At 36.6% G+C, this 72,089-nt stretch overlaps 2 protein-coding genes across 2 annotated transcripts; both read right to left on the bottom strand.

Moving 5' to 3' along the window:
- Positions 1-16,653: 16,653 nt before the first annotated feature.
- Positions 16,654-22,771, bottom strand: LOC133790044 (guanosine nucleotide diphosphate dissociation inhibitor At5g09550). Its single transcript, XM_062227644.1, has 13 exons — positions 22,585-22,771; positions 21,991-22,053; positions 21,760-21,843; positions 21,511-21,618; positions 21,259-21,431; positions 20,751-20,862; positions 20,556-20,636; positions 20,419-20,481; positions 19,656-19,757; positions 19,407-19,531; positions 18,803-19,013; positions 17,534-17,608; positions 16,654-16,954 (listed from the first exon to the last, which is right to left on the bottom strand). Exons 1-13 carry the CDS (start codon positions 22,669-22,671, stop codon positions 16,901-16,903), a joined length of 1,338 nt encoding a protein of 445 aa, XP_062083628.1. The 5' UTR covers positions 22,672-22,771; the 3' UTR covers positions 16,654-16,900.
- A 3,280-nt stretch (positions 22,772-26,051) lies between these two features.
- LOC133792462 (uncharacterized) lies at positions 26,052-37,355 on the bottom strand. Its single transcript, XM_062230370.1, has 3 exons — positions 36,259-37,355; positions 26,245-26,722; positions 26,052-26,090 (listed from the first exon to the last, which is right to left on the bottom strand). The coding sequence occupies exons 1-3, from the start codon at positions 37,353-37,355 to the stop codon at positions 26,052-26,054; spliced, it is 1,614 nt and encodes a 537-aa protein (XP_062086354.1).
- Between the last annotated feature and the right edge of the window lie 34,734 nt (positions 37,356-72,089).

Raw genomic sequence — 72,089 nt, 5'->3', positions numbered from 1 at the left:
TCACTCTTTTTCTTTTTCCTTAGTTTTTTTTTATAAACTATTCTTGACTTGTTTCATTCTTTTCCGGTTTGTCCTGGCTCAATTTCGAGGAATTTCTCGGGTTAAAGCTAGGGACAAGGAGCTTTGAGCTGCCCTGAGCGCTACTCAAGAGGGTGAAAAGGCCACCAAAACTGCCCTGGTTTCCTCCTAGGAGAGCGATCATTCTGAAAAATTCGCTCTGTCTGCCTCCCTGAATCAGGTCGTGGAGGTGAGCCGTCGAGTGGACCAACTTCAGGCCAAAAATGAAGAACTCAAGAATAAGTTGAACGAGGTCGAGGTCAAGGCCAAGGCCAAGGAGTAAGCTACTGAGTCATCGACTCAAATGGAGGAGATGCTTTACCGTTGTTGGGCTTTCAACTAGGATGGGAACTTCTCCTTTATGCAGACCAAGCTATGGGATCCATATCTTGTCAGGTTCAAGATTCGGTTCTCACACGAACCCTCAAAGACCGTCAAAGCCTGTGGAGCTATTAAGGGAGATGGCAAGGAGGTGACTTCTCTGGAGCGAGCTGACAGACCTCAGTGACTCATTATTTTCACCTTTATTTTTTTAAGCTTCTGTAATTAAGTCCCTTGGGACCATAACAATTGCCTTCGGGCTTAGGTCGTGGTTTTTTCTCCTCGAGATGACAATATATTTTTTAATATACATCTAACTTGTGATCTATCTATATTTCTCTTAGTCTATTGTTTTCTCAAGATTATGAATCCTTAGATTCTTGTACATTTGAAACCTTATGGGATGAATTTAGATCGAGATAGATTTTATCGATATCTTAATTGTTTCCAAGATTTTGCTCGCTTAATCACGTCATACCTGTTAAGAGTTAGGTCGTGGACCTGGTCACATCTAGGATTTTTAATAAGCTTAATAACATTATACCTGATAGGAATCAGACCTCAGACTTGGTTATATCAAGGATTTTATTGTTAGAGATTTCTCAAACTTAGTTCGCGTTCGAAATTTTGAAAATTCAAGCTTTAAAAAGTCATTGAATAATCAATTTTTCCAAACTTTAAGTTTTAATCTTCATCCGAATAAGCTAAACTCTCTTCAAAGCTCTCTTCGATTATGTGCCCCCCAAGCAACCCAAAATGTTCTTGGCTGCTTTTACAAAGTGAGTTTGTGATAACAAAACATTAAAATTGGTTACTTAATAATCCAACTGTTATTAAATTGAAAGGGATTTTATAAATAAGCCTTACATAAATGGTAATTCCAAAAACATTAAAGACAACAAAACTATTGATAATACTTTTTTAAGTGGAGGGCATTCCAGGTCCGTGGAACTATTTCTGCACTCAACCGGGCTAGCTTGAAAGTTCCTTCACGCAAGATCTACACGATCTGATATGGTCCTTCCCATTTCGGCCCTAACACACCATCCTTGGGATCTTTATTTGCTAAAAATATCCTTCAGAGAACCAGATCGCCTAATCCGATTCTGCGTCCCTTAACCTTTGAATTGAAATAATGAGTGATCCTCTATTGATAATGGGCGAGCTGTAATTGTGATACCTCTCATTTTTCTTCGATTAGATCGAGGGATGCACTAAGTAGCTCATGGTTATGATCCTGATCAAAGGTCTTTTGCCTCTGGATCATCACCATTGCCTCAATTGGAAGCATAGCCTTGCTTCCAAAGGTCATGGAAAAAGGGGTATGTCCCATGGAGGTTCGATGTGAGGTTTGGTAGGCCCAGAGTACTTGTGGGAGTTGCTCGGGCCATAATCCCTTGGCCTCATCCAATCTTTTCTTCAAGCTCACCTTCAGGATCTTATTTACTACCTCGACCTACCCATTGGCCTGTGGGTATGCTACTGATGAGAAACTCTTGGTTATGCCATATTTTCACAAAAGTCTGTGAAGAGATCACTATCGAACTGAGTTCCATTGTCTTACACAATCTTTTTCGGGAGTCCAAATCGACATATGATATTCATCACAACAAAGTCCAAGACTCTTTTTGAGGTAATCGTAGCCAAAGGTTCAACCTCTACCCACTTCGTGAAATAATCGATGGCGACTACCACATACCATACTCCTCCTTTTCCTGTTGGCAGAGAACCAATTAAGTCAATTGCCCATGTTGCAAATGGCCAAGGAGATGAGATCATGGTTAGCTTGATGGGAGCAGTTCGGGAAACTATGGCGAAGCATTGGCATTTGTCACACTTTTGCACATACGAGATCGAGTCCTTTGCCAGCGTGAGCCAAAAATAGCCCTGTCTCAATACCTTTAAAGTTAGGTTTTTCCCCCAGCGTGGTCTCCACAGAAGCCTTCGTGTATTTCTTGGAAAATAGTTTGTGCTTCCTCAGGCAGAACACATCACAGGAGGGGCAGCGAGTGCCCTCGTCGATATAGGATCCCTCCAACCATAACATACCGCGAAGCTTGGTACAACAACTTTCACGCGTCCTTTCGATCCTCAGGTATCTTTCCAGTTGTGAGGTACTCCACTATGGGGGTCATCCAGGTCAGTTTTATGTCAATCATTCTAACCTCAACTGTCTCTGTTGCTATACTCAGACTTTGATGGTAGCAAGTTGAGCCAGAGCATCAACATTGGAATTTTGCTTGCAGGGTACTTGCTCAACGGAGCTAAACTTGAACTCAGACAACTCGCACTTTACCTTAGCCAAGTAGGCTGCCATCTTGATGCCTCGAGCTTGGTAATCCCCTAATATTTGATTGAACACGAGCTGAGAATCACTATAACATTAGATGGCTTTTGCCTTTAGCTCTTTCGCCACCCTTAGCCCTGCTAGTAGGGCCTCATATTCTGCTTCGTTGTTGGATGCTTCAAACCTGAACCTGAGAGCTATATGGACTGATGTCCTTCAGGTGAGATTAAGATTATCCCAACTCTCGATCCATTTTTGTTAGATGATCCATCAACGAAGATTTTCCATAATTCCTGCACCGACTCCCTTATCAGCTTGTCTTGAAAACCTGTGCACTCAGCCACAAAATCAGCAAGGGCTTGGCTCTTGATTGCCATTCGTGGCATATATAATACCTTTAACTGGCTAAGTTTGATGGCCCATTTTAATAGACATCCCGACATTTCAGGTTTTTGCAAAACCTGCCTTAAAGGTTGGTCGGTTAAGACATGAATAGAATGGGACTGGAAGTATGGCCTTAGCTTCCTTGAAGCCAAAATGAGATAGAACACAAGCTTTTCTATCAATGGGTACTGTGATTCAGCTCCAAGAAGCCTCTTACTTACATAATATACATGTTTCTGCGCCTGATTTTCTTCTCGAACTAACACAGCACTAACTGCATTTTCTGTCATGGCCAGGTAAAGAAACAGACATTCTCGGGATGCCAATTTTGATAGTATGGGGGGTTCAGATAGGTGCATTTTCAGGTCATGAAATGCTTGTTCTCATGCTTCGGTCCATTCAAATTTCTTGTTTCCTCAGAGCAAGTTGTAGAATGGTAGGCACTTGTCAGTGGATTTTGAAACGAAGCGGTTTAAAGCCGCCACCTTTCCAGTTAGGCTTTGTACTTCCTTATGCGATCTGGGCGAAGGCATTCTAACAACGACCTGATTTTTTGATGGGTTCACCTTTATCCCCCTTGTGTTGACTATAAACCCCATAAAATTTCCCGACGCAACTCCGAAAGTGCAGTTCTAGGGATTCAGCTTCATGCTGTACTTTCTCAATATGCCAAAACACTCTTCCAGGTCGAATACATGGTTACTGGCAGTCTTTGATTTGACAAGCATATCATCGACATACACCTCCATGTTTCTCCCGATCTGGTTAGCAAACATTTTGTTGAATAACCGTTGGTATGTAGCTCTGGCATTTTTCACCCCGAAAGGCATAACTTTGAAGCAATATACGTTATGCTCGGTCAAGAAGCTAGTATGCTCTTATTCTGCAGGGTTCATCGCGATCTGGTGATATCCAGAATATGCGTCCATGAAGGACATGAGCTTGTGACCAGCCGAGGTGTCCACCAATTGATCAATTATTGGTAGTGGGAAACAATCCTTGGGACAAGCCTTATTTAGGTCGAAGAAATCGATACAAGTTCTCCACTTCCCATTTGGCTTCGGGACCAGCACGGCGTTAGCAACCCAGATCTAGTATTTTGATTCCTTGATAATTCCCCATTTAAGTAGGCGAGCTACTTCTTCTTCTAACGCTTCAGATTGTACTGTTCCCAAAAGCCTCCGTTTTTGGGACTTTTTCGGCACATTCTTGTCCAAGTTCAATGTATGCATTATTATACTCAGACTGATTCCCACCATATCCTCATGTGACTAGGCAAAGACATCCAGGTTCTTCCTTAGGAACTCGACCAGCTCATTGTTTCTTTCGACTTCAAGATTTTTTCCAACTTTGACAACTCTTGAAGGTACTTCTAGGTCGATGTTTATTTCCTCAAGCTCCTCTATTACTTTAAGCTCAGATTTTTCTTCGCCTACTCGCAGATCAATTTCATCCCATTGGGAGACCTCATCTTTTCCTTCTCAAGGTTCTTCCTTCCCATGAGTTACTTCCATTTCCCGGGACTCCTCATCTCCTTCACTTATGACCATCGCCTACTGCCCGGGTTGTGATTTTACCTTCATAGCAATGTTGTAGCATTCTTTGGAAGTAAGCTAGGCTCCTCTTAATGTGCATATTCCCGAGGTTTAGGGGAACTTCATTTCCAGGTGTTAGATCGAGGTGATGGCTTCAAAAGCCAACAGCGCGGGTCGTCCCAAAATCGCGTTGTACACGGCCGGACAATTGATTACCATGAACTTAAGTATTGTAGAGATAGTTCGTGCCTCTTCTCTCAGCGTAACCACTAGTCCGATCGTCCCAATGGTCCTCGTCCCTTCACTTGAAAATCCGTACAGAGTCATTGAGGTTGCCTTCACATCAGTTACGGACAATCCCATCTTTTCTAAGGTCGACCTGAAAAGCACATTTACGGAACTTTCATTATCCACCAGTATCCTCTATACCCTTTGGTTGGCGAGCTGCACAGTTACCACTAGCGGGTCATTATGCAAGAATTGAATGTGGCTAGTGTTCTAATGATTGGTTGTTTTTCCAACCGCTGTTGTTTTGATAACCACTGCTTCGGGACAAACTCCACACCGTTGTGAGTTTTCAACTCATTCATATACCTCTTTTTGGCCTCGCTGCTCGTGCCTGCCAAATGAGGTCCTTCGGCAATAGTAGTTATATCTCTTCCTACTATTGGAGGAGGGTCAACCTGATTCATCTGAGCTCCAGGTTGACCTATCGGGGCGCCAAAGTTTGATGAGAATTCTTCTCGATAGATTGATTGGGAATGACTCGATTTCGAGCGTACTGGGCTCAAATGATTTCTCAGGTCGTTCACAGACCTACCTCCACGTTGGCTCCTCGTCCAGTAACTTTCATTTGCAAAACTTACGGCTTGCGGCTGAGATCGAGGATCTGGATTCTCAGAACGTGCTTATGGGGCGTAAGTATCTACTGACGAGGGAGGATTTCTCCTACTGTTCCCACAAGCTGGAGCATCTCGTTGTGAGAGAGGTGTTGTAGGATGTCTAACCAGTGATGGCGGATGCCTTTTTGGCGAGGCTATCCTCGTTCCATCAGGGTGAACTAAATTAGCCCACCTCGGCTCTACCCCAATGTCCCGAGCTCTCTGTGCCTGAGGTTCTGATCGTGGCACAAGAGGATTCGCTGGAGCATTTGCCTCCGTGAACTTGTCCCAGCCTGCCCCAGTGGGTTGTTGTGGGCACTCCTAGGAACCTGTGAAGAAGGTATGGAGTTAGGGGTCGCAGTTCTGACCGACCGAATGACATGTTGATGATGACCATTGTGATGACTAATGGGCTGAGCACTTTGGTGATTTTGCTCTGAAGGTACAGAGCTCGGAGTGGCAATCCTAACAGAATGACTAGGTTTAGACCGGTTATTCCTATGGGACATATGAGACCCACTTTGCCTCTTTCTGACATTAACGTTGGTTGCAAGAGAGGGTAACTGAGCCAAGACCTCCTCGATCTGTCTGTTTTCCCTAGCGAGATTGCTCCTTAATTGGGCCTTTTCCATCCATATGGCAGTCAAATATCCTGGATTAGGATTTGGTGGGAGTGACGTTGAACTCCCAGCATCGTCTCGACCCACCGGTTGCTTCCCAGGACGTTGTTGAACATCTGGGTCCCTTTCAATGGGAACAGCAGTATGATGGGCCTCCTGCCCACCAGGCTGATCCATCTCATTGTCATGCATCGATCGAGTGAGCACCATGATGAATGTCGACTGAAACTTGTGAAGCACTAATTCCCTCTCAATGAAAGCACCAAACTGTTGACGCGATTTTTTGCCAATGGTAGATTAAGAAATCTAATGGGGATATTAGTGCTAAATTGTAAATTGTAATGAAATAATAAGCCCTTTCATACACACACAAATTTTACGTGGTTCAGTGGTTAAAATCCACCTAGTCCACGAGACAGTATTATTGTTTTTCTTTCACAATTTCTGCAAAGTTTTAGTAATACAACCCCCCCCCCCCCCCCCCCCCCCCCTCTTCCCTGTACATTATCCCTTATATTTATAGGAGAATTCCCTGGATAGGTTTGGGTAACTGCGTGAATAAATAAGGTATACATTTAATACAGATTATTCCCACTTACATTGGGATATGATTTGATAACATAGTAGAATATAATCCTACTACCTCGGATAATAAATGATAGATATGCAATACAACATGGGCATTAATGAGCATATAAAAAGCCTCTTAATCCATTGGGATCCTTCAGTATACGTTATGACCAGGTTTCCATGAGCTAGATATCCCACCTGGCTAGTGTTCAAAGACTATCTGAACCTTAGTTCGTACTAAGTTCAGAGCGTCCAAATGTGCATCTGGCCATTATAAGTCTCGAACTAGATTGTTATCCGAAGAGGCGGTCTGATAGAAACATGTATGTCTTCTACGAACTAGATTGAGTCTCGAGCTACTCACATCATTGTTAACTAGATGTTCTACTTGGCTATTTTTCTGCATATTCATCTGCCATCTGTACCCGAGCTAAGTAATTAAAGTCGTGCTAATTTTTAGGGTACAACAAGTATGAATATGATATGGTTACGATATATTTTGCCATGAGTTTATGATACGAATATAGTTTTCTTGTGCTTTCTTGAATACTGTTGTATTTTTTGTACTTCGTCATTGGGCTTTTAGCTCACCCCATTACTTTTCCCCCTTTTAGGTAGGCAATAGGGTTTCTCCTTAGGACGCATAGTGCTGTGAGAGGTTTCGACGTCTAGGAATGTATGACGTGGGGTGTCCTATGAGCGATTAACGATCAAGATGAGCACCAAGAAATAATTAAGAACTTATGTTATGACTTATTTTTTAAATTTCGTCAGTGAGACTTATTATTTTTATTTTATTTTTAAATACTGCATAAAGACACAATATTTTTATTTTCAAATTGATGGGTCCAAATTGCATGTTTTATCAAGGTCCCACTGAACCTTTTCTCCAAAATGATATTTTTCTAATAAATATGAGATGAGTGTCACTTTTATAAAGAAATAGATTAGGGTGTTCTTTACACAATCGTAAACAAGTAATAGAGTGGTAAGTAGAGTATCGAACCCACGAGGATTGTTACTAATTACAAAGAATCAATCTTTATTTCTAATTGGTTTGACGAATAATGAATATAGAATTTACTAAACTAAATGAAATAAACAATAAACCAAAACAATAGAGAACTCAATAATAAATATATTAACTCAATGGATAAAGATATAGAGTTATTAACTTCATCACTATCCACCTATGCCTCTCGAATGTGAAATTAAGAATTCTTATTTGTATCGTAATAGTATATTACAATTGTAAATTATATTCTGACTAGGATTTATAACTCTCTACAATAGGAAAATCTCTTACATCTCTGTGGTAAATTAACATATTGCATACATTAAACACATAATCCTTATGCTACACGAATCATACAGGTACTCTCGTCCAATATAAATTTATGATTATTTGACTATAGCATATTTATCCTTCACTTCTCAGATCTCAGGTTAAAATCATATAAATTATGCAATTAATCACAAGTCAAACAATTCACAATATTGATAGGAAATTCCTAAAAATTGCATTAGATAATCATAAGGTTTCAAGAAGAATACATTAACACTCTATATAAGAAATTAGTTCATGATAAACATAATCAAATCCATTAAACTAAGTATAGACATCACTACAATAAAAAGTAAAAGAAGAAGAAGAAGAAGAAGAAGAAGAAGAAGAATGGTAAAAACTAGTAGACCTCAATCCTTTGGCTCCACAGAGTGTTTTCTTGAGACTCTCCCTAGGGTTATTCTTCAAAAACTTTCATAATGTTGCTTCTATAGTTGTTTATGTTTTGAATGTGAAATTCCACTTTTGCCCTAGCTTAAACTGCCCTAATTCACACTGGCCATCTGAGACGCCGCGACCTCATAATGAAGCGTTGCGACCCGTGTCCAAGAATCGAAATTTGTCTCGTCTTTGCCTTGACAAGTTTCGTGGCTCAAATTTCCTTTTTTCACCAAATCGCATCTTCTCGAGGAAAAACACGATCCATTTCTCCATTTCCCATAGATCCTAAAATATTATCAAACACAGGCAACAAAAACATCATACTGTACAAACATAACTAAATAAGTTCATAAATTCCCTAAAGAAATTCTCTAAAACACTATTAAAACTACTTTATCAAAATTGTTCCAGTAACAAAATATTAAAGGTAGAATGTTTGTTACAATAATTTGTAATTCATGAATTTGGGGTAAAAAAGGGTTTCACATCATAAAACTTAAATACATATATTGAGTAATAAGGAATTTCTATGTATCTTCTTCTTCCACTTTGTATTTGTTCTCCAATGCTTCCCAAATATCCTTAGCAGTCGTTGTGTTGGTGTAGAGATCATACAACCGATCCAAGAGAGCTTTGAGAATGCGACCCCTACATATTAGTTCATCTTCTTCACGTTTCATCCTTTCTTTGATGACTTCTTGAGTGTCATCTTCTTTGGAGGGTTCTATGGCCTTTAGATCCTTGTCTAGGACATAGAATACCTTGAGAGTTGTTAGCAAAAACCTAATCTTATCTTGCCAATGCACAAAGTTAGTTCCATCAAATATATCCAATCTAACAAAGTCTTGTGTTGTGAATTTCAAAGCTGAAATTGAAGATGATTCTTCCATAATGATGTATCTCGGATAATAAAGAATTTGAATGCTGTGAGAGAGTGAAATTACACCACCAAAATAATAAGAATCTATACACAATTATTCTTGACGGAGTGCAATAAAGATTTAGATAAAGAAATCCAAACCCTAGTTATTGGAACAAAACTCTTGGATCTTCATGCAAACTTCAAAGCCTTGTTAGAACACCACTTGCAATTTCTTCTTCTTTAATGATAATCAAAACCAAGTCTTATACACGAGATGTATCACTGTCCAAATTCTCTTTTTCCTAGCCCTTAAAGGGCGCTAAAGGTTTTTCTAGTAGAAAACAAAATTGTGATTGAACAAGCCTTGATATTCACAAAGACAAGCACTTTCTTCAGGAATTTCTTGGAGAAAACTTATGATCTTGAAAGCTAGATTAAGAGGGTGATTAGAGAAATATTTAAAAGAGTGAACATGTCTATCAAAACTCTAAGAGAAGCCTTTTATAATGTAGGCACCATCATTAAGTCTACCAATAGGATTAAAGTTTTAGAACACATCATTTGGAGCTTAAAACATGTATCTATACGGACACGTCAAGCAATGCATTGTGTGCTAGGTTTCGTCAAGCCCTGTGGCTTTAGGCGATGCATCACTTCCAAGGAGGCGACGCAACACCATACGATTGTTGGGATTCATGCCCTTTAAAGCATATGTGTTGAACATTGTTTTATGGAATAAATAATTGAAATGAATTTTTTGCATGTATTATTGTTTATTATTATTGATAGAATAGTATTATATGAATATCAGAAAATTCTCAAATTCGTTATTGTGACTGCAATCTTGTATTGTTACGAGAGGATTAAGATAGTAGGGAACAAATATAAATAGTTCGCAGTAAAATAAAGTTATATGGAATCTTTTGATTAAATACTGTAAGTATGGTTCACTAGTATTATGAACTTGAGGCGAAATGATCCCCAATGGGCATCGGCAAAGCCTAAGTTGCAAGGTCACCAAGAACTAACCTAAGTGGCAATGCCACTTGCAAAAAAAAACTGGCGAGAGGATCCCCAATGGGCATTGGCAAAGCCTTCCCCAAAAAAGATTCAGGTAGTTCGTGAGACCAAATATTGATGTGCCCACTCACACAATGATAGTGGTGAGGTCGGCTGCCCCACCAAAGTGACAAGGCCACAAAAGTAGCGAGGCCATTAAAGTGGCGAGTGCATCAATGTCACTAAAGTGGCGAGGCCACCAAAGTGGTGATACCACTAAAATGGTGAGATGGAGGCCATTGCCATCAAACGAATGGCCCAAGAGTAGTGAGGTCACCCTAGCTAGGTCAACGATAACGAAACTGACAAGGCTTGAAATAAAAGGACCTGACAAAAGAGTATAAAACAAAGCCCACTTAAGTCACAACAAGAGACGTAAAGGAGTCTTTTGCTCAACCAGAAAATAAGTATAGTCTCGAAGGACAAAAACATTTTATCAAAGGTTGTTCCCTAAAGCACACCTACTAAAGATCACCTCTTAAGTTGGTCGACAACAAAGATTGCTTCTTAAAGTGATCACTCATCGATGAGTTGGTAAGATATTTTCTTAAAGGAGTCGCTCATCTATGAGTTATGAAGAAGATCACCTCTTAAGGTGGTCACCATAAATATTCCTCCTTAAAGCGATCACTTATTGATGAGTTGGTAAGATCTTTTATTAAAGGGGTCGTTAATCTATGAGTTACGAAAAAGATCACCTCTTAAGGTGGCTGCCAACATAGATCTCTTCTTAATGCGATCACTCATAATGAGTTGGTAAGATCACTTCTTAAAGCAGTCACTCATCTATGAGTTTCGAAAAAGATCGCCTCTTCTTAAGGTGGTTGCGAACATAGATCTCTTCTTAAAGTGATCGCTCATATTGAGTTGGTAAGTTCTTTTCTTAAGGATGTCACTTATCTATGAGATATGAAGAAGATCGCCTCTTAAGGTGGTCACCAACATAGACTTCTTCTTAACGCAATCTCTCATAATGGGTTGGTAAGATCTCTTCTTAAAAGGGTTGCTCATCTATGAGTTTCGAAAAAGATTACCTCTTAAGGTAGTTGCTAACATAGATTGCTTCTTAAAATGATTGCTCATAATGGGTTGGTAAGATCTCTTCTTAATTGGGTCGTTCATCTATGAGTTAGGAAAAAAGACCGTCTCTTAATGTGGTTGTTATGGAGGTCACTTGTTCAAGTGATTGCTCAGGATGAGTTGGTAATATCTCTTCTTAAAGGGACCACTCATCTACAAGTTTCGTAATAAGATCACCTCTTAAGGTGGTGTCCAAATAATATTTCTTCCTAAAGCAGCCACATATGAAGAATAAGCAAGGTGATAGTAAAACCCGTGGGGTGTATCGCCACAAGTAAAGCAAGTGACAAAGCAAAGGCCCTAAGGGACAGTGAGCTCCCAAGTCACTTGGGGGGCGTATGTACACGTACATATAATATATATATATATATATGCATAAAGAAGCCAAAACGTGAAACAACAAAGAAAATTCATACAAGATCTTCCGTGAAAGAATGCTCAAGGCAAGTAAAACAGACAATGTAAAAGAACATGAAGGTGTATACATGCATAAAAGGCAACCTCGCTAGTAGAATGGACAGTCAAAAGAAATGAGCTATGCTAAAGTGACTGAAGATCCCTATCAACTAAGGTCATCCCTGAGGCTTCAAAACAACAGTCGATAATCATTAAAGACCAACAACAAAACTTAGTTGATTGAAGAAAAAAATGCAACCCTGTCGCCTTTTTATGAGGAAGAAGTTGCCAATAGGAACAAATCACTACTGCCACACAGCGGCATCACTAAAGTATGATTGTTCATGTCAGGATCTCCAAGCAATAAATTGAAAACCATACTTGCGAAGTGGATCAAGCAAGCAATGTATGGCTAGAACTTTGCCAAAATAAAGGCAACCTCACCAAATGGCCCTAGCCAGTCGGTCATCCCCCACCCATTGCTAACTCAATCATCGAGAACCCCCGAGATTCTGACTAAATGGCGAGACCACATGCCATCGCCATTTACTCAAAACCGGTCGACGAGAAACCCCAAACTTCAAACTAATTTGCTCGTCACATAAGGCTAATGGTGAGGAACAGGGTGATTGGCGATGTCCTAAATGACCTCGCTAAAAGAAGAACGAGTCTAGTCTCATATCACAGGCAGCCAAAATGGGAAGGCTCAAAATTCTCAAGTGACCAGGGGAGAATTATTCAAAAGTCACTTAAGGGGCATATGAAGTATACACTGAGAAACTACGTTGATGAAAAAGCAAACAAAAAAATAAAGAAAAATTTGCAAAGCTAAACAAAATAAGTGACGAACAAAAACTATATAAATAAAAGGTCAAAATTAGTGATTTCCACAAAATGACCAACCTCCCTAACTAAGTTAGCATATACAGAATAAAAGTCGTAAAATGGCCAATTCGTCAAAGCAATAAAAAACAAGTAATTGTACATCCCATCGAAAATAAATCAACAATATCACACCAAGTATGAGAAACCAGCTAGGTGTTCCCATGACTCACCTCAACAAACATCATTGGAATAAAAATGAGATATGGGAAATGCAGACATTAAGATAATCTCGAGATTCTAGGTGGGAAAATGGTGGAGTAGTCCTCACCAAGTGTACAATACTCTGTGAGGTTCATATTCCAATCGACGAGGTTCAAACCTATATACTCAGCGAGGCACAATAGTTGTTGTGGCATCGCAGAAAAAGGCAAAGACCCCCGAGTTGGACAAGGCCCCAAATTGGTTGAGGCTCGAAGTAGGCAGGACAAAAAATGGGCGAGGCTCATTTTACCAATAGGAAAACAACCTCACCTCACCCAAACCAGACTACTCCTTGCCAGTACTACCTCACTGAAGTTAAAATTACCCCCACTTGGCGACTTATAATGACAATGCACCCAAGATCCTCGCCAAAGCCACAAACGAGATACCACCTTGCCAAAGCGAGGCTTTTAATAACCCATATTTTTTAGGCCTTTGGTAGTCTTACCTCACCATTTCCAATGATGAAATCAACACCTAGCCTAAATTAAGCCTATTCTCGGCGAGGCCATCACCCAAAAACCCCAACTCTCATCTTCTTCAAAATTAGCACACCCAATGGCCTATACACTGAACCCATCAATTTCTAAGGCCAACTAATTGGGGAAGCACAGTTCAATGTTGACTAAGCCACCCACCCAAATGGCCACAAGTATAATGGCCAAATCCTCTATGAAAACTACTACAAGGCATAAATGAAATGAGCCTCATTGTAACTACAAGCTACAAGGCTTCCACGAGGCACTCTCAAAGTAAAAGGAACCTGGAAGGTTGGGCCAAAAATGGAAAAGTACTCCATAAAACCTTATCGAGTCTCCTAAAAGGCGAGGCCCATTGTTTGGCAAGACCAACATTCTACTCGGAGAGAGCCTCCACCTTCCACTCAGTGAGGCCCTCTAAACGTTGGGGTTGAAGTTCAAAAAAACGAGGCCATTTACATACACCTACCTAGTGAGGTGATACTCTCCCTTTAACTGGGCAAGTATTTCCACCTCCCACTCGGCAAATTGCACACGCCTCTAACTAAGCAAGGTCGAATAATGGATGGAGTATGACTTGACAAGGTGATTCAAGGTTACTGTATAACCATCCCTGAAGGCCTTAACTATTTGGCAAACCCCCCTATAATGAATCCAAAATTGTTTCATGCAAAGCTTCTGTGGAAGATACCTTCATCCTCCACACTTTTGGTAAAGTAGCACTTACCCAAGACCCAACTGCTTTTACCTTGAGATTGGCAAGCATAGTTATCCACACATCCTATTGATTGGTGAACCCAATTCCCAGTCTAAATGATCCAAAGGTTAAACCCAAAAGATTCAACAAAATCCCTAAATCGGCATTGAGGTCAAAATATCCCAATTTTTTTTTTAAGTGTCGATTTTTGGGGGAGGGCCAAAAAATTTCTAAGTGTCAATCTTGGGGAAGGTCCCAAGAATTTCCAAGTGCCAATTTTTGGGGGAGGTCCAAAAAAATTATAAGTATCCACTACTAGGTGAGGGTTATTTTAAGTCAGTCTTATGCTTACATGAATCTTAACTTGGGGGCAAATGTAATACCCAATTTTGGCTCAATGACATTGCATATAACGTGGCAAGCGAGGTTACAAACATATACAATACAGAACAAACTAAGGTGGGAACCGGGGGAGGTGCCTCTCCCAAGAATTTTTTGGACCTCGCTAAGGCACCTCACCTACTTTGCTCAAGCTGACCCTCACGAAGCTGAAACTCATCAGATGGGAATCATCACCAACTTGAAGTGTTAGTAGGGTTGCCACTTTAAGTACACTTAGCCGAAATAGACGTAAACAAACTCCATTACTCCATTTGGTGGGTACAAAGATCTAAAGCATTTTCGAGAATTTGTTGGAATGGGATACCACTTTCCATCGTCATTTCCACTTATATTTTCAACTATAAATACCACAATGTAAACGAGAAAAGTGTTGGAGTCTATTCACCCTGCCAAGAACAATTGTTTCACTTCATTATATTTTTAACCACCTCAAGAACAAAAATCGTATTGTGTAACCGTGCTTGTTGGTTCAAAGTTCGTACATTAATAAAAATGACTCAATGAACATAGGTTATAATTTTTGGGTCGAACCACTATAAATCATCTCTTTATTTTCACTATTTTAAGAAATTATTATACATTATTCTCACATTAAATACTTGAGTCCACTCTCACAAATATATAAGTAGATTATTAACCCATGCTATTTTTGTTGCTGAGGGTTTATTTATTTATATCTCTGAAAAATAATTTCATTATATTAAATCAACATTAACCCAATGGCCAATGCAACATCATAAGATAAAGAATGAAAATCATCCCTAAAACCAAATTTTTCTACATTGGTATAAAATCTCCTTTTTATGCTAGGTAAGTTTTAATAAAGAGAATTTTACAATTATATACCTAGAATCTGAAGTATTTACAAAAATACTTTCAACCAAATTATTTACACAAATATCGATTCCACGCCAGCATAGCATACCAGATTTTGAAATTTTTTTGGGAAATCCCGGTTTCCGTATTTTTTTTCTGGGTTGTAAAAGGTTACATTTTGGTTGCTTACAATACCGATAAGATACCAATTGGTAACTTTTTTTTTTATTAAAAGTTTTATTTTTAGATCATATTATTTCATTATCTTTTGGTTATCTCCAAAACTCACTTATAGACATCTTAATATATCAATTAGTTATTTTTATGTTATATTATGGTATTTTATTATTTAAGATACATTTTGGTAACCTTCAAGATTATTTCAGAAACTAATGAGTTGACATATAGTATAATAAGTTACTATATAGTTTATTAATGAAAATTAATTTAGTATACTACACGGTAACTTTTAGTAGACTTTTTTAGTCACTCATGTAATTTACATGTCTTATTATTTAAGATATTTTTGCATTAACTTCAAGTCTATTTTAGAAATTAATAAGTTATCATATAGTATAAAAAATTACTCCTATATTTCCAAGTTATAATGAATATAGCTTATTAGAAAATGATATTATTTAGTATACTGCATAGTTACTTTTATAAGCTACATTTCTATTGCTTTTAAAATCGTTTAAGATACCAATTGGTTATTTTTTGATATATAACTAAATTTTTTAGTATGTCACAAATTTAAAGTAACCAACAAGCTTAGTGAGTTACCGAAAAAATTATTCTTATGTTCTATTTAAAAATTACCAAATAATTTCTTAAAGAATCTATTTTAAAAAAGTTACTTGAAATGTTTCTAAAACAACTTTAAAATTGTTTAGAACACCATATGGTATCTTTTACATGTAAAATAAGAACATAAATTTTGTTTAAGTTTAAAGTTTAGTTACTGTTTTGTTAACAAAATATAAAAAATAAATTAAAATGTTGCCTTTTATACTGGTCATTTTCTCTGGCAACGGTAAAAAACATATGCTACACACATCAAAATGATAAATTTGAAGAGTAAGTCATGATGGTACTATTCTTGGGCCCAACCGACTAGCGGTGTGACCTGAAACAATTTTTGAAGTTAAAAAGAAAAAAGAGAAATAAAGAAACCATAAAAAAAAAAGGTGAAAATGGTACAGTGCTCAAAATTGAGAAAGGAGAGAAAACAAACTATATTTATGTACGGTGTAAAACAAAAGTACAATTGTAAATATAATTGTCCACGTAATTATTGTAAATATTTTAATTAATGCGGTACACGTGTAAAAATTCCCTTAAGAAATTCATTAATTTATCCTCCCATTGTTAAGTGGAGTGTTTGTGATTATTTAAAATCAATTATTTAATGAATATAAAGATCCACACAAATGAATAGAAAGATAATAAGCCTGATTCCGTATCCGTAGACAGGAAGTCCCTCGTCGTACAAAACAAAAAAGTAAAATCCTATCTTCGCACTAATCTATGAGTGTAAAGATCATTTTATTCCAATTTTAGAAAGAAAAAAAAATGGATCAATGAAATAAATAGAAAGAAATTGAGACTTTTCTCAATTAATAAAATATTAGCAAATGTCCAATTATTCTTCAGCAGCAGCACTTGCAGCACTTAAATCCACAGATAGATCAAGCTCCTGATTCATCAAATGAAGACAAAAATTAAGAATGATCTAGGAAACTCAAAATAAACAAGAAAAAAAAACATAAATGATTTGACATCGAGCAAGCCATTATTATTATTTCCAATCCAAGTAGGACAACAACATTAAAAAAATATTAGTACTTAAACTTTGGACATCATAATGAGTATCATTTTCAGTATGAAAGATAGCTAACCAAAACATGTATGAAACAATCGATTAGTAAATTCAAATGTTATACAGTAACCCTATCCAAATCTTCTTTTTCCTCATAGAATTATTCTCTTCTTTCTATTTCTTACCATTAGTAAGTGTCATTGTTATATTTGATAAGTTATGCAAAATCTAAGTTTGCTATTGAATCTCCAGGGTTATACGGTTATGGCTACATATATCCATGTTGATTGCAAATTAAATATTCTAGTTACCAGATAGAAACGTGAGTCTATCTTTGTTTAGTTAATATTCCATGATTGCAGATTTAATTTCTTGCATGTAAAATTTTCTCTATTGTCATTTTTTTTACTTCCTTTTATCAACAAAATAGAATAATATTGGGTACTAAAAGATTACCTTTCCAGTAATCTTGCTGTAGATGGCAAGAACATCTTTTACTGTGGACTCGAAGTGCGTAGTTGCATCATAGCTCTGGAAGAATTCGACCATTCAATTAGTTAAACAGTTTGAGCTACTTAAATATAGGGAGCTCAAGTGTTGGGAACAACCATAATTAAATAAGTTACCACAAACAAGGTGCAGAAAAATGAGATACCAAATAATCAATCTAAGGAGGAACAAAAAGGATTTTCTTAAAAGGCACTTCTCAAGCATGACTGTGTGACAACAATGCTTAATATAGTCTCATATTTGCAAGAGCAGCACAACAACACATGAACAATAGAAGAGAAAATTACTTCTATTAATAAATGATATTTTTATATCAAGACCTATTAAATGTGAAACAAGTCTCACATGTAAAATATATAGGAACAACAATATTCTTATAAAGGAAATGATTATTCCACTTAACACTAATTGATTTTAAGATGGAACTTCAATCCTAGTCCTAGCGGTCTTTCCCCCCTCAAATAGCAGTTTCGACTTCCGCTGTACTCTACTCTTAACCTCAGTTTGGGACCTTTCCAATATAGGTCGATTCATATTGGATTCTATGACCTGTTTCAAATGGCGTGTACACCCACAAATTTCCCAACCAACCTTGTGATGTCCTATAATCCCACAAATTTCTTGAGTCGGCCTTGTGACATTCTATCAAATATTCACGTTTGGTCAAGTTGTATCTAACGTCATTTATAATGTCCACACTTTCAGGCCCAAACGTGAGCGGCATATTAAATGTGAAAAAAGTATCACATGGAAAATATATAAGAACAACAATATTTTTATAAAGGAAATGTTTACTCCACTTAACACCAATTGATTTTAAGATCTCAATCATAGTCCTAGTGGCCTTTCCCTTCTCAAATTGTAATAAGACCCAAAATTTACAAAAGGAAAATAACACTTCAAATAAAACACTTACAACTTTAGTCTATTAGAAATTAGACTTAACACTTACTCTCTCAAAGAAGGCTAATAAAGAAACTATATCTTAATACCCTTTGTTTTATTCTTTGCACCATTTTTTTTCTTCTTCAGATAATATTACAATGAAACTACCTAGTGCTATTTATAGTAGTAAATGAACTTGCTACTGAGGTGTTGATCTTCAATAGAGCAAACAAACTATATATCTAACCACTCGATCTAAGTCTAACCCTCTTGCAAAATAAAAGTTAAGTGTTGGGAAGAAAAGAAGAGTATATATCCAAGTCCACTTACAGTTGATATGAAGCAGTTGTCAGCTTCAGGATTGTTAGTGGGTTTGAATCTGTCGTAGGTGTAATAAAATATCTCATCCACAGGTCCAAGTAGGTCAACCCCGGGTTTCAATTCTACTTCTGGGTTGTCAGTCTCTGCCTCGGTCGAAACAAAAGCAATGTATTTCCCTTTTGCAGCCACATTGTGAGTATAAGAGCAACAGAATAGGTACCTGCACCATAACCAAATTAAAAAAGAAAGAGCACACATTGATATATAATGGTGAAAAGGTAGAGTTCACAAAAGACCACCTAACATGCTCAAGACTCAAATTATCACCTTTGACAAAACTTCCTCGCTATAAAATATCTTTTTATGAAAGCAAGACTTACACATGTGAAAGTCTATAACCTATGAATTAAAATTTATAACTAACAAATTTCCTTTCTAATAGCAGTAATGCTTTAGACACAGAATCTAAACCAACAAATTAGAAGGGTTCAGTTCAGAAAACACGCCACAATGCAACTGTTTGACTCTACTAGCATATGAAGAAGGGTTATTAGTGCATTATGCACTGTTAGAGAGGAAACATAAACAATCAAGAAAAGAATAGTTGACATACATATCGGATTTACGACCGAGTTGCTTCTGAGGCAGAATAACCTGGGCAGAGTGAGAATCCATGGTATCTGGAATAGGATGGCTCATTATACATACAGCACGAGCAACTTTTCCAACCTTCACAACCTGTTGAATATATACAAGAGTTCTTAAGGATATAATTTTTGGTATTATGCAGATGAAGATTGATGTTCCTACTGGTTCAACAGTATGTTTATCACTTATATATGATCAGTACACAAGTTGATACCTTATCAGGTAGATATGATGGATCACACACGACTTTATTGCATTTAGCTGTTTCTCCCTCTGAGGTGACTCCGATTGCTTTCCCATCACTATCAAACTCTACCTAAATACAAAACATAAATTGTCAAAACCAGGCAAAGAGCTGGCACCATCACTGGAGTGAAGCAAGACTATGACACTGAGCACCTCCATTAAAGCACTAAGAAGACCTTTTTAATAGTGTTGCAATATTGTAATTAAGGTACCCAACACGATACAGCAAATGGTTATTGGTGCAATTTAATATTCGGTCCTACATATTCAAATTTAAAAGAGTGTTGCTAGCGTTACCCTATAATATTTATTAAATTAAAATGTGTGGGACCCAATATTGGATTACACCAATAGCGGTATGTCACCTCCTTGTAATGTTGGACACCATTGGTGTCCCTTAGCGATACCCAATTTAAAATAAAATATATGAGATTCGATATTAAACTGCACCAATAATCATATGTTGCATCACGTGGTGTTGGCACCATATGGTATCCTATAGCAATATTTATTTTGATAAGAATAATGCTATAAGGTAAATTAAAGTATCCAACACCACATCACATATAAATTTATGTGTAGTTGAATTTAAAACCGAAACCTATAATTTAATAAGTAATGTTGGGCACCATCAACCATACATAACATGCTATGTCACGTAATGTCAAACGCCTTAAAATGTTTTATAGCAACTCTTTAATAAATACTGGAAACATGATAGACTTTATTACCTTGCATTCTGGCTTGTTGAGCATGTAAGTTCCACCATAAACTGCACTTAAACGAGCAAATGCCTGCCAATGGCAGTGACAGGTTATCAACTAAGTTTAGCTCTATAAGTACACAGTATATTAAGATGGAAACGAACCTGAGGCAACTCTCCCAATCCATACACTGGATATATATAAGGAGACCCTCCTTGAAATCGTGCCAGAGACTCTGCATAGAGCTTTACAGAAGAAAGTATAATGTATACTATAAGATCATTAATCATCATTATTGGATTATTCTGAACTTAACTGCTTAGATTGGTTGTATGAGAAAGAACAAAGTTAAAAAGCACCTTCATTTTCTGTACGAATTCCATGGCTGGCTCATCTAAATAAGAATCATCAATATGAAGAGCCAAGGCATGACCAATGAAGTCTATTGTATCATCTTCCAATCCATACTTCCTAAAGCAACATGGAAAGAATTCACAAAACTAGTATAGTTAAATATCTTAAGGTGCCTAGCAATGAACACTACATGACATAATGTGTGGTTGAATTTAAAATCAGATTCCACTAATTATAATTTAGTAAATAGCACACCACCAACCCACGTAACATATCACTTCATGTGGGGTGTTAGGTACCTTGTAGCAACACTCAACAGATTCCATAAATGGAATATTATTACATGAAAAAGCATCTTATAATTAAACATGCATGAGTGCAGGCTGATGGTAAAAGTGAGCAGACTATAGTAGGTCATTGTCATGAAAGACATGATAGTTCATAAAATAAAAAATAGTTATGCATGTATTGAATCATATATAACTAATAATGCAAAAGGGTAAAGAAGTATACATGATAAGCTCTCTAGCAGTAACTTTGTTCAAATCTAGCCCTTCATGGGATTTTGGGTCATTTTCTTCATAGTCTTGAACATAAATGAAGAACTTTCTTGCTCGGCGTTTCTCAAACAGTCCCATTAATAGAGATTTCAGAGCTTCCACATCAGTGGCTGGAACTTTATATATCTAATAAAACAAAATTTACAGTTACTTTTACTGTTTTCACTAATAGATCTTAAAGTTCATATTTTAAAATACTATATACCTTTCCTTTGTTGTAGACAAAGCTACCATCCACAGCCTTGAAGTTTAAGTACTTGGTGACATTTGTGTGGATGAGAACACGAACCAGAGCACCATTTGCCATCATGAACTAGATAAAGAAAATAGAATAGAAGGATGAGCTTTCTACCATAGTCATATCTGTCTTGTATCTTGTTATATGCGTTAATTAATAAAATCATAATAACCAATCTTATTAATTTTTTATTTGATGAAGTTGAAATATACATACCTTGGGTATCATATCAACATTATACTCCTTGCTCGAGCCTAGATGTTCTGCAATTGTACCATTGCCCTTGAAACGCTTCCATAGCTGTACAAAACCAAGCTAAAACTTTTAGAAAATTGGGGAAAAGAACATATGTATAAATTTTTAAGATACAATTATGGGGACTCCTTGCCACTCACACACTTTGAATATATACATATATATATATATATGTTTATGAGAAAAAGTAACCTGAGTAAGATTGAGTGAGGTAGACTCCCCTCCATAATAGTCATTTCTGTCCATATGCAATACCTGTTCCCATGAAATACAAGGTGAAAACTAGTGACCCAAAATACCAATTTAGAAAAGTATGTTAAAGTTTACTTCTAAATAATAATAATCAAAATATGCTATAAGTCTATGCCACTACATCACATTTCAAACTTTAATAATATAAATATATATATATATATATACGTATGCTACTTAAGTAGTTTCAAATTTTTAAATGATGTGGTAACAGAAAAATTGGACAATTGATTTGATCCTGTAATTACAATTTGTAACAAAATGCATGCTCAAAAACTCATTGTAGATTAAAAAAGAAATAATGGTTGAAATGAACTCTTTTTCAATGTTTACATGGTTTAGACATTTTAGTAACTATCCTAATTTGTAACCAAGAATCAAAATGGATCAATTCAGTGAGAGAAAGCTGACATAAATTAATGGATTCAATATAAAATTGTTGAAAGTACTATAAACACGCAAATAGAATGATCAAATCAAGTAATCAACAAAAGAAACTAACTAATCAATAGAAATTTAGATCCGATACAGTACTTTGAGACCATGAACAGAGAGAAGGCCACTGAGGATGCATTCTTTGAGACCAGTTCCGAGAACGATAACGTCGTAGTGTTCATCCATGGCGAAACGAGAGAGAGAGAGATTAGTATACAATGATATTAGCTATGGGGAGATGAAGAAGAAGAAAAGGTCCTTATTGAGAACCAATTGACGGGACTCACGCAGAGATGTACATTTCCTCCGAGTAGTGATTATTACTCCTCGCTTTATTTCTACGTACGGAACTTCACGTTGCTTAAAGCGCGTCTTTTCCACATTCTACGCTGCGATTTAGCCTTCATTCCCGTTTTCATTTTATTTTTTTGGGGTTGCATTGCACTTTCTACGCGCGTGTTCTGCACTCTTTCACTATATATATATATTTTTTTTTTTGAAGTCGACATTTTCAATTTTAAAACTACATTTCAGACATTAAAAAAGAAAAAAGTTACCCGTTGATCATAATTTCGTGATGCCGGATCTATAAATCATACTGTTGAACCTTATAATTATTTTATCTTTGATATGATTTTAAGGATCAATTCCCTTGAGTAGTTTAGAAAGAAAAAAAAAAATAGAACTATTAAGGGTGATCTATTTTATTTTATTTTTCCGAAAAGACCGAACTTGTTTAATTATGTGTAATTTTTTTTACCAAAATATAATTTCACAAAGTTTTTAATATTTATTTAATTTTTTCTCAAAAATATTATTATCGTATAAAATAATAATATACTAATTTATATAGTATAAAATACTAAAAGTATACTGTCTATTGTCAAAAAATCAAAAATCAAAAGTATAATGAAACTACTATCAATAGATCCCATTTATGAGAATTTTTAATAAGAAAAAAAGATACAAATTCTTTTTTGATCAAAAGGAAAATTTTATTGATCAACTAACATGATACAACTAACAAAGCCTGGTAAAACCACCTCAAAAGACTAACAAGTTACAAATCATTGACAAATTTTATCATTTGTCTTTCTCTAATAGTACAATGACGACCTATTAAGTTTTACACTCTAGCTTTAACTGAAAACCTGATCAAGTTATCAATCTTATACATAGGCAAACAACTCTTCTCAACCCAGCACCGGTTTCGATTCAGCCAGATGAGGTACACAGTAGCTGCATTAGCCACCATCGAACACCAACCTGTACGAGGCAAGGACAACCATTGAATCCAAGTAGCATACTGAACTGGCCAGGAAGCCCCCCGCAACCACCCTTGAACAGATTGCAAAACTTTTCTAGAGAAAGCACACTCAAAAAAGAGATGAGAATGACTTTCATCTTCTTGATAACAAACCGGGCAACTTAAAGAGTTGAGAGGAACATGACAGTGATGAAGCCAATCCCTTGTGAGGAGTTTCTGGTTCACAGCAAGCCAAAGGATAAAATTGTGCTTAGGAACTGAGAGCCTACACCAAACAACCTTCTCATAATGCACCAAAATGCCAGGAAACACAATAGAATAAAGCTTTCCCAGCTGAAGCTTTCCATTCCCAACAGCAGCCTCCAAATCAGCTCTACACAACATGACAGAATTTGATGATTTTCCTCCAATACCAGCTGGTATCTTGCTTTAACAGATAATCCCATATTGAAACTCCTTTTAAGTAAATACAATTAACCCATTTAACCCAAAGCAAGTCCTGCTTGGAGGAAACAACCCAGATGAATTTAGCCAACATAATTTTATTCCAAGAAGAACTCTCCCTGAAACCCAATCCACCAAAACATTTTAGCTGACAGACATGCTCCCAAGAGATAAGATGAAGCTTGCTTCTGTTAACCTTCTCACCCCAAAGAAAGTTCCTACAAAGACAATCTATAGCTCTGATTACACTCTGAGGTAACAGAAAAATATTCATCCAATATGACCAAATCCCCAATAAAACAGAGTGAACTAACTGGACCCGACCAGCATAAGATAAATGGCGACTAACCCAACCATTCAGTTGAATTCTCATTTTCTTAAGGATAACATCACAGTCAATAGCCCTCCATTTAGTAGGTCTCAACGGGACACCCAAATATTTCAAAGGGAATTGCCCTTCAAGCAAATTAGAACACTGCAGAAGAGGAACTTTATCCCCGGTAGTAAGCCCTCCAATATATATTCTAGATTTGCTGTGATTAATAGAGAGGCCCGAGGTCTTCGTGAAATCAATAAACACTTTCTAAATTATCATGACTGACCTCGAGTTGGCTTTGCAAAACAAGAGGAGATCATCAACAAAACAAAGACTAACAAGCTTTAAAGACTTACATAAAGGATGAAACCTGAAATCTTTCTCCATAGTAGCCTTTAATAGCAAAAGAGTAAGATAATCTATCACCATAACAAACAATAAAGGCGATATTGGGTCTCCTTGTCTAAGACCTTTAGCTCCTTGAAAATGACCTTGAATACTACCATTCATCATTAAAGAATAGGATGACCCCCTAAGGCAAACCATGACCCACCTAATAAATCTCATCGGAAAACAAAAAGCCTGAAGGAGGTTTTCCAAAAAATCTCAGTCAATTGAGTCATACGCCTTGCTAATATCAATCTTCATAAGACACCGAGGGGAAATATTTTTCCTAGTGTATCCTTTAAGTAAGTCTTGAAGAATAAGCACATTATGAGGAAGAGAGTGATGCTTGATAAAAGCCCCCTGATTCTGACTAATCAATGAAGGAAGAACAGATTTTAGCCTATTGCACAACATTTTGGATATGCATTTGTATATAGTATTGCAACCAGCAATAGGTCTAAAATCAGTAGCATTTACTGGTTGATCCACTTTCGGGATTAGAGATATGAGCGTATTGTTTATGGACTGAGGAATGCAAGCTAAGTCAAAAAACTCAAGGACAGCGAATGCAATTTCCTTGCCAATATCCTTCCATAATGCTTTGAAAAATCCCGCCCCATACCCATCCGGACCTGGGATTTTAAGAGAATGGATACTAAACATAGCTGCTTTAACCTCAAGGACAGTGAACGGCTTGATCAAACTCAGCTGGGCTTCACTACTCAACACCGAACCATAACCAATAGCTTGAACATACCCGTAGCTTGGCTAGCTGTACCCAGAAAACTCTTAAAATGCTGTAGAAAGTGACTAGTAACTTTAGTATAATCATCCACAACATGCCCTTCATCAGAAACATAGGACACAATCCTATTAGCTAACTTCCTCTTCTTTAAACTAGCATTAAAAAACGAAGAGTTGTCATCCCCAAAGCGTAACCAGTCTATTTTGCTCTTTTGGTAGAGGAAACTAGCATACAATCGCTCCTGCCTCTTAAAATCCAGAAAAGCTTCACGATCCTCATGACACAACCTACTATTGGATGGATCAGCAAAGCAGTTAGAATGGGCCTGTTGATATAATCTTTTGCTTCTCTCATAGTTACAAGCTACATCCCCCATTACCTTCTAGTTAAACACCTTCAAGACATGCTTAAGACGTGTAAGTTTCCAGCTGATTTGCTCTAAACCTCTGCCATTATACATTAACTTTTTCGACCAGTTAGCTAAAACTGTTTCCCTAAATTGAGGATGAGATATCCACATGTTGTAAAATTGAAATGGCTTCACCCCAACCCTTAGAGCAGGAAGATGTTTTATCATAATAAAAGAATGATCTGACCAACCTCCCATTGAGAACAAGCAAAGACTAAAGGGTATTCTTCCAGCCAAGCTTCATTAACAAAAACCCTATCCAACTTGGAAAAAATACGAGCCCCTCCTTCTTGATTATTAGACCAAGTGTAAAATGACCCCATAATCTTCATTTCCTCAACTAAACCAAGATCAAGCCACTGTCTAGCATCCTCCATTTCTTTCACTGTGATAGGTCTGCCTCCCATTCTATCATTCGGAGCAAAAACAACATTAAAATCCCCAAGTATAATCCAAGGTTTAAGAGGCCAATGCAAATGGGACAAATCATTCCATAAAGTTCTCCTAGTCTCCAAACTATTAGAGCCATAAACAATTGTAAGACAAAAACTAGGTTTATTGTATAATCTAACTTGACAGTGTAAGAATTGGGCACTGTCCTGGATCACATCAATATGCACCAACTTAGCATTCCAAATCAATAAAATTCTACTCTCCAATGAATCACAACTGTAATACTCCCAACCAAAAAAGTAGAACTCATAACTTCTTTTATTTTCGCTCCCTTGATTTTAGTTTCAAGAAGAGCCCCAATCCCAACTTTATTCAACCTACAAACATCAAGAACCATCTTCTGTTTATTCAGCTTATTCAGCCCTCTAACATTCCAACTCATTATGTTGGTGCAATCCATATGTAACGCCTTGGATAACCAAGACCGTTACACTGTGTGTTTTAAAATAGTGCAAGACTTGCTAATCAAGTCATTTAAACAAAGCGTGAATTCAACATCGTCAACAGATTAAGAATAAAAGATTTTGGTCACAAACAGGCTGTTTTCATTTAAAATGACGGTTTAATACATAGAAACTTGAAACAGGGTTTAGATGACTTAATTACAGCAAATTTCTAGAGTCACAAAATAATTCAGGCCACTCTAATGGCAAAAGACACATTTTAGGTTTCCGTCCCTGTACAATCCCTCGACCGTGGCGGCCGAGCAGCTGACAATGTACACCTCGCCCCCAGAGCTCTCCAACTCATGGTTGACTCAGCCTACCCTTGCTTTTACCTGCACCACGTAGCACCCGTGAGCCAAGGCCCAGCAAGAAAGTATGATAATATAGCAAGATCAACATCATTTATCAAATATCCCACAATGCACAACCAGGAATTCAACATTTCATAACATTTATCTAATCAGTGATAACATACAACAGATTCATAGTTTGTCATCCAAACAGCCAACAAATCATGTTCAAAGCACAATACTCACGATCATAATCAACAGATTATCACATCATCACATGATATTCAGGGTTAGCGCCCTTAGTCGCACCCTCTATTTAGCACACTGTCTTCGGCTCTCTTGGGCCGCCCCCAGTGTAATACTCACCGACTCCGGCCAGCTTAACCGAGCTCAGTGATAGATAAGCTGCCTCAGCTACCAGTGGCTGAGCCGCGCCCTGTGCGCAAGTATTGATTCCGACACTCTTAGGCCGGTTATCGCATGTCCCATGGCATAATAATACCATCTCATGACATGATATACAAATATAGGGAGCTCTTAGTCCCATCGTGTCCACATGGTTAATCACATTCACATAACAATGCATACAAACATAGGGAACACTTAGTCCCAACCTAGCCACATAATCAGGTGCAGCTTTCTTACCTTTGTCTTTCAAACGAGCTAGTTATAAGCGATGTTCCTTGAGCGCGATCCGATCCCCGAGCCCTAGCTTAGCACCTAGTCACAACCAAGATAAAGGTTACCATTAACAATCTTAAATGAGCTTCTAAACCAAGTTCTAGTCCTCGAAACATTGAACTTCACCAAATATGGTAAAAGACTCAACCCCGAGCACCCTAGGTTAAATTCCCAAGCCTAAATTCTCAAAATCACAAAATCCCTTAAGCGCCGCGGCATGGGCCATCCATGCCGCGGCATGGCCCCTGACAGAACCCTCCATGGGCACAAAAACAGGTAAGGGCCGCGGCATTGCTTGGACCATGCCGCGGCCCGCCCTCCTTCCTCAGCATGCCACAACATCGAAGGGCCGCGGCTCACCAAGAACCATGCCGCGGCCCGACCCTTCGAACCCAGAAAAAAACCACCATTTTCAATCTCTAAACCTCACCTAAAACCATCCTAAAGCCCCCAACTCAAAACCAATTAATAATAACAACATTATAATGATTTAGACAACACAACCCAACCAAAAATCCAGCCTAAGACTCACCAAAATCCCAATTCCAACTTCTGAAATTTCAAACCCACAAACTCAAAACCAGCCATGAAAACTCTCAAATTCAACCATCAAACTTCAAATTAATCCTTACCTCAGCTGTAGAATCGTTCTAGCATCCAACCAGCTTCAAGCCCTTCAACTCCTCAGGTTCATATCCCTTTATTCCATCCAAAACTCAAACTTAAAAACTATCTCCTTAAAACCCAGAAATTCACATCAGAAAACCTTAAAACTTACCTCAATTGACTGGCTTAATTCTGCTAGTTCTTCAAGCTTCACCAAAGTCCCTAGCCCCAAGCTCCATCCTGAGCTTGCTCTAGAATTCCAGCTCCAAAACCCACAAGAAATGGTGAAGAGATGCCCCAGCCGAATGAGAGAGAGTGAGATAACTCTAAGTGTTCTGTTTTCCTTTCTTTCCTTCTTCTTTTCTTTTCCTTAAGTTTCTAAGTTTATCTACAACCTCCACTAACATAAAAAAGCAGAACATAGCCTAACCTTAAGTAAGCCAAATGACCACCTTGCCCTCCCAATAATAACTAAACCTTTAAACATTCTAAGGGCATTTTAGTCATTGCTCCCGATTCCCACTAATTCCTCAAGTGTCTTAAATATTTACCACTTAATTCCCGATACCTAACTAATCTCCAAATATATTCCTCGATGTTAAAAAAAATAGACTCCAATATGCTCACTGAATTCCCGTTTATACCCCTAGGCTCACCCCGAGCCGGGTATAAATCCCCGCCATGACTTTTTCGCTAATTTGCTCACTAGGATCGTCTCAAGTCGCAGATCACAGATATATCCACATAATAATGTGGTCTCAACTTTAGCTTACCAATATATACACAAGTATGCAATTACGCTCTCAATGAGCCAAATTACCATATTACCCTCACAGCAGAGTATATAGCCCCATGCATGCCTTTATCATCATATAATAATATGACCCACATAATCATGCATATAATCATATAATAGCACAATAAATCAATTATGGCCCTCCCGACCTCCTAATCAAGGTCCTAAACCTTATTAGGGAATTTGGGTCGTTACAACTATCCCCTCCTTACAGAAATTTCGTCCTCAAAATTTTATCTGAACTGCCCGGAACACCACTTCCACACAACTGATTCCAGCTATCCCGGTCATTCCTTGACCCTACCATTTCTAGTGTGTTACCTTAACTCGAGGTACAATCTTATTCCCCAGAATCTCATTCTTTCAATCCCATGATTGAACCGGTCACTCCACATGGATTATCTTCATCTTTATCTGTAGATCCTTATCAATCAACACATGGGTTTCTCCAACCCATGCTCTAATCTTTTAATAATCTCAATGATCCCCTGATCTACCTCCAGATCCAAATACAACATATCACTTATCTCATTCCAACGAAGGGATGATATACAATCCTTCTTATATTCCATTTTATCAAGTGTTCTTCCAATAACTGGATAACTCCCTTTCTCTTTGATTTACCATTAGTCTGTAAATAATAAAACTCATCAGATTCCGATTATCTGTTCATCGCCTTTCTTAATCCTCCCAAGACCTGAGAGTAAGATAAAGTCCTTGTTCAATGAAATTAACTCTGAATTCCATGGAGGCTTACCACCCATCTCGCTCGAAGTTCTGAATACTGGTCAGCTGTTTAAATTATCCTTACTGATAAAAGCAAGTTCTCCCCAGATGCTGATCCATGATGACCCAACCGTCTTGGCAGTCTCTCTGCGATACCTATCACGATATTTCCTTATTCTCATTATAGCATACTCAAAGGCTGCGATGCCTATCACGAACTGCTATCAGGTTAAGAATTTTGTTCCTCATTCATTATATTCCTCTCTACCTAGGCCTCCAATACAAAACCTTCAAATTATTATACCTTTTCATAATGTCTGGGCGAGAAGACCAAGAGAGTAGTATGAGATTCATCCAGAATTTCCATGTAATTTCGGTGTCCACCAGAGTCCAGATTTGGTCCTTATATCACGATAAACTTATACGTAACACTGTAGAATCCTTAGCTAACTCAATCAAGACTTGCCTTTAATTCCTTTTATCTGGGATTTCCTTAACTGTCGTTCTTGTTCCTGTATACAATAATAATTCCAAGTATCCACTGACTATTAAGCCTACTAGAAACTCCACCCTAGTTCTAGTCGGATCCTTTAACCAACATCATGCATAGACCATCACTTCATCCTGTCTTGAGGTGTCAAAGCAACATAGCAACCGTTTCTAATCTGTACAAAGACGTGGAACTCAACCCAACTACATGTACCATCATGCTTGCCTAGGGAAACTCTTACTTCCAAGGCATTCTTCAACCTTAACAAAGTTCTAACCAGAATACATCACTGTGCCGTCGATCAAGACAATTACAAGTCCAATTCAGATAATCTTTGGATACTCTTTCCCCCTATTTCACAAAACAGTTTGACATTGACCAAACTCTCAACACATAACTCAGCATCCTTAGTGCCATTATCTAATGTAATAGCAACCTCCTACCTATCTTCTTCCCTGATCTCCAACTGGTAATAACCAGGTCAGAGATCCCTAACTGCACCCGATCTTTAGCTGGTAAAAACCAGATCAAAGATCCTTAACTATTCCTGATCTCTATCTGGTATTAACCAGATCAAAGATCCTTCCTGAGGAACGTCATCCTACTTAACCATTGAGACCTTAACTCTCACCGCTTTGTTAAATCATTCAATATAGCGTCTTAGATTTAATTCTATCACTGACACCAATCTCATCACCATTCCATCTCTTTACGCAGACGTACTTCTTGACAAATTTCTTGGATACTCATATGGAATCCCACAAACTAATCCAGTCTGTCTTGCTCCACTGATACAATTCAAGTAGTATTCATCATACTAGCTAAAGTTCTAACCTTTCCCTTGCAACATATTTCCCACTCCAGGTACCAATATTAACCACTGTGGGGATCTCCCCTTTTAAACTCAAGAGTTACTGCTCCTTTCTTACAACCCATCACTGTTCCCCATACTTGACGAACTCTTCATACTCAATAACCTTACGTTATGACTGTCTTCGAGGATACTCCAAGTAGTAGCTGATATGTTCATTGATCTTAGTGTGCTTCCAATCAAATCTCTTCTCTTCCTGTAGCTGAATCTTGAATACCTTTGAAGAACGAAGTTAATACCTTCTGAAGCCTTACATCTGACCCTGCTGCTTCAGTCGCGATATCATCAGTATAGTAGTCGTTCATGTTCTACCTCTAGTTGGGGAGTGGTTTACCCTATTACCAGTGAATCTGAATACAACCCATCCATGTCATTTCTCTATTCTCTGTCTGTCAGACTTGCCCATGTTATTGAAGTACCAAGCGATTAGGAATCCTTACTGTTAATACATCACACCCCTCTCGGTACAAGTAATAATTCCTGAGATGTCTCTTTCCTTGATCCTTATCTAGTAATAACCAGATCGATAATCAATTCCTGAAGACATTGTCCTGTCTTGTAACGAGGCATTTAAACTCTTCATCCCTAACAGGCAACATCTACAAGTCCCACGACACAATACTCTACCCAATTCACTTATAAGTCGCATACTTCTCCAGGTGACTCAATAATTCCTTAAGCCAACCTAATATCATCCCTCATTGCGTCCCCGATACCAACTCCTTCCATACCCAAGTTCCAAGTTGTGCCCGAAAACTGCATTCTCATCTACATTCCTATTGACTAATTTAATTCCCATTCAGTCCAATCAATATACTTCAAGAGATACTCATGACTGTCCAGGGTTGTCCCTTATATAACATATTAACTTTCCTCAACAAATACCCATCTGAATCCTTCCTAATAAATGCACAACACCAAATCCTTTCAGCTCTTTTTCCCAACCAAAGCAAAGGCTATACAATCCACTGGTCACTTCTGAAAAACTAACCTTGGGCTTTAAATGAGTATAGTATCCCAGTCTTCCTTGCCTCAATGACCAACCTGTACACTGAACCCCTTTCCTGTCCAAACCAGGAGCCATAAAACCACCAAAGGTTCTCATTCTTCCAATCACCGAGTAGCCACACTTACTACATTTCCACGAATGAAAATATCATCACCTGTATTCTTTTCATCTTAGATAATGAGGCCCTCTCTCTACTGCCCAAGCACAGACAACCATCTCAGAGTTTAACTCGCAAATGACTTATCATCTCCGACTTCATCCATTTTTACCATAACCCAAAGTGGATCGACCAACCCACCAAACTTGGCAATACATACCACCGTTATCTTGCCACTTTCGACACCCTTTTGCCACAACTACCTAGTATGGCTACTTTGTCCTAATTTATCCTTCTCATGTTACTAAGAACAGGATTAGCCACACTCATTCATTAATTGATTCCTGAACAAACCCAAACCTTCCTCAAAACTAGAGAATAAGACTTCCGTACAATAATTCTTGTTTGTTCCTCCTCAGTAACTTGCCTTTTTCATCCATCCAATCCATTCTATCAGACCTCACAGCCTGACTCATATATCAGCAAACATCTGCTGCGAATCTTAAGGGCAGGTGGAGGAGTCCAACCCCCAACTGTCATCTTCTATCCTTACCAAAACCAAAACTGAATCCAATTGACCATTCTCAATACATACACCCTGAATTAATCTGTCTTCACCAACTAAATTTCTCAGCCCTGACGTTTATACCCAAAACCATCCCAAGGGCAAATCCAAATAATCATAACAATCAAACTCACATAAAGCATATCAAACACCCATATTATACATAAATTATCAAATTCCTTTACCACTAGATGCGTTCATACCTTTTATGCCCTCCATGCCAAGAAGCATGTATATCATATAAGTTCAATTTAAACATATAATAACCTGCAATCCATATATCATCATTATCCATGTATTCATCCACATGCAAGAGCAATGCTAAACAGCATGCCTTAATAGCATCACACAGCAGTCAAGGGCCAGGCCCTATCAGTATCTCATGCTCCCTATTAATCATACAAATTAATACACCCATGTTTTACTCAAGCACTTAAGCATACAATTTAATGTATTCCACTACAAACCCTTGAGTCGAGCTTGTCTTTAGCGGCGAGTGTACATGTCCAGCTAATCTTCAGGAACCCATAAACCCAGATGGCTCTGATACCAAGTTGTAACGCCCTGGATAACCAAGACCGTTACACTGTGTGTTTTAAAATAGTGCAAGACTTGCTAATCAAGTCATTTAAACAAAGCGTGAATTCAACATCGTCAACAGATTAAGAATAAAAGATTTTGGTCACAAACAGGCTGTTTTCATTTAAAATGACGGTTTAATACATAGAAACTTGAAACAGGGTTTAGATGACTTAATTACAGCAAATTTCTAGAGTCACAAAATAATTCAGGCCACTCTAATGGCAAAAGACACATTTTAGGTTTCCGTCCCTGTACAATCCCTCGACCGTGGCGGCCGAGCAGCTGACAATGTACACCTCGCCCCCAGAGCTCTCCAACTCATGGTTGACTCAGCCTACCCTTGCTTTTACCTGCACCACGTAGCACCCGTGAGCCAAGGCCCAGCAAGAAAGTATGATAATATAGCAAGATCAACATCATTTATCAAATATCCCACAATGCACAACCAGGAATTCAACATTTCATAACATTTATCTAATCAGTGATAACATACAACAGATTCATAGTTTGTCATCCAAACAGCCAACAAATCATGTTCAAAGCACAATACTCACGATCATAATCAACAGATTATCACATCATCACATGATATTCAGGGTTAGCGCCCTTAGTCGCACCCTCTATTTAGCACACTGTCTTCGGCTCTCTTGGGCCGCCCCCAGTGTAATACTCACCGACTCCGGCCAGCTTAACCGAGCTCAGTGATAGATAAGCTGCCTCAGCTACCAGTGGCTGAGCCGCGCCCTGTGCGCAAGTATTGATTCCGACACTCTTAGGCCGGTTATCGCATGTCCCATGGCATAATAATACCATCTCATGACATGATATACAAATATAGGGAGCTCTTAGTCCCATCGTGTCCACATGGTTAATCACATTCACATAACAATGCATACAAACATAGGGAACACTTAGTCCCAACCTAGCCACATAATCAGGTGCAGCTTTCTTACCTTTGGCTTTCAAACGAGCTAGTTATAAGCGATGTTCCTTGAGCGCGATCCGATCCCCGAGCCCTAGCTTAGCACCTAGTCACAACCAAGATAAAGGTTACCATTAACAATCTTAAATGAGCTTCTAAACCAAGTTCTAGTCCTCGAAACATTGAACTTCACCAAATATGGTAAAAGACTCAACCCCGAGCACCCTAGGTTAAATTCCCAAGCCTAAATTCTCAAAATCCCAAAATCCCTTAAGCGCCGCGGCATGGGCCATCCATGCCGCGGCATGGCCCCTGACAGAACCCTCCATGGGCACAAAAACAGGTAAGGGCCGCGGCATTGCTTGGACCATGCCGCGGCCCGCCCTCCTTCCTCAGCATGCCACAACATCGAAGGGCCGCGGCTCACCAAGAACCATGCCGCGGCCCGACCCTTCGAACCCAGAAAAAAACCACCATTTTCAATCTCTAAACCTCACCTAAAACCATCCTAAAGCCCCCAACTCAAAACCAATTAATAATAACAACATTATAATGATTTAGACAACACAACCCAACCAAAAATCCAGCCTAAGACTCACCAAAATCCCAATTCCAACTTCTGAAATTTCAAACCCACAAACTCAAAACCAGCCATGAAAACTCTCAAATTCAATCATCAAACTTCAAATTAATCCTTACCTCAGCTGTAGAATCGTTCTAGCATCCAACCAGCTTCAAGCCCTTCAACTCCTCAGGTTCATATCCCTTTATTCCATCCAAAACTCAAACTTAAAAACTATCTCCTTAAAACCCAGAAATTCACATCAGAAAACCTTAAAACTTACCTCAATTGACTGGCTTAATTCTGCTAGTTCTTCAAGCTTCACCAAAGTCCCTAGCCCCAAGCTCCATCCTGAGCTTGCTCTAGAATTCCAGCTCCAAAACCCACAAGAAATGGTGAAGAGATGCCCCAGCCGAATGAGAGAGAGTGAGATAACTCTAAGTGTTCTGTTTTCCTTTCTTTCCTTCTTCTTTTCTTTTCCTTAAGTTTCTAAGTTTATCTACAACCTCCACTAACATAAAAAAGCAGAACATAGCCTAACCTTAAGTAAGCCAAATGACCACCTTGCCCTCCCAATAATAACTAAACCTTTAAACATTCTAAGGGCATTTTAGTCATTGCTCCCGATTCCCACTAATTCCTCAAGTGTCTTAAATATTTACCACTTAATTCCCGATACCTAACTAATCTCCAAATATATTCCTCGATGTTAAAAAAAATAGACTCCAATATGCTCACTGAATTCCCGTTTATACCCCTAGGCTCACCCCGAGCCGGGTATAAATCCCCGCCATGACTTTTTCGCTAATTTGCTCACTAGGATCGTCTCAAGTCGCAGATCACAGATATATCCACATAATAATGTGGTCTCAACTTTAGCTTACCAATATATACACAAGTATGCAATTACGCTCTCAATGAGCCAAATTACCATATTACCCTCACAGCAGAGTATATAGCCCCATGCATGCCTTTATCATCATATAATAATATGACCCACATAATCATGCATATAATCATATAATAGCACAATAAATCAATTATGGCCCTCCCGGCCTCCTAATCAAGGTCCTAAACCTTATTAGGGAATTTGGGTCGTTACACCATACTTGTCTGGTGTGGTTGGGAATGTAGATGCTGGTTTCTGACACTCTTGGAGTACACTAAACTGGTTCATGATCTGCTTAGTTAAAGTCTGGACTCCTTGCCTCTTAACTCTAGTAGTTTTCGGAGAAATCCAATGAGCCTCTACAGGATTAGTGTATGGCTGAATAACAGCTAATTGAGTAGCATTTATCTGATGAACTGAACCAGAAGCAATCAGACTTACAGGTTTCTCAGCCTCAGGATGCTCATAATTCAGGTGGACAGGCTTCTCTACCTCAGGTTGTCCTGCATTCGGATTGCCAGGTTTTTCTTCCTTATGCTTCAATTCTTTCTGCCTACAAACAGCTTCAGAGACATACTTACACGATGTTACTGAGTGTCCCAATTCCTTACAATTAGTACATTTTGTTAGCAACCATTCATAGTCTATAAGTTGTTCTATAATTTGACCCTTCTCATTGAAATAGCTAATGAATTTCAGAAGAGTATTAGCTATCTCCATCTCAACTAAGATACAAGCAAATTTTATCATTGACCGATCCTTGGTTATTTTGTCAATCATTATAGGCTTACCTATTGTGCTAACAAGAGCACTCAAACAATTCACTCCCCAGTATTTCATTCCTAGATGAGGTAACCGGATCCACACAGGCACTGATTTAATGGACTTCAAGGATTCTATATCAGTAGTCCATGGACGAAGAACAACTGGTTTCTTATCAAAATGCACCACACCTGACTCCAAAATCATATCACGCGTTGCTTCATCTCTGAATTTCACCATAGTAAAACCAACATTCATTCGGGCAACACTCACAATGCCAAGCTTACCCCAAATTCGTTTGATAAACCCTTCAAAAACTGCCAGAGGTGGATTAGCACCAATCACCACACATATCAAAGCAGATTTCCAGAATGAAGCTTCCACTTCAATCTCCTCCATATCCAATTTCGCAATTATCTGACCATCCTTCTGAAAAGGTTCCAAATAATGAAGCTTTGTACAACCATGTGATGGAAGTGTTTCCCGAAATTTAGCCCAGGTTTCCTTGGCTGATTCCTGGAAAGATTGCTCCTCAACCTCTGTAGCCCAAGTCATTTTATCATGGTCCTTGTCTAACTCGCAACCCTCCTTCGAATCATCGCCCAAATCCCTAACATCATGATCTTGTTCTTCTGTAATCCCCAAGCCTTCAATATCTTCTATCACAGATCGTTGTTGCTCATTATCTTCTCCATTGGATGAAGGGAGCTACGATGCAACGACTGGTTTTGCAAGCTTCGGTCCAGTTTTTCGCCTCCTCGCCATGGAAGAGAGAGAATCTGAGTATCACGCTTTTGTTAAGTCTATAATTTTCTTTTTAAGATACAAATTCTTAGGGATTTGCAAAAAATTATTTATTTGTTTGGCTTACAAATTTTACGTAGGTGATATTTCAAAAATGGGGTATTTTTTATAAATACTTATTTTTTATGATTCTTTTATATTTTTACGGTCCTTCATTTTTTTTTACATTTTTACTAACTAAAGTTTTCAAAAATACAAGTTTAATGTTTCAAAATTATAAAAATATGATTTATACTAAACATCAACCCACAAAACATAACGTTAAACAAACAACAAAAAAGCAACACGACAACAACCTCACAACAACACAATGCAATTTAAATGTTTATACTAAACATCAACACAGTGCAATTTTTACTAACTAAAGTTTTTAAAAAAACAATTTTAATGTTTCAAAATTATAAAAATATGATTCATACTAAACATCAACCCACAAAATATAACATTAAACAAATAACAAAAAAGCAACACGACAACAACCTCCCAACAACACAGTGCAACTCATTGCAGCTACAAAACAAAAAAACAACAACACAAAGACAACATCAAAACACTCATTCTTACATTTTAAAAAAGCAACACACTACAATACAATATCAAAGCAACAACTTAAATGCAACACGACAACAACCTCACAACATTACAGTGTTGAAAAGGCAATTAGACATTAATTCATTGCATTAACTCAAAATAAACTAAAAAACAACAAAAAAACAACCTCAAAACAATTTTTCCTTGGATTTTTAAATGTGTAAAAAATAAGCTAAAAATATGTCTCAAAACAACTAAACATATATCCAAAATAAACTAAGAAACAACGATTGGAAAACAACTAAACATTAACCCACTACATACTAACCCATTTTTTTTCCTTGCATTAAAATTATTTCAAATTAATAAATGGTTTATTTGCTTTAAAATTATTTCTTTTTCTTAGAACTCGAGCAAAACTTAGAGCTTTTTCTTGGTGATATTATTAACCCACTGTCAGCCCATACATAATAATTATATCTCATTGTATTTTCTTTTTGTTTGAACGTATGTATGGCATTAGTGGTTATTATCTCTCTAGATATATAGAATGAACTTTTCTCAAGCTCTTTTTTTTTAGTTTTTAAAGTACTTACCTATTGCATCAATAAAAAATAAACTACAAAATAACAAAAAAACAACATTGAAAAACTTATTGCTACATTCTAAAATGTGTCAAAAATAAACTCAAAATATGTCTCAAAATAACTAAACTAAAATACATAAATAAACTAAAAACATACCCAAAACAACTAAACTTATACCCATTACATCAACTCCAAATAAAAAAAAAACAACACAACAACAACCTAACCAAAATACACCAAAATTAATTTTAAAAAGTATAAATTCCCAAGGTACCCCAAAATAAACCACAAAATAACTAAAGATCACCTACAAGACAACACAAACAAATATAGTTTATTTAATCTTAAAATCAATCCAACTATACTAAATAATAAACCACATGATACCTCAACGTAGCATAACAAAAATTAGCACATGTGACAACAAAAAAGATATACACAAAATAATAAGTTACATTTGAAAATAATAACTACAGGTGACACAACAAATTTAACACATGTAGCAGCAATAAAAATGATTATATATGTTAGCTTTTTTAAATATACCATCACATAGAATTACTCTTTTATGTCTTTTCCGACTGGCTCACATTTCTATCATATATATATGTGTGTGTGTGTGTGTGTGTGTGTGAATATCACAACAGAGATTGTAGGGATTTTACTTATCTGCCCCTACACCAACAATCAGATTTGTTAGAATCACAAGGTCATTTATGACCTTTTAAACTTTACAAAGCACTCTACGTGTATGGACCAAGTTTAGCCACACACATATACAAACAGTAAGAAAACTATATCTATATTTATTCTCTAACTTTCTTTTTGTGCAGTGATTAACAACCTTCGATAAGCACTACAACTTCAAAAGAAAAATTAGGGATCCAAAGTCACAAACAATGGAAGATAAAAAATCAGATAAAGATTGCGAGGGAGAAGAGAAACAAACACAAGATTTATAGAGGTTCACCCCAAAAACAGGGGGCTACTTCCTCTTGGAGCTCACCTCAGAGTAAGCTCTTTATGCACTATATTGAAATGAGATTACAGCATCAATGGAGGAGTCCTTGTCAACAAGCTTCGACAGGTAAACCTCTTCTCTTCCTCTCATACAGGTATTTACTCTATCTTTCTGTATTTTACTTACAAAATTTCTTTCAAATCTGTCTAATCTTAAACTCTCTCTTTTCTTCTGTTCTCACACTCAAACACAAAGAAAAAACCTTCTCTCTCACTGGGTTACACGAAGACAAAACTGGAACTCTCTATCTCTCAGGTATTTCCTTTTTTTTTTCTCAATCTATTTTTAAACCTTTATCATAGTAGTATATATACAGTATGCCTTTGTCTGAGTTGTGGTTTAGTCAGTTAAAGAACTATAAAGAAAGGTTGTTGCTGATCTGTATAAGTTGTAAGTGATTTCTATTTCTCTTCTTGTTTCTATTTTTCTTGTACTGCTCATAAGGGAAATTTAATCAACAATTTCCAACCTAAATTTCCTTATGAGCTGATAAAAATAGTGCATCCTTCTATGAGGGTCCTAACTCAGTGAGATAATGGATTATCCTCCATTATCTATCCCTAACAAGTTCATGCAGTGATTGAACTTGGTTAGGGTTACTACTTTTGTTCCCATGTCAGCTGGGTTATCTTCTCTAGGAACTTTTTCTATGTGAACCTCCCCTTGAGTTACTTTGTCTCTTATGAAGTGGTATTTGATCTCAACATGTTTAGTTCTGTCATGGAATACTGGGTTCTTACATAGGTGTATGTAGCTTTGACTATCTGAGTGAATTGTAGGAGTCCCTTTAGGTAGCTTTAGTTCCTCCATTAAGCCTTTTATCTATATGGCCTCTTTAATAGCTTCTATAGTAGCAATATATTCTGATTTTGTAGTTGAAAAAGCAACCACTGACTGTAATTGTACTTTCCAGCTAACACAATTTCCCCCTATTAAGAAAAAATAAGCTGAGGTAGATCTCCCACTGTCTCTGTCACCAGCGTAGTTTGCATCACAATAGCCTTCAATTGTAGTTCTTGCCTGTTGAATATTATACACCAAACCAACTTTAGTTGACCCAACCAAATATCTAAATAGCCATTTCATAGCTTGCCAGTGTTCTTTTCCAGCGTTAGACATGTATTTACTTAGCACAGTTATTGCATATGCAAGTCGGATCTAGTGCACACCATTAGATACATAATAGAGCCTACTGCATTTTCATAAGGAAGCTTGCTCATGTAATCTTGATCTTCTTTATTCTTAGGACATTGTTCTTTAGAAAGTTGATGCTGATTTGTTATAGGCTGCTTTGTTAACTTAGCATCCTTCATTGAGAACCTCTCAATGATTTTGTGAATATAGTCTTCCTGGTTCATCATTAGCATTCCTTTTCCTCTGTCTCTTGATATGGTGATCCCTAATATCTTGGTAGCTATCCCAAGATCCTTCATCTCAAATTCAGATTTGAGTAAAACTTTTACCATGTAAACTTTAGACCTTTCCTTGCTAATAATTAGCATATCATCTACATACAACAGTAAGTAGATGACCTCATTAATTTGAGTCCCTTTAAAATATAAGCAAGTGTCAAAATAAATTCTTGTGAACCCTTGTTTTGTCATAAAGGCATCAAATCTCTTGTTCCATTGCCTAGGAGACTGTTTAAGTCCATACAACGACTTCATTAGCTTGCAAACTAGATCTCTTTTCCCTTTAAATTCGAATCCTTTAGGTTGCTCCATGTAGATGTCTTCCTCAAGTTCTCCATGTAAAAATGCCATAGTAACATTCATTTGGTCTATCTCCATGTTAAACTGAGTTGCTACAGGCAATATAATCCTTATAGTCTTATATTTTACCACTGGTGAAAATATTTCTGTGTAGTCAATCCCTTCCTTCTGTGTAAATCCCTTTGCCACTAATCTTGCTTTAAATCTCATTGGTTCTTCTTTGTTTCTACCTTCTTTAAGTTTGTACAGCCACTTGCATGCCACAACACTCTTTCCTTTAGGTTTGCTAGTAAGTTTCCAAGTTTGCTTTTTCTTCAGAGATTCCATTTCTTCCTCCATGGCATTGACCCATTTCTTTAAATCTTTGCTTGAAATTGCTTCTTCATATGTAACTAGTTCATTCATGTCATTGTCAGGAGTACTTACTAAAGCATAGGCACTGTTTTCATCCCAAATATTATAGCTGAATCTCTGTGTAGGCTTAGATGTTCTCTTAATTCTATCTTTGGTCAGCCGGTATTCTGTTAGGTTCTCCCCTTTATATTCAGCAATGTTTTCAGCTTCATTTTCAATCTGAATAGCAGCTTGTTCCACTTGAAATGGTTCCACCTGATTAGTATCAGGTTCTGGGTTTAAATGTTTCACCTGAATATTATCAGGTTGAAAAACTAATGTAGAACATGTAGGGTTAGTAACTTATATTCTTGCACTTGGGTTAGTATCAAATAAACATGGAAAAACACATTCTTGAAATATAATATCTCTACTTATAAGAGTTTTTAATCCCCCTTTTTCTTTAACCCATAATCTGTACCCTTTAACACCATCAGGGTACCCCAAGAATACACATTTTACTTCCCTAGGTTCCAACTTCCCAATACTTTGGTGTGTATAAGCTGCACAGCCAAAAACCCTTAAATTTGTTAGATCTGGTGGTTTCCCACACCATTTTTCTTCAAGTGTCTTAAGTTCTATGGCACTAGAGGGGCATATATTAATTAAATATGTTTCTGTCAAAACAGCCTCATCCCAAAACCCCTTCGATAAACCTGAGTTAATTAACATACACCTAGCCTTATTTAGTATAGTTCTATTCATCCTTTCAGCCGCCCCATTTTGTTGGGGAGTAAGTCTAACTGTTCTATGCCTTTGGATCCCATTTTCTTGACAGTAAGTATTCAATTGATCATTACAAAATTCTAAACCATTATCAGTTCTTAACACTTTGATTTTCCTATTTGTTTGGTTTTCTATTAGAATCTTCCAGTGAACAAATTTTTGGAAAGCTTCACTTTTATTTTTAAGTAAGAAAACCCAAACTTTTCTTGAAAAATCATCTATTATTGACATAAAATAAGAACAGCCCCCACGAGTATTAACCTTTTTAGGCCCCCATAAATCAGAATGTATATAGTCAAGAATGCCTCTAGATTTATGTATTCTAGCTTTAAATCTTAATCTATGATGTTTTCCAAGAATACAATATTCACAAAAATCAACTTTAGTTACCTTATCTTTACCTAATAGTTACTGTTCACTTATGATTTGTAAGCCTTTTTCACTGATGTGTGCCAATCTTCTATGCCATAGTATTGCATTAATGTCCTAGGGGTTGCTGGCTACTGCATTGTTGCATTTTGTGATTGGTTCACCTTGTAAATAATATAACCCTTCATTCTTGTAGCCTTTCATTATCACCATAGCACCTTTATTGAACTTCATGGTACCTGAATCAATCTTACTTACAATACCCAAGTCATCTAGAACACTAATAGAAATTAAATTTCTGGATAAGTTAGGGACATACCTTACCCCTGTCAATGATCTTACCACTCCATCAAACATTTTAAAACTTACAGTGCCTGATCCTTCAATCTCACAAGTCTGGTCATTTCCAAGCACTACTTTTCCACCTCTTGATTTCCTGTAATCAACAAGAAAATCTTTATTATTAGTCATGTGAAAAGTACAACTTGAATCTAGGATCCAATCTTCTTTGAATGTAGATGCTGCCACATAAACTTCTCCACTGTCATAGCCATCACTAAGGTTTGCATTTTGGTGCTCTGACTTATGTCTTGATGAGTGGTAATCTGATTTTTATGAATTTGTATCCTGGCCTTCTATTTTGTTCTTGTTCTTTCTCTGTAAGAAATACCAGTCCCTTTTAAAATGCCCTGGTTTTCCACAATGAAAACACCCTTTAGAATCATTTGGAGTCTTTGAACTTGATCTTCCCCTTTCATAGCTGTTGTGGTTTTTATGGTGTCCCCTGCTATGACTTCTTCCTCTGTTGTGCCATGGATTTCTCTGATTGTTTCTCCCACTACTCAGATTTAGTTCTCCACTTGAACTTCCCATTTTCTCATTTTTCAACTTCAGATCTTTTGACTTTAAAGCTGAGATTACTTCTTCCAAAGTAATTTCAGTTCTGCCATATTTAATGGCATTTTTCACTTCTTTGTATGATTTAGGCAGAGAGTTGAGAATAATAATGGCCTGATTCTCATTACTTAATGCCTCCTCTTTTCCGGAATTTTCCAGCTCTATATGCATCCTTAGACCAAGTTTTGTTCAAGAGTCTTTGAATGACTCATCTTGAACCCAAAGACTCTCTCCTTCAAGAAAATTTTGTTTGTAAGTGATTTTTGCTAAAACTGTTCTTCCAATTTCTTCCAAATCTTTGCTGGAGTATCCTCATTGTCCACCAACCTGATAATAAAATCAGACAAGTTAAAAATCATTATACCAATGGCTGTTTCAAGAAATTATTCTTTTTGAGTTTTAGAAGTATTCTCGGGCCATACAATAGGGTCATCAAGAACCCTTAATAGTTTCTGTTGAGCCAACAATGCTCTGATTTTCTTCCTCCAAATCCTGTAATCCTCTGAGCCATCAAATTTGTCAATATCTAATTTAATGTTACTCCTATTGAATCAATTGGAAAGAAAACAATTAATCTTGCTAGAAATAACAAATCCTCTGATTTAGATCAACCAAGCACTTGATTAGTCTTGCTGGTTTTCTTTTGTTCAGTCCTGAATCTTTGAGTGCCTCCCTATGATTGCTGAATTCTCCAGCCAAGAACCTGGCTCTGATACCACTGTAGGGATTTTACTTAACTGCCCCTACACCAACAATCAAATTTGTTAGAATCACAAGGTCATTTATGACCTTTTAAACTTTACAAAGCACTCTACGTGTATGGACCAAGTTTAGCCACACACATATACAAACAATAAGAAAACTTTATCTATATTAATTCTCTAACTTTCTTTTTGTGCAGTGATGAATAGCCTTCGATAAGCACTACAACTTTAGAATAAAAATAAGGGCTCCAAAGTCATGAATAATGGAAGATCAAAAATCAGATAAAGATTGCGAGGGAGAAGAGAAACAAACACAAGATTTATAGAGGTTCACCACAAAAACAGGGGGCTACTTCCTCTTGGAGCTCACCTCAGAGTAAGCTCTTTATGCACTATATTGAAATCAGATTACAACATCAATGGAGGAGTCCTTGTCAACAAGCTTCGACAGGTAAACCTCTTCTCTTCCTCTCATACAAGTATTTACTCTATCTTTCTGTATTTTACTTACAAAATTTCTTTCAAATCTGTCTAATCTCTAACTCTCTCTTTTCGTTAGTTCTCACACTCAAACATAAAGAAAAAACCTTCTCTCTCACTGGGTTACACGAAGACAAAACTGGAACTCTCTTTCTCTCAGGTATTTCTTTTTTTTTTCTCAATCTATTTGTAAACCTTTATCAGAGTAGTATATACATAGTATGCCTATGTCTAAGTTGTGGTTTAGTCAGTTAAAGAACTGTAAAGAAAGGTTGTTGCTGATCTGTATAAGTTGTAACTGATTTCTATTTCTCTTCTTGTTTATGTTTTTCTTGTACAACTCATAAGGGAATGTAATCAACAGAGATGATGAGTAGAACTTTCAACTCAATACCAACGTGTGTGTATATATATATATAAATATATTGCGCACTAGTCTTAATGAAGTAAAAACCCATTGTTATTCTTGGTTGTACATCTTCACCCTGAACGAACACAAATCTGATGAGGCATGAAGGAGAGAAGCATCATCTCCATTATCAACTAAAGCTTTGTAGACACTCTTTATTGAAAACAGAAACTTGGGCTTAGAATTAAAAATCTGCCTTTAATACTCATTAGATTGTATATTCTGTCCACTCGCCCAAATTTATGAAATCGACCCTGACTCCGATGATGATGAAGAAGTTGTCCATCTAGCCACAGAGAGCGATCGAGTAAGGAGGAGGAAGTCAGCGGCGACCATTCACACAGAGTTAGATCTCCAGTACCGTTGCCATCTTTGGTAGCTCAGTCTCATGGAAACTGTAAAATTGAAAGAAAAATAGTGAAAACGTACGAATGAAAAAAAAAAACCCACCTCATCGTATAAATGAAAATATTTCATGTAATTTGGTGTATTATGTAAATATCTCTAATTTTTTTGCCATTTTCTCTCTCAAAAAAGAAATTAATTTATCTTTCACATATAACATAAAAATGATATAAAAATAAATAAATTGAAACCAAATTACAATTACAATTACATTTACCATTTATTGTGAATGTATTTGCCTAAAAGATACACTGTTCTTGAGAATTGACCCAAAATAGATTTCGTTTGCTTAGAATTTAAAAAATATATATATATATGTATGGTTGTTGTCTTCTTCTTTCCCTTTATGTCTTCCTTCATTAATGAATGAACAAATTTCGGCTTCTCAATTTCAAGGTATTTATCTCTAATGAATTTAAAGATTTCTGAAGGTTTCCTCCTCGAATATATGTTTATGCCTCAATGCGGATGGAAAAATGTTAGTCAAACATATCCTTGGGGCTCCACGTGTTGTGAATGTTTAGGAATTCTTAGATTTTCGTAATTCTCTTATTTTGGCAAGATTCATACTTTCTTGTACGTCTTCCAGCCTTGGCATGATTGATTCTAGCAATGCACTTGACAAACTTCTCAATTTTTCTCTGTCATCGAGCCTAAGCTTGATAAACTCTATTCTAGAATCAATCATCGGGCGAGGGAGGGGGGTTAGAGGTGCGAAGACACCTTGGTTAGTAACAAAATAGACTTAGTTAGTTTGCTTTGGTGTAATGCCTCAATATATCGGGAATTACTTACGTGTAAAAATATTAGTTGAAACCAAAAGACCAGAAGAGTTGTAACATTCTAAAATTACCTAATAAGGCTTAGAGCCTTGATTAGAGGGTCATGATAACAATATACAGAATTATATGTTTATTTGATATATTTGATTGTGATTATGTGAGTTATATGATAATATAACTAATTGTGCATGTTTAGGGATATTAAATATGCATGTGGGCCTGTTTCTTATTAGAATGGCAACTTTCATAATTTAGCCCGTTAGGGGTATAATTGTATATATATATGTGTGTGTGTGCATATATGTGATATATGTATGAGACCACATTATTATGTGAGTTTATTTGAGTTTCTTGACACAAGACGATCTTTGGGAGCAAGTTAGCGGGAAAGTCACAACGTGTAACGCCCTAATTTCTCATAGATTATCGAGAACACCGCATTGGGTCATAATCATAAATATTACTCTTTATTTTATAAAAACTTAAAAATAAATACATGGATCCATGGTTTTATAAAAATAAAAATACTTGTCTTTAACATAAAAACGCGCAACATTTTAAAAAAACTTAAAAAAAATAATAATTTGGCCCGCTTGATCTTGCTCGACTATATGGTCCCCAACAAATACATCACGAAGCTCTTAGGTCTTACTCGCCAACGACCTTTCTATCCTTAATTACCTGAAATAACAACATCATAAGGAGTGAGCTTCTAAGCCCATTAAGGAAAATACAAACAAAGGGTTAGTCATGTAATCAAACATAAATTCACAAGAGTCATACAAACACAAACCTCTAGATGATATCATAACTTAAGTCATAATTCTAAATCATAATCTAAGTCATAAATCATAAATCATACTCTAAGTCATAGGTCATAGGTCATAGATCATAAATCATAACTATAGGTCATATATCATAATCATAACTAAAAATAACAAGTCAGATATAATAAAAATATAAGTGCTTATACAGGGGTGGCAATTAAGCCCCGGACAAAAGTCCGTCATACACCGGACATAGGTCCGTCATAAAGTTTTGGCAACAGAGCCTACCGGACATAGTCTGTCATACATCATTGGACACCTTAGGTCCAGCACACTTACCCATTTATTGTACCTGAAATGTTAGGTCATACAAACATAAATTATATCATACATCACATAAACTAGATCATAATACTAAAATATCTAATTTTCCTTACCAACACCGGGATAATTGAGAACAGATGCGAGACTTGGAACACTCCTAAAACCAGCAATAGAATAGTGAGTATTTCTAAAGGAAAGAGATGAAAAGAATAGAACTAAACCACCAAGAGAAAACTTACCGAAAAAACACCTTAAGTTCAAAGAACTTAAAAACCTAACCACAAACCATTAGAACCTGAATGAAAACTAAAGAAACTAAGGAACCAAACAGAATTGAACTTAAGAATAAGGGTACCTTTGCTAACCTTATAGATTGGCCTAACTCCAGTACCGAAATACTCTAATCCTCACTTCCCAAGTGTTTGATAAAACTTAAGAATGATAAAGCTTTTTTCCCAACCCAAGTGTTTATCACTCCTATGGTCTCACTAGCACCTTGGAGTCTGATCACAGCTGAAGAGTAAGTGAAAGGGCTGGGTACTAGGTCCTATTTATAGAGGTAAGGAGTGAAACTAACCCCATTTTGATTTGAATAAAAATAATATTTTTAATTGGAGATAATTGAATATTCGTCAATCAGAGGCTGAAGACTCGGTCAAAACTAACAGGGGTAGGTCTAAGGAATCAAAGTTGGATTTTAAAAATTAAAAATAAATATATAATTAGGGCGATATATCGCCCCTATGTGGCGATATATCGACTTTGCCCTAATCTCGAGCCTCGTTCGTACGATCGTGCAACGTCAACGTGTTTTCCGTATTCTACGTCAGGCGATATATCGGCTCCAATACTGCGATATATTGGCAAACATGATTATTTTAAACACATAATTGCATTTTTTCAGCATAATTAAGGTTGGATAACTACTTTGACTGAGTCAAACTACGACCCTAACAGTTTCTGGTGAAGACTAAGTCTTATATTCCCTTATTTTATCATTAAAATAATAATTCCTTAATAATCATGCTTATGACAAGTGTCATATTCCTATTGGCTCCATCTAATCCTTAGGTTAAAATAATTATCATATTTATAATCAGCAATATTAATCAAACCTTATGTTATAATTAATATTCTTAAACTATAGGTTAAACTTATAAAATCCATAACTATTGCTAGGAGTTTCCAACTAAGTCCCGGTTTGAACCAAAATCCACGAAATCTAAAATACTACAACTAGTACTATCTAGTTAACTAAGTAAAATTTCGATACGCTACACAACGGGACCCAATACCCGACTCGAGGCGAGTCAAGGGGTATTTTGGGTATTTGGCATTTAATTGAGTTATCGGTAATGGGAATGAGTAATTGGATTGGGAATATATTTGGAGTTAGTGAGTTTAGGAGGGAATAGTGGGAAATTTGACCATTTTTCTCTTGAGGACGTTTTTGGTACCCCGAGCCTTGGGATCAGCTTAAGTGAGACTTAAGCCTTAGGAAACATAAAGAAACACACGAACACTTCTCTGGATGGACTCTTTCTCTCTCTTTCACTCTCTTTCTTTCTAAAGCTTCCTTAAGCTAGTCTTTGAAGAATTAAGAAGGATTTTGTCTAGAAACCAAAGAATTGAAGGTTTGGGATTGAGATTTGGATAGCTTGTGGCTAGGGAATCATCACTCACAGCTAAGGTAACAATTTAATCTCTGTGTTTAACTGAATTTTAGTAAAATTCATAGCTATTTTTTAGGTGTTCTTGAACCTTATAGCTCAAGAGTGAATTTGGTGTTTTGATGAGTTTTATAACTAGATTCTTGTTGGGTTTTGCTGCTGGGAAGATGTTAGAACTATTGTGGTGATTGAATTATGGTTTTCGGGTGAAATTGGGATAGTTTGGGTTGATTTTGGCTATGGGAAAATGAGGAAAATCTGGGTTCATTGGGTCAAGTAGCGACTTTTTTCTTGAGGAGTCGCGACTCAGCCCAACCCAGGGCCCTAGGAGGCCTCTGTCTGGGAGGCGCGCCACGAACCTCGTGGGCAGGTCGCAACTCGTGTCACTTTGGCAAAGAGGGGAAGGTCTCAAATCAGAGGGGCTTGGCCTGACTGTTATCAATAACTATGATTTGGGCTTAGGCCCTTGAGAACGTTTATGTTTAAGCCATTGTTTCACATGTTGATTGATCCTATTTGAATATTCTATACCTTCTTAAGTGTTTCATGTTTGTTGCATGGATTTCGTGTAAATAGGTATGATTAGTATTATGAGTATGGTTACTCGATGGTGTTATGTGATTAATATACATGCATGCTCATTTTGTTGGGATATGCCTATTCATATCTGTTTCTGTATTGAAGTTTGAATACCTGGATCAGGGCTTGACTTATTAGTCAAGGACGGCAAAAGCGCGTTGCGTGCTGGTCAAAAGGCTTAGGCCTAAATCAGAAACGTACTATTACGTTGGCCGACCCTATGTTCATTGGAAAACCAAAGGTGTTGGGCTAGCTCTATGGCTAGTTACTCAGAGCTAAGGGCGATGGCCCATGTGACTCTATGGTCATATAGCTAGGGCATAGGCCCGGGGTTGGCTCTATGGTTAACTGTTCAAGGAAGCGGCCCTAAATTGGTCCAATGACCATTTGTTTGTAACTGAAGAACTATATGTGTAGGTTATTATTGCTGGACATGCTAGATAAGTATCTGGAAATCTTTATTTTTTGTTTATGCACATGTAGAGTTTTGAGCCTTGGCTCATGGGTGCTTTGTGGTGCAGGTAAGGGGAAGGGAAAGCTTGACCAACCATGAGTTGGAGAGCTTCAGTGGTGGTGTGTACATATGCGGTTGCTCAACCACCATGGCTGAGGATATTTCACAAGAACTACGGTTGTAGCCTTGTTTTTTCTGCTTAGGTCGGTTGGATGTAATTTTCGATACACATACACCTTTCTAAGAATTTGGTTGTAATATTTCAGGATCTCACGAATGTATGAAACTTTTTAAATACAAGTCAAGAGTTCCTTTGACCAAATTTTTAACCCTAACCCTTGACATTAACCATAGTTACACGTTTTAAACCAAATGACGTGATTAGCAAGTCTGACACAATTTAAAGTACACATTGTAATGGTCCTAGATTAGGAGGACGTTACAAGGGTAACTTTATTTGATTTAAAATACAATAAAGTATTTTTGAAAATAATATTGTTCAAAAGAAAATGGAGACTTTAGAATCTCATAAGTTATTTTACAACAAAATACTTGATTAACCATAACATAACACATTGAGTGGGTCGACACGTAGTCGTAATGTCCCTAACATGTACTCACGCTAGTGTAACTCTCCAACTCATTGTTTCCCTTTACCTTTACTTGCATACAGAGTACCCATGAGCCAAGGCCCAGCAAGAAGAGCTATGTAGAACACTGCCCTCAAGCCCAAAACATAACCAATTCATAAACACATGAAAATCAACATATTTATAATGCATATCATCATCATCATCATCATCATCATCATCATCATAATCATTGTGCATATTTCTAATGTATAACAATACAACATATGCATATCATCATAATGTGACAATATCACCCTTGCGATGACCCACTGCCCTTGCGACAGCCCCTTGAGTCCACACACCCAAGTTAAATAACATGCATTCACAAGCATGTCCATAATAGTCCATACATATATATATATATCATAATAAGTATTAAGAAGTAATCATAATCATGTTCATAACAGTCCATACATATATATCCTAATATGTATCAACACAAAATCAAAGTAAATCATTATCCATACATTTCATAGTATGGATCACATCATAACAGAACATAGCATAATTCATACGTACTCTATGCATGCAAGTGTCCACTCTTCTTACCTAGAATCCAGCAATGAGTTGGAGAGTTGCGGTGGTGTGAGTACATGTTAGGGACATTACGACTATAGGTCGGCACACTCGATGTGTTATGTTATGTTTAATCAAGTATTTTATTGTAAAATAACTTATGAGATTTTGAAGTCTCCATTTTCTTTTGAAAAATACTCTTTTGAAAAATAATTTATTGTCTTTTAATTCAAATAAAGTTACCCTTCTGGTATTTTGGTTTAAACTAACTATTTTTATGTCACGTAAGTAACTCCCGATATATTGGGGCATTACATTTGGTCTGTTAGTTTAAGAGTTCATTAGTATTGTTACAACTAACTAAGTGTAACTTGTATTGAGTATATAAGACTCCTTTGTACAGATCATCAAGATAGAAATAATACAAGCATTCTTTCAATTACTTTTTCTCTCTATTTTGTCATATCTAATATGGTATCAGTGCCTCGTTCTTCTTAGCTTTCTTTGTTTGTCACCATTCGGCTTCTTCTACTTGCCATGGCTACCAAGCCACCAACTCTTAATCAAAAGTCAATTTCAAGCATGCATTGTCGATGAAGCTCAATGATCACAGCTTCCTCCCTTGAAAGCACCAGGTCTTGTCCACCATCAAATGTCATTGTCTATCTAAGTACCTCGATTCTGATTTTGTGCTTCCAAAGTATTCATTTGATGTCGATAAGGAGAGTCATATTGTTTCTACATCATATGAAGATTGGGAAGCTCAAGATCAACTCCTATTATCTTGGCTTTTATCATCGATGAGTGGAGACATCCTTACTCATATGGTGGGGAATGTTTCTATGACTCATATCTGGGTTGCTCTTCAAGAATTCTACACAACCCAGACTCGTGCCAAGATAAGTCAATTCAAAACTCAACAGCGCAATACAAAGAAAAATTCAATGTCTATAAGTGAATATTTGTTGAAGATTAAGAATCTTGTTGTTCTCTTAAATTCTATTGGTCATAAGGTCCCTTCATCTAATCACATTGAAGCTATATTAAATGGATTCGAAAAATATTTTGAAGTGTTCATCACTTTCGTTAATACTCGTACTGAAGAGTATTTTGTTGATGAAATTGAAGCCCTTCTCATGGATCAAGAGGAAATAAATGATAAAGGCACTAAAGAACTTGACATCGCTGCTGGCGAAGCCAATATTGCAGCTCAACACAGGGGAAATTGATTCTTTGGTAACCAAAGGGGTGGCTTTAGTAATTTCAGAGGAGGTTTTTTGTAACACCCTGGTTAGCTAAGACTGTTCTACTGTGTATGTCAAATAGTGCTTAACTCACTAAACGAGTCATTAGAACATAAATGTGCATCTAAATGTGATTAATGGTCCAAGGTTAAAGATTTCGGTAAAAAAGGAATGGACATTTCATTAAAACATTAAACTGTATATGGGATCCCATAATAAACGTTTACAAAGTTGTTTACAGTTCCAAAATGGTCATTAACCCTAGTAATAAAATGCCGACCTAAGCGGCAAAAATAGGGTTTAACCCTAGTTCCTCTAAGAAACCTTGGCCGTGGTGGTCAAGCTGCCGCATATGTACACATCGCCACCTAAGCTCTCCAATTCATGGCTAGTCCAACTTTTCTTTCCCTTTATCTGCACCATGTAGCACCCGTGAGCCAAAGCCCATCAAGAAAACTTAAACATGCTCATAAGAAGTGAATAACACATTTCCAAATCATAATAGACATGCCAACAGTAATAACCCTACCCATGCATGCATACCATTCATATAAATGACTACAGCGTCATATAGGACCAAATGTCCTAATAATCGATTAGCAGAATCGTATCGGGGCCCGTTGCCCAAGTACATGACTAATAAGTCACCCTGGGGCCCATTGCCCTATCCTCTGTATAACCATCCTTGGAGCTGGCCCAGTGTACCTAGCGCTTTAGTTTTCTACGACCATTGGGTTGGACAAACGTATAATGCACTCCTGATTAGATCTAATCATATTGACCAACGCTCAGCTTGCTATTGCCACCCTTGACTAATAAGTCAATTCTTTACGACTAGTGCTCATCGTTATTGCCATCCTTGACTGATAAGTCAATGCTTTTCTCAAGTATATAATGCTAACATGCATTCATCATATAACAAACATCCATATACAAAGCATTCAACATGCTTTAATCAATCCCTCATAGGCATAATCATAATCATGCGCATTTACAGAAGCCAATGCCCAATCAAAACTATATTCAGCATTCAGACCAAGCCCTAATCATGTATGTCACATAATACACTACAAAAAAATATACTTTCAATAAGACCGAAAAAGTATTATCAAATATATACCATAACACTTTTTGATCTGTTAAAGGAATGCAGTGTTATAGTAGGTCAGAGCACTTTGCATAACACTTTTCCATAGTTAAAGACCTGTGTTATGGTATAGCCTACGATAAAACTTTTGTTGTGTTATTTTAATAGTTAGATAAATATTTCATTATGCTATTTATAAATAGATTATATAACACTTTTTTGTACTTATAAAGTAGTGTTATGATACACTTTATAATAACACACTACATTATAGAAAATAGTTTGCATAACATAATTTTATGCTTATAAACCAGTATTATTGTAAAAGATACAATAACACATTTTTTGTATTATTCTAATATTTGGATAAGCTTGAATTATTATTATATAAACCTATACATTATAATCATTTCTTATTGCTTTAATTCAAACCCGCTACATTTAATATACTTAAGACACCCTTAACATTGTACAAATATATTTTTGAGTACCAATTATATGGTTCATAACACATATAACCAAATAATTGTGTCAAAATACATTCAAGATTATCTTAAAAACAATCCATAAGTCTTAATATATTCAACACTACCTAATTAACATAAACAAAATATTCTCACAATAGCCAACAAAATAGTCTTAAACAGTTGCATATTCAAAAGTAAAGGTAGGAATTCATGATCTTCCAAATGTCAGCATACCAAAGCCTTCCAAATCAGATTTTCTTTTGCACTTCACTTGTTGAATTTGGTAAATAAGACATAAAAGACAAACTAATGAGGTCATGAAATATCATATCATTCATATAAAATAGTCAATAATATCATGACACATAAACAAATTTACAATTATTGAGTTTGAATAATAAACAAGTTATAATATTGCACACATTACTACAACTATCTATACTCAAGTGACCTTAGAACTTTAATTAAATGGTGCATAATATAATTGATTCTAGAACTATTGATGATGTTTCGATTATGATATTATTGAAGTAAGTTTTGTTGTGTGATTAAATGTAAAATATTAAATGTTTTCAATTAAGTTGATAAATTTTGGGTTTGAAAAAGTTAATTTTCTAGTGTTTCTTGAGTGATTAAATGTCAATTATATATGCACTTAATTTGATATTTTTGATCTGCTGACTACATGATAAAACACATAATATATACTAAGTAAATGACATATTTTGAGTATTCAAGCTGATTTTTTTTTTCAGTTCAGGTCTCCAATAATTTTTCTAATGGGGTATCTTTAGAAGAACTTGAATATGATATATTTTGGGTTTGAAGAAGTTGATTTTCAAGTGTTTTAGTCAGAACCTCTTGTTGTTATAAAACAGGGGAAGAGAATAAATTTTTGGCCTTTGAAGTTAAATGTTGGGAATTCGAATGATGCATATGATAATGCTTTCTTGGTTGCACATAATATGTTTGTTGAATACTCATGAATATTCTCTTCTTCTATATGATTTTATCTCTTTCATTTTGGAATTTAATTGTTTGTTTTGTGGAAAAAAATTACTACTGCTTATCTTTTTCTTTTTTAATATACAGACTGATAGGACCTAGATTGTTCTTGCATTGGAATATCTAATGGCAGCTATAAAACAAAGGTTTTTGGCCAAATTTCTATCCCTGTTTTATTACTATTGATGTGGATTCCCTTCTCAAATTATTTTTTAAAAGAAAAGCAATGATAAAAGAGTTTCTAATTGTTGTTTATTCTATAGTGGGCATGTGGAAGCAGCTGTTAAGAGCTATTAACACGTTCTGGTTCTTCGATCTTACTTTCTGGAGACAACTTGTAACCTGCTCCATACATTACAGATTGGTAGTTTTTATTTTATTTATAATTTGACTCTTTTTAATTACTTGTTAATTTGTAATGTTATGTTAGTTATATTTCTCCACTAAAATCTATGCAATTTTTGGTTTAGAAATAATGTAATTTTGAGTTCATCTGCACTTCTTAGCTCTACAATTTATTTTATTAAAAATTTAATTTGTTTGTATTCTCCCAATTCAAACTTTTTTTTAACTCCCAATCCAACATTGAATGCACTTTAATTTTGAAGAACATATCCAATATTCATATTATTTTATTTTATGTATGTATGTTATTGCTTCACACCTTCGCAATTTACTCTAAGATGCTAATTACGGTAGGATTTTGGATTCACTATTAGAAGAAAGTGAGCTGTAAATCAAGTAAAGAGATCTCAAACTGTATAGAATTAAGGAGAATAGATTGTTGGTACACAGTCAAATAGTCAACATTTTGAAGTGAGGGTCAGATTAAGCTATTTAATAATAAATATCACTATTACAGCAACACAAATGAAATAATGTTAATTATAATGTTAATGTCTTAATAATTGTTATTATTATATTAAAGAAAAGAAATGGAGGCAGAAACATGTTTCTAAGCACATTAATTTTTCCAATTTTTCCTCTCTCTTTTCAGTGCCCAACTTTCCCATCCATAATGCAATGGGATTTGTGATTTGATTCATTGGGATGGAGATTGGGTTTTCTTGCTCATCCACATTCGAAAGCTTTATATTGAAACTTTTTTTTTATTGTCATATATATATTATATAAATGTGTATATTTGTTTCTCAATATGGGTAAAGTAAGAGGTGCATTAGTCAAAACACACATTATGATCGTCAACATAAACTAGCCTATCATATACTCAACCATTATATCCACACAACATGCAAACTTCTATACAAATACAAATTATAATACTAATTTTGTGAATTAAATTTATTATTATTTGTTTTTTCCAAGTCAGCTTAGACTTGAAAGTTGGAACTAATACATGAACATCGTAAGTTCATTTGAGAAACCTAATAGCTAGTGAAGAAGCCATGATTTACAAATAGGGGGAGCCAAAAAAAATTCAATAAAAATTATATAATATAATCTATGTTTTCATACTCTATAATATATAGTTTTTCATCTTGAAAATTCAAGTACACATAATCTAATATATATGTTGGGGTTTTAGACACTTAACAAACTCTTTTATCTAGTACTAACATAATTAATGGACAACTCAGCAGATACTTGTGTTCTATAAATAGATGAATTTAGTGAAGGCTAAGGCATGCGATGTTTTAGAAGAGTTTTAGTTTTACTGTCTGTAAAGAAGAGATTCTAGAAGTCAAATTTTTCTCCTTGTATTTTTGTTTGAGTTCTGGAGCAAGACTTCTGTGAAGACCGTGTAATCATTTGTGATGTATTGATGTACTAGTTCAGAATCAATAAAAAGAAGCTAAGCCTATTGGGGCTGTTCTTTCCCGTGGAGTAGGTATCTTTGTGATACTGAACCACGTAATCATTGTCTCTCCTCTACTCAGTGTTTGTATAATTCCTCTCATATATATCTTGTGTTTATCTTGTGTTTGTTCTTTGTTACATATTCTTGAATATATTAGTTGTTACATATATATTACTAATTGTTTCTTGTTTAGACTGTTTTACAACAATATATTTGTACGAAAGTAAAATGTAAAAATATAATGAATATAAATTCATATACCTCAAAATATCAATATTTTTTTTCATAAATGTAAGAAATGTATCTTACAACAACTTAGCATGTATCTTGTATGTTATTAGGATTTTCTTTGTTTAGTTCACAAATTTTTCTTACCATTAATTGATATTACTTGTACTTTTTTATTTATTTATTTAACTCATCTTTACAAACTGGGATTGCAGATTATGTAGTTGGGCAAGCCAAAGCCATAATAGAAAGAAGAGCATAATGAATCATGGAATAGATGGGAGCTATCTTCAAACTTTTATGTGTTTTGATTATGTTTTGTTGTTCACTTTTTAAGTAAAATATGTGGAGGATTAGTAGTTTGATGTGACTTATGTTAATTGTAAAGCTTCACCTAATAATTTTATTTAGTGGTGATAGTTATGGTTTGAATTGAATATTATATTAGATTTGAATTAGTAAATGTTCAATGTTATATTTTCATAGTTTGCCAAGTATGATTAATTTTACATTTGTTGATCCATTAATATAAGGGTTAGCTAACCATCTAAAGGTTACCTAACCATCAATCAATACCAAGTAAAAATATTCAAACAACACACAATAAGTTTTCTTCCTTATATCACCGCAACACACAAACAAATTTTCCAGAACCTACTTCTCTAAGACACACAAGTTTTCAACCTTCCATTATCACCGCAGTACACAATTTTAATGTCAGAACCTACTTCTCTACGAATGAATATTTAAGATATTCAAACTCCTCTAACATTTGTATGATATAAGTAAACGTGTTTCTTTTATAAGATTAATGCTTCTTCTTTGAGAGGAAAATTATTTCATGAAGTTTTTGGGGAGCCATTTGTCTTTATTTGAATTAGGTAATTAATAATACCAACATTTATATAAACTACACATGTAAGTAAATAAGTTAGGAAAGTCCTAATTTGAACACATTACGTACCCTTTAATTTTGTTAAGATTATAAATAGGAAGACTGAAGTATATTGGTATGTCTGACCCTTGGTAACAATGGGAAATATATAAGACAAACCATTGTTAATAGTGAAAGTTGAATTTATTTTATTTTGAAAAGAGAATGGTGTTGTTGAAGCTGACATTCCCACCTTGATATTTTGTATAACGTATGATATACATGTAGTCCACACTAATTGATCCAATAATTAATATAAGACGTATATTAATATATATTTGTTATTAATATGATGTTTGAGAAATCTTCATCATTTCTCTCTCAAATATATTATTTATTAGGAAAATAAAAAAAAATTGATTATTACTTACATTGCACCACCAGCAGCTGGACCAACAACTTTAAAAAAAGACATTGCAGTCATAGCAATGCCATTAGTAGCACCTATTTGATCATGATCTTGTTGTTACATTAATTTATGACACCTAATTAACCATTGATCTTAATAACTTATTTACTACCTAAATCAGATCCAATTCATGATTTTAAAATAAATAAATAAAAGAGAGAGAGAAAAGAACAAAATACCACTGCTCTATTTTGCAGAATGAACATGCCAGTGACAATGGAGATTTGGTCACATAAAAATGTTAGTCCAAGCAAGTAATAAGAGGGTTACAAGAAAACACCAAAGTTTAATACCTTAACTTTCCTATGTAATTTCTGCGTCTTATATTAATGTATATCATAGCAGACCTGCGTCTTATGATTGATCCAATAATTGTTTCCATCAGGACCTGCAATCTTGACCCTGTTTAACATTAAATCCACAATATTTGCTTGAAAGATTCACTTGATATTGGTATTAGAATTTTCTTTCTCTATATAGCTTACTGACCGTTCAAGTACAGATTTTCCTTCTTTGTACTTTTGGTTCTTCTCATGAGTAGTCTCCGGAAAGAAACCATCAAAATAACTTATAGGGCAAAGGATATAGAAAAACTGTTGACAACATAGTATTATTGTCTTTAATTCTCTACTCATACAGCAATAAGAAAGGAAAAAGAAAACCTTTTGGATAGCTAAATTATTTCATCACTCAACACACAATTTTAGACTGAACAAGGAAATGTTAAGCTACATCTCAATGCTTGTAACAGCGCAACAAAACTTTCATCAGTGCAGCATTAGATTCTTGTTCCACATACTCTCATAGAGTTCATAACTCCCACATGGCATCAAAAAGTATTCAAGGGATTTAGAAGAAGAATTTTACGTTAAAAAACACAAACACTTTTAATAGTATGATCTTACAAACGTACACTTGAATTTATTAATATTAAGGGGATAAAAATAAAAAAAAGTTTCACAAATGTTACATAAGATTATATTTAAAACAATTGATATTTTTTCTAATGGGGAAAAAAGAAATGAGGCATTTCTAACCTGAGGAATATATTTGATGACTGTCATAAAGACTTGGATTGAGCTGAAAACGGAAAGAATCAGTTCCAAGTCAGAAAGTGAATCAATCATATATTTCATAGCAAATGGAATTTAGAAAGCTAAAGCTAATTATGATAAAGCGATTAAGCCAATAAATCGAAGCAAACAAATGCTTTTATCATCTAGGTTTCGAATGTTTTTTAATCGAACTGAACTATTTGAAACTCAAAATTCATAACAAAAGAAAAGGAAAGGTAACTAAAAAATGAATCTTACTTAAAAATGTTAATCAACCAAAGCCAGGAATGGTTTGGCAAAGCAATGAAAAAGCAAAATCCAGCAGCTATCCAAACAATAGAGACAATTGCTAGAGTAATCTTAGAGACAGTCTGACCTCCACGTTGTATAAATACAAAGCCATCATCACCAACAAAAGGTAAAATTCAAAAATAGAAATACATAACAACATAATTACCACACCAAAACAATAAGGCTCCTCAATCAAGAAGAAGAATCTTACTTCATAGATTGCAATATGTACTAAGGTAATTGCCGTCAAGAGAACAACATGTGATGAAAAAGCAACATCATTTGCACCGACGGGTATCATCTGATAACATAAACACATTATTCATGTACAAAAAAAGAACAAGTATACCTTAATACAATCTAATCAAAAACTCAAAAGATCTGATATGAAGAAATTTGAATACACAAACCTGCTTGGAACCATACTTCTGAAGATACTGATTTTGAATGGCTGAGCTAAAGTAAAGGGTGGCGTTGTAAATGTGATAGGAGGAGTGCTTTGTTAAGTTTAGGAAAAAAAAAATCAAAGTTCAACCCCACAATGATCTAAGATAAAAAAAAACCCAGAAAATTAATCAAATAGAATCAAGAAAAATGAGATTGGTGGGAGCAATAAGTTTTCAGCTGGGAAGATACCACCATGACTCGCGTGAGGGAGATAGAGCACCGTGACTTCTACCAGCGTGACTCATCCCAGTGTGCTCCAGCGACTAAACGGAATGGAGAGAGTGCTCCACTGGTATGGTGTGCTCTAGTAGCTCGCGCGACGGAGAGAGGGTAGAAAGACTCTGGGAGAGAGAGAGAGCGAGAGAAAGATCGATGGAGAGGGAACTAAGAAACCAAGTGTGAGAGAAAGAGGCAAAGGCATCATTAGGGATTGGGTTTTGAGAGAATAGGGCTAGGCAGAAACCGAGTGGGTTTTCCTCCATTTTAACTTTACCCAGCCATTTTTTTTTGTTTATCTCCATTTTAACTTTACCGCTTTCTAATTTTTAGGTTACCTATTACAATAATTTTTCAATTAGCTTATAATTATGTATTATAAAAAAAGGTATTTGGTGTACTGATAGGTGCAGTTTTCTTACCTCAAGTCCGTGTGTAAAATAAAATAAGAACGACCCTCGAGCATGATCCTGATCTTTGAGCTTCTAGCAGTAACCTAGTCATAATCAAATATAGAATCCCGTCAAAAATGAGAAAATAAAGGCTTTCAGACCAATTCCTAGCCTCCAGGACCTCAAATTCTACCAAACTAGGTATTAAATTCGATCACGAGCCATTAGGTTTGAAATCCCGTTATTAAAACCTAAACTGGCCAAAAAGGACCAAGCGGGCCACAACTTGCCCCTAAGGGCCGTGGAGCACCTCCCAGATAGAAAGCCCCCTGTCTGGGACCAGGGGGAGGGCCATGACTTGCGGGCCGCAATGCGCCACCAAGGCAGAGCCCCCACCTAGGCCCTGGGGTTCGCACGGGCCGCAGTGCGACCCTGAGAACCCAATGTCCCTGCTTTGCCTCAGCTCAAAAACTTACCAAAATCACTCACAAACAATCCCAAGGATCACAGCTCAATCCCAGCAACAAAACCTAGGCTTTAACACACTAAAAACACTATCACAAACTCAAATCACAACCTTAAAGTTTCAAGCTTAATAACAATCCAAACAATAGCAATATATCAACCAAAAACAGAGTGTGTAATCCCTTACCTCAATTGTGAATTGTACCCCCTTTAACTTCTGCAATTCAATCTTAAACCTCAAGCTTTAAATCCTTAAGCTTAGCCTCAAAATCTCAAATCCAGTTGAAAGAGAAACCGTGAGAGAGAAGTGCACAATTGAGAGGGAACGAAAAGAAGAAGGCTAGAGTGTTCTGTAGTTATCCTTCATCCAAGGGAAAAGGTGAGTTAGTCACTAGTTTTACCTCCCAAATGACATAAACACCCCTTATCCTTTATCTTGCCTTCCTATGCCACAAGGACAAACTCGTCCTTAGCCAATTGTACCGTTAATCATAATTAACGTCTCACAATTCTCGTTACTCCCAGTATCTTTAAATAATTAAAAAATAATTTCCCATTACCCGATCAATCCCGGTAATGTACTAAGTTACCAAATTACCCCTAGGCTCACCCCAAGCCCGGTATTTGACCCCATTATGACTAAACCGCTAACTTACTTCCTAGGATCGCCTCGTGCCGAGTATCTCAAATATATCCACATAATAATTTGGTCTCACACCTATATTACATTGTAGTGGACAAAATTTGTCTAAAATTAAAGCCCAACTAGTCAGCTAGACTAGCTCGCTAGGCCCAATAAGTAAGGCCCTAAACCAATGTAAATGGGCTCAGCCATCCAAACGAGCTAGATGGTACCCAGGCCCGAGTTTGGCTGCATTCAGTTAGTTAGGGACATTGAAGCAGTCAAAATACACGCCCCTCTTCCAATGAAAATTGGAAGGAACCACTAAGAACGAGTCAGACGAGAGAGATACACGAGGGGAGAATGGAAAGAACAGAACGACTATAAAGAAGACCCTCAGGGGTTAAGAAGGGGTCATCTGATAATCACTTGACTCTCTTTTATTTTCTTATTGAAACGAAGGCTATTCTCTCTCTGGGCGATCCAGTCAAGCAAGTCGAATCAGTCAGTGTGATCTGACCTCATCGGACTTGACCTAGTCGTTCGGTCCTGCCGTCATCACCACCGTTACTCTAACCATTTCATTAGTCATCCATCACTATTTCATTATTTACATCATAGTTTTATTACTTTCAATTATCTTTCATTACAATTCGACTAACTTGAGCGTCGGAGTCCCTCTGGCTGACACCCCACCGGTGCTCCCAATTGAACTCTCGTCTCTCTTTTTGTTTTTGATGGGTTGCTGGTGCCCGTCTAATCAATTTTAGGAAATAACATCTACAATTTGGCGCCCACCGTGGGGCCCTAGCAATTAGACGATTGACAAAGAAGTCAAGGAGTTCACTTGAGAGCCATGTTAGATGTGACTGAGACACCCGATTTTTTCCGCCCAACTCACTGCTCTTACTACCTAGATGAATTAAGAACGCGAGAAAATAAGGAGGCTCGAAGCTGAGAATGCTGACCTGCTCGTGCAAATGGAGGCCATGTGCTCTCAAGCCACCGAGGTTTAGCCGTCCTACTTCCGAGACCCAATTAGCCCTATGAAACCTTTGGGTGACCTCACCCCTATCTCTAACAATGATGGACCGAGTCAGACAGTTCCATCACCCTCTGTAAGGAATTATCAAACTCCACCCACCAAGTCTATCATTGAAAATTCTATTGTCAATACAGGTGAACAGGTAACCGTGATTGAACATGGGCATTCATCTGTGCCCGGACCACAGCAGATTTCATGAGTCAGCCAGCCAGCCTCGGTAGCTGGACAACATCAGATTCCAGGAGCCAGTCAGCCAGCCACAGGACCCGTACAACAACAAGTTCCAAGTGTCAGTCAGCCTACCGTTGGAGCCAGCCAGACCTTCATTGGAGCTGGCCAGAATATACCTGAGCAGCAGACAATCAGATTGAATCACCCAGCCATGAGCAAGCCAGCCCGCCACACCAACATTAGCTCACTTCCAATTCAAGAGCCTGAGCTGGCTCGTAAATTGGTCGAGATGGAAGCACTCATCCAGTGAATTCCTGGAATGTCAACCCATATTAAAAAGAGTGCAGCAAGCTACTACGGTTACTCACCTTTCGTCGATGATATAGCCATGGTCGAAATGCCAAAAAAGTTCAGCTTCCCCCACAAGAAGATGTTTGATGGAACGTCTGATCCTAATGATCATATCGCTTAATACAGGCAGAGAATGTTCACCGTTGCCATCCCATGTGAGGGAAGCATGCATGTGTAAAGGGTTTGGTTCTAGTCTGATTGGACCAGCCCTCTAGTGGTATACTAGTTTACCTAATAATTCTATTTCTACTTTTGCACAATTGACTGACACTTTCGTTGAGCAGTTTGCTAGTAGCAGGAAACTTGAAAAATCTACAGAAGATCTTTACATCATAGTTCAACAACAGGGTGAGCCCTTACGAGACTACGTAGGTCGTTTCAACAAAGAGAAGTTGTCTATAACCCATTGTAATCAGGACACAAATATCTCAGCCTTCCGCAAAGGACTCCGCTACGACTCAGACCTATACAAAGAACTTACTAAGTATCCTTGCAATACTATGGAAGACGTTCTCGCCAAGGCATGGGCACAGATCAAATGGGAGGAGGATGGAGCTAACTATTATCACTCTTCTCCAAGGAAAGGCACTCAAAGAGACTCAAGGGTAGACAGACGGTAGAGTGACAAACGATCCGAGCCATACCCGTATCCTAGAAGATCAGAGAACAGGCGGGAGTACAACCAGTCGTCCGAAGTCGTTGTCGTACTGAAAGGACTCGCAGACAAAGTGAAATGGCCCGAAAGGATGAGGACTCCATCTGACCAACGAGACAAAACAAAATGGTATGAATTCCACAATGACCATGGTCACCAAACGGATGAGTGCATTTCCTTAAGACTCAAAGTATCCAACCTATTAAGGCATGGTCACCTGACTAACTTGCTCACAGACAAAGGCAAATGAATATTCCAGCAGGAGGCAGACAGGTTAGTCGTCCAAAGGGAAGTAACCCCGCTGAAGCTACCTACTCATGAATGGACAATGAACGTAATAACTGATGGCTCTGAGGTAAGCGGAGTCACCCATTCAACAACCAAAAGACATGGCAGGCAGACCAACTGGATCAAATGAGAGTCTAGCGGGATATAGAAGAATACCATAAACCTATCAGCTCAAACCATCAGTTACTCAGCAACAGAGTCAACCAGACTCCTCAACCTGCATCAAGATGCTCTTGTTATTACACTTTACATTGCTAACTGTCTTACTAAACGTATACTTATTGATAATGGCAGTTCAACTAACATTTTGTTTTTAAGTGCTCTCAGGGAAATGGGGATAGATGAATCAAAGATCATAAAGAAGACTATAATCCTCATCGGTTTCAGTGGAGAGCAAAAGAAAACACTAGGAGAAATCGAGCTACTTGTCTATGCCGAAGGAGTTAATCTATGCACAAAATTCCTCGTAGTAGACTCTCCGTCTCCTTACAACGTGATACTAGGTCGACCATGGATACATGAAATGGAGGCAATCCCTTCAACATACCACCAAGTTCTAAGGTTCCCAACTAAATGGGGAGTAAAAGAAATCAAAGGCCAGCAGAAAGACTCAAGAGCATGTTACCAGACTACCATGAAAGCCAAACCCACCCAGTTATAGCAATTACAACAAGATAGAATGACTGACTCCCAGATGGACTAACCGGACGTGGAGGAGTTGGACGAAGTATAGATACATCCAGACTTCCTAGACCACAAAGTCCAAATCGGATCACGATTGGACCCTGACATCAGAACTAAACTCATTGATTTTCTATCCTCCCATTATGATTGTTTTCCCTGGTCCCATGCAGACATGATTGGGATTGACCCAGAAATTATTGTCCATAAATTGCAGGTTGACCTATACTACCTACCAAGGAAACAAAAAAGAAGAAAATTCACCCCTGAAAGGAACAAAGCCATCAATAAAGAAGTTCAGAAGCTCATTGATAATGGGTTCGCGAGGGAGATGCATTATCCCAACTGGTTGGCCAATGTAGTCATTGTGAAGAAAAAGAATGGAAAATGGCGAGTCTGCATCCACTTCACAGACCTCAACTAGGTGTGTCCTAAGGACGCATTCCCATTACCACACATAGACATGCTAGTAGACGCCACACCTGGTCATGAAATCCTAAGCTTCATGGATGCATACTCGGGATACAACCAGATCCTGATGCATCCAGATGACCAAGAAAAGACAGCCTTCATGACCAACTTGGGCATATTTGATGGACCCAAAACGGGTATGTTTTAAATATTTATACTCGCAAGCGCACGAATCGTATTTATAGAATAGTGTTCGTGTAAGCACGAGGTCGAACCCAAAGGAGTTGTCTAAAATCGAAAATAAAACTATTTTAAACCAAAATTAATAAATTATAACCTAGTTCCAAAGATTGATGAGATTTTTGTATAATAAAAATAAAATAAAAGATAATAATAAAGAAATTAAAGACAATATATATAAATATAAATTAAAAGCAAAAATCAAGATAGTTAAAGAAAGATTATTAAGGATTAGAATCCACAAAATATAAGTTCAATAATATTTATAAGTACATTGATTCCCAAATTTTAGTGATAGTTAAAATAAATCAAACTATCATTTTCTAAATAGATTTATAATTTTAAGCACAAATTATTTCTAAAAAGATAGGATTTTTCTTCACTTTTCAAATTTATAATTTCAAAGCATTTAGTGTAAATCAATCTAATGAAATAACAAATAAATCAATGAACATTATTTATAAGACAAAACATAATATTTTTGTTCTAAGCATGGATGTGTACAATTTAATGACACATCTTACACAAAGAATATTATGTTTTTGCACTAATGAAGAACAAAATGTAAATATGTGCTAACAATCCAAAATACATGATATTTAAGATGAAAGAAGATATTTGAAGAAGAAAATTCCATAAACTTTGTTGCACAAAATGGGAAATCAACATACAAAATAAACACTATCTAGTTACAAAATGTTTCATCATCACCTTAATAATCTTAAAAAGATTAGAAACACATAACTAGAATAACAAATACACACTAAAAATTACAAACATAAATAGGAAAATTTGGAGGAGAAACCTCCAAAATTTCCTCTAAAAATACATAGAAAATAATAAAAAGAAGAAGAAGATGAAGAGAATGGAGAGGTTTTGAAATGTGTAGAGTTTTTGGTATGGTAACCTCCCCTCTAAAATATGGACACCAAATTCCCTTATTTATAGCCAAAAAAGTGGTATTAAAATAATCAATTTAAATTAATTAAATTGATTAAATTAAATTAATTAATTATAATATGGAAAATATGGGTAAATTATAGGGTGTAATAATTATGTTTTTGGGTAAAATATGTAGAAAGTAGGGTAAAAAGTGGTATTTTTGGACAAAGTGACAGTAGGACCATTTATGGGCTCAATGAAATTGGGCATGCATGGGGTGGCTCCTTTGTGGCAGCTTGCTTCAAGCTTGGGCAGGCGTGGAGTCACACTGTGGCTGAATGGAGGCTGGCGTTGGCACATGGTGGGAATTGGGTGCTTTGTTGGAAGGTAGGCACCTAAGTGATTGGTATATGTGATTGGTATATGTGATTGGCATATGCTGTGAGGGAACCGTGGGGTGCTGGTGGGCCTTGGAGCTTGGGCCCAAGGTTGGGCTTGGGCTGGTTCTTCAAAAATGCAAGCTTTTCAATTCTTTTTTCTAAAAAATGCTACTTTTCTTCATTCTTTTCCTTGCTTTTCAAAGCCCAAAATTAAAATAACTTTCCTACAAAATAAACATAAACTAAATCATAATAAAATATTTTCAACTATAATATAAATCAATTAATTCTTTTGAAAATATTAATTATAACTTAATTTATATTTAACATTTAAGCTCAATAATACAACATTTTTTTACCACTAACTTAACAATAATAATTCATATAATTAACTACAACATTTTACAACAAAATAACTATAAAAACACACAAAAATCTATAAAATTAAAATAAGCCTAATAAATTCAAAATTACTTAAAAACTCAATAAATCAATTAAAAACTCAAGAATTAAGCAACAATTAGCACATAAAAAGTGGTAAAATAACTCTATTTTGTAGAGTTATCAATATTCTACTACAAGGTCATGCCGTTAGTCAACAAGATGTTTGTTGACTTGCTGGGGAAAATGATGAAAGTCTACATTGACGACATGCTCGTCAAATCCCTCATTGCAGAGGACCATATCGGTCATTTAAAATAATCTTTTGATAATCTTAAGAAATATAACATGAAACTGAATCCAACTAAATGTTCTTTTGGTGCGACTGTAGGAAAATTCCTTGAATACCTAGTAACTCAAAGGGGAATTGAGGCTAACCCAGCATAGATAAAGTCAATCCAAAGGATTCCTTCCCCATCGTGCATAAAAGAAGAACAGAAGTTAACTGGACGCATCGTAGCACTCAACCGATTCATCTCAAAGTCATCAAAACGATGTCACCTCTTCTTTAACACATTAAGGAAATAAAAATCCTTTGAGTGGACAGCTGAATGTGAAAAGGCACTAGCCCAACTAAAACAGTACCTAACCAGCCCACCTCTCCTTTCAAAGCCAAAAGATAATGAGACATTATTTGTCTACTTAGCAGTATCTGAGACAGCAGTTAGCATAGTTCTAGTCTGAGAAGAGGAAAGCAAGAAATCTTCAGTCTACTATGTAAGCAAAGCCTTACTTGATGCAGAAACCCGATATAGCCAGCTGGAGAAGCTTGCAATAGCACTCATCCACGCAGCAAGGAAGCTAGCCTATACTTCCAGTGCCATCCAATAGCAGTCCTGACCACCTTCCCACTCAAAACAATCCTCCATAAACCGGAACTATCAGGCAGACTTACCCAGTGGGCGGTGGAACTCAGCGAGTACGATGTAACATACAAGCCACAAACTTCCCTCAAATCTCAGGTATTAGCTGGCTTCATTGCAGATTTTACACCTAACATGCATGTGCAGGCAGAAAAAGAACTTTGTTGTCTGACTGAGGGATAGTCGGCCAGAATCTGGAAGTTGCAAGTAGACGACTCAAGTAACACTAGAGGAAGTGGACTCGAACTCATCTTGACTTCACCCCAAGGTGACGTAATCAAACAAGCAATCCGATGCGGGTTCAAAGCTACCAACAATGAAGCCGAATACGAAGCAATGATAGCCGGACTCAGACTAGCCAAAGACATGGGAGTCAAAAGGATCGTGGTCTTCAGTGATTCCCAGTTGGTAGTCAACTAAATGCAAGGTAGCTATTAGGCTCAGGATAACAAGATGACAACCTACCTCAACAAGACCAAAGAGTTGTAGTCGAACTTCGACGAGTTCACTATCAACCAAGTACCAAGAAGGGAGAATAGTCATGTGGAAGCATTAACAAACCTTGGATCTTCCATCCAGACAACCGACCCCAAGACGATACCAATAGTATATCTCCAATGGCCAGCTGTCTGGAAAGGTGAAGAAGAACAAGTTAGAAACATCTCCAACAACCAAACATGGATGACTCCATTAGTCGAGTTCCTGGAGCAGGACATACTTCTCGAAGATAAGAACGAAGCACGTCAGGTCAAGGCTCAAACAGCCCACTTCACTACTATATGAGGTAAAATCTATAAACATTCCTTTTCTGGTCCATATTTGAGATGCATTAACCTTGCAGAGGCCAAATAAGTACTGGCTGAGTTGCATGAAGGAGAGTACAACAACCACTATAGAGAACGAAGCTTGGTGCACCATGCCCTAACACAAGGCTACTACTGGCCAACCATGCAAGTCGACTCCTCCGACTATGCAAGAAAATGCGACAAATGCCAACAATTCGCTCAAATATCTCACCAACCTCCAGAGCATCTCATCTTAATCACATCCCCTTGCCCATTCATGAAATGGGGGTTGGACATTGTAACGACCCAACTATTCTAGACCTTGGACTATTAATAACTACTATACTAATCTTAAGAAAATGTACATATGAAAACACCATAACTTTATTTAAAACTGTAAAGTAAAAGTTTAAATACATAAATATTTCACTTAGGATATGGGATCCCATTCTTTTGAAAATAAAACAAAACATAACTTAAATAAATTGGTTACAAAAAAAATTAAGTGGGGAAAAATAATACAAAGAAATCATAACTACAAGACTTAAAAACTTCATCCTCGAATCGTACGCGCAATCCACCGATTCCATCCTGCCTCAATACACATCCCCAAGCTGCCAAGAACCTTTTCTGCCGCCATAACTATTTTCCTGCACATATAAAACATAAAGGAATGAGTCTAATGCCGAACAAGGAAAATCTACTATAAGCACGAAACATATACATATACATAAACTATAAGCTATAAACTATAAACTGTAAGCTATAATCATATAACTATATAAATACAACATCTATTATAATGGCCATCATACTTCTTGGGACTTGCTAGCTAAGAAATCATATGCCCATAAATTTACAGGGCTAGTTATCTAAACAAGTCATAAATTTATGGGGCTGTTATCTAAACAATCATATGCCCAAGGAATATACTATTGGGACATGTTATCTAAACAAGTTATTTATTTGTTATCTAAACAAATTATGTGATTGTTATCTAAATAATTCATATACTAGCTAAAAACATATCATACTTACAACATAAACATATATCAACAACATAAAAGCATACAAATCTACCCTATTTTCCTTACCAAAATACCGGGATGTGAGAACAAGATCGGGACTTTGGAACACTCCTAAAAACCATAATAGAGAGATGAAAAGAACGAACTACACCATTGAAAAGATACTTACCAACAAGAATCTTACGTTCAAGATCTTAGATGCCTAACCAAGAATAGAGAATACGAGTTAGGATTTGAGTAGAAAAACTATAAGAACAATACAGAAAGGAACTAGAATGAGGAATACCTTGAATGCTTCTATGACCGAACTACACCTCGAACCGAAATATACTATAAACCTTACTTCCCAAGTGTTTATTAAGCTTATAACCCCAACCCAAGTGTTTAACACTCTAAAGTAATCCTAGCAGCTTGTAGGCTCTGAACTCAGCTTGATGAATGAAGAAATGGTTGGGTACTAGGTTCTATTTATAGAGTTCAAGAATGAAAAGATCTTCATTTAACTTGAATAAAATAATGGCTTTTTAATTGAAAAATATTTGAATCATCGTTCAGCAGAGGCTGGAGACTTAGTCAGAAAGATTCTGGACTTATCAAGAGGTTAAGGATTAAAATGAGCTCGGTTTCAAAATCTTTTGAAAACCATGCACCACAGTCGATATATCGCCCATGCTAGGCGATATATCGTTTGTACTGATGCTCCCGAGGCTCGTCGAGGTGGTCGTGTGAAGCTATGTGTTTTTCGTATCCCCGTATGGCGATATATCGCGCCCTAGAGCTGTGATATATCGGAATACACTGAAATATTATACACGTAATTACACTTTTTCAACCTAATTTGAATTGAGTAAACAGCCTTGACTAAGTCCTTTAACGACTTCAAAGCTGCTAGCAGACCCTAAGATTTTCAAATATTGCTCTTAATAAATTTATTCCTCAAAAATACTTAATTCCCATTAAACATACACAAGAAAAGTGTTAATATCTTATTGGGTCTATCTAAACCTTATAGTATAATAAATATCACCTTCATAATCCGTCATATCAATCAAACCTTAGGTTATAATTAATATTCTTAAACTATAGGTTAAACTTATAAAATCTACAAGTGTTGCTATGAGTGTCTAACTAAGTCCCGGCTTGAACCAAAATCCACAGTCATAAAAATACTACAACTATTACTAGCTATTACTATTACTACTACTATCTAACTAGTTAATAGTAAAGTTCTTGGACTCTACAGACATAGTAGGAAAGCTTCCAACCGCACCAGGAATAAAGGTGTACATGCTTCCAGTAACTGAATACTTCAGCAAGTGGATCGAAGCCGACTCATTCCACCAACTCAAAGACAAAGAAGTAAAGGGCTTCATTTGGAAGAATGTAATCTGTAGGTATGGAGTACCAAAAGTGATCGTGACAGACAATGGCTCTTAATTCATCAATTTCGACTTCCAAGACTTCTGAAAATTTTGGAATATCAAGCTCAGCTTCTCCATGCCAAGGTATCCCCAAGCAAATGGACAAGCAGAGTCATCCAACAAGATTATCATGAACAACGTCAAGAAGCGCCTTGAAAAATCTAAGGGAAGATGGATTGACGTTACCAAGATTCCTATGGTCCT

This window comes from Humulus lupulus, chromosome 7 (genome assembly GCF_963169125.1).
Source record: "Humulus lupulus chromosome 7, drHumLupu1.1, whole genome shotgun sequence".
In the NCBI taxonomy this organism is placed as follows: Eukaryota; Viridiplantae; Streptophyta; class Magnoliopsida; order Rosales; family Cannabaceae; genus Humulus; species Humulus lupulus.
This window is presented reverse-complemented; position numbering and strand designations above follow the sequence as displayed.

Bases quoted from the DNA above. Each gene is read 5' to 3' on its own strand.
- LOC133790044 (XM_062227644.1), bottom strand. From the start codon at position 22,671: ATGGATGAACACTACGACGTTATCGTTCTCGGAACTGGTCTCAAAGAA. The intron at 19,532-19,655 runs GTATCAACTTGT...TATATTCAACAG, and splicing joins CATCATATCTACCTGATAAG to GTTGTGAAGGTTGGAAAAGT. The intron at 17,609-18,802 runs GTAAGTGGACTT...GAATTCTTCCAG, and splicing joins ACAACTGCTTCATATCAACT to AGCTATGATGCAACTACGCA.
- LOC133792462 (XM_062230370.1), bottom strand. From the start codon at position 37,355: ATGACTTGGGCTACAGAGGTTGAGGAGCAATCTTTCCAGGAATCAGCC. The intron at 26,723-36,258 runs GTATGGTGTAAC...GGAGTATTACAG, and splicing joins TTCCCAACCACACCAGACAA to TTGTGATTCATTGGAGAGTA. The intron at 26,091-26,244 runs GTTGGTCAGATC...GTATAATGGCAG, and splicing joins TTGCTTGTTCTCAATGGGAG to AGGTTTAGAGCAAATCAGCT.